The following is a 72,089-nucleotide window of genomic DNA, read 5'->3' on the forward strand; positions in this document are numbered from 1 at the left end:
ATTGAACTTGAAATGAAATCAAACAAAACAAATAGCATTCTTTGCTATAATTAAGATTAGAATTTTAATTGAAACATATTTTAGCAGAGGAAAAAAAAACATAAACACTTAAGGATGGAACTTTTTAGAGTGACATAAAAGAATAAAAAATCTATATAACATTATTTTCTTCAGAATTAGGACCATAAAGTGGCACATGGAAATGGAATCTAATTTCTTGTAAAGTTTCATAGAGAATAAACACTCATGGTAAGATTTTATTTGTTCACTCAATTGGTATTGAGGCTGACATACATACTCTTATAATTGAGGTGTGTGTACTATATCCGTGCATGTTTGTGGTAGGTGTTGTATGATGGAAACTGAACTATGAGAGGTTCTGTTTTCTAAAATAAAAGGTTCAGTGATGAAATAATACATGTTTGGTGAGAACTAGTGTTATTGGAATATTTTGAAAAATGAAATGGCATTATATGTTCATAAAATTTCACTTCCCTAGACCAAAATATTTCTTTTTACTCTATATCATACATGATAAAGTTGTTGATCCCTTCTTTGTGTCCTAAGAAAGCACACTTTATTACTCCGTAATCAAATTTCTTTCTATTTGCTTTTAATGGTAGCTGTTAAGCACCTAAATACTTAAAAAAAAATTTTGATAATTTTTTATGTAAAATTTTGTATGGAAAATTATTTTATAGGATGTTGTTTGATATCATATTTATGATTTAAACTACATAAGCTGTTGCATAATGGCATATGCATTTTGGCAGATTAGTATGGAGCATTATGGTTCTTGTGACTGCTAGTATATATTGTTTTCTCTCAATAAATTCATTTTCTTGAAAGGTTTCAACACATGCTATTTAGTGTAAAATACCCTTTGAAATTACAACCATGCATAAAAATTATTTAATTTAAATTTCATGCCATTGTCTGTCCTCATTTTAAAATTCTCTTGTCAAACTATTTCTAAATCATTTGAACTATATTTTTTCTTAAAATTATAGCCTTTGATTTTTGTTGAAGTCAAATTTTACCATGCTGAATCACAAGTTAGCTGAGTCATCACTATTTTTATATATAACAACTTTATGACTAATCAGGTAAGAACACTTGGATAGCAACTAAATATCTTTTCTTTGAAAATTATTTTTGTAGTATCTGAATAGTTGATCTGGCATATTTGTTGCTCCTATTTTACTGATACATTCGGTTCTAGCCCAACTTATTCCATTGAATTCTGTTATAAGGTAATTCTATGACTCAATAAAGTAGTTACGTATTCTTTATTCCGAATAAAGTAGTTATATACTTATATTCATTATTCTCTATGTATTTCATATTTGAGATTTTATTTTTTGATTGATGCCTATCATCTCTTCTAAGTTCTAGATTTTTTTTATTTCTAGTTTTTCGTTTATTTAATTAAATGACAATGGCAAAATTTTAAAAATATTTTGAGGGAGCCAACACTTTAACATAAAAAAATATATAAAAAGTTTACATAAATTTTTTTATAAAATATAACTCCTTCTAGAGTTTCTTACCGAGATGATAACAAATGGATAGAACATAAAGATAAATATTTTAAAATATTTTAGAATTGTACTCTTAAAGTGGTGAATGGTTTGAAAATTTTAATAATTAAATGAGAGCTAAATCTTTTATAACTAGAATGATTGATTTAAAAAATTATAATATTTATTAAAAAATTTGATATATTTTTTTTCAAGGAAAATTTTAATTAAAAAACTAACCAAGCATAAAAGAATACAAAATTAATTACGTATAAAAAAATTATTCAATTTATTAAAGATGATATAGAAAAACATAATTCCTTCGAAGTTTGTTTGAAAGATTAAAACTTTAAAAGTTGTATTTTATAAAAATTCTCTATTAGGCTACACCAATAAAACGGCACCAATACTTAAATAATATTTTAATATTTTTGTCTAAAAATATTCAAATAAAATCAATAAAACATAAAATACCATTAAAAACATAATAACTATGTACAGATTTTTGTTTGTATAATAACTTTAATAAAAAAATGTCTTCCTTTTTCACAACTGACGTCATAGGTATATGTTTTTTGTTACTTATGGAGTTTCTAAGAACAAGAGTTACATTTTATTATTTGATATATCAATTGTATAGATAATATTTTTTTCACTTTTATGATGGATATTCTAGATTCTAGAACTATTTTACTAGACTATGTTACGACTTTGTTTACTTTTTGGATGAATAAATTAGTTACAAATGAATAGAACTTCGATTGAAAAGCCTCGAACAGCAAAAATATACAAGGATGGCATAATTGGATTCCTTGATTTTGCTTTCGTGAGAATTGCTATTTCGAATAGAATATGTTACCCAGGTCCACGATGTTCATTTGGAAAATGGCATAATAGAGACACAGTTCAGGATCACTTGCTGTTAAAGCCGTTTCCTAAAAACTATGTTGTTTGAAATTGTCATGGTGAAATACAACCTGCTGAGCCAAATAGTATAGAAGTGAAAGAGACACCACACCAAGAGAATCCGCTAGAAACATTAATGAATGATGTATTCGGCCACCATGGAGATGAAGGTATAACAAGAGTGAATGATACAGTTAATCATAATGGAGACGAAGACACCTCGGATAAACATTACATGAACCATCTATTGATAATAGTAGTGAGTTCAATGAATTTGTAAGAGACGAAAATGAAAAGTTGCACGAGGACAGTAAATGCACAAAGTTAGAGTTTATACTCAAATTTTATCACATAAAGGTCTTGTGTAGAGTAAGTGATAAGACCATGACTATGATTTTGAATTTGTTGAGAGATACATTTGATCAAATACAGTTGCCTTCTAATTTTTATAAGGCCAAGCAAGTAATTTACAAACTTGGCTTAGACTACATTAAGATAGATGCTTGCTCCAATGATTGTATGTTATATCTGGATGACAATCCAGATAACTTACAAGATACATGCCAGTATTGCGGTATATCTAGATGGTTCTCTAAGAAAAAAAAGAAACAAGCTGTAAAAATTTTGCTATACTTTTCACTGAAGCCAAGGTTGCAAAGATTATATATGTGTATCAAGACGGCTCAGCACATATAATTGCATAATTTTGAACTTGCAAGAGATGGATTACTGAGACATCCAAAGAATGGTGAAGCATGGAAGAATTTTAATGCGACACACACTTTGTTTGCCAAAGAGCTATGAAACGTTCGCTTAGGTCTTGCAATTGATGGTTTTAATTCCTTCGGAGCCTTGAGTTCTACTAATAGCGTTTGGCCTGTATTTTTGACTCCACACAATCTTCCGTCTTGGATGTGTATGGATCATACTTTTTTCATCTTATCAATGGTTATTCCAGGAAAGAAATCTCCTGGTAATAAGATAGATGTGTACTTGTAGCCCCCTTATAGACGAATTGAAAGATTTGTGGAATGATGGTATGGAGACCTTTGACTCATCATCCGGAAACATATTTAGAATGCATGTAGCTCTTATGTGAACAATAAGTGATTTTTCGGGATTAGGTATACTAGTTGAAACACACACACTGGTATGGCTTGTCCTACTTATAACTTGGATTTTTTTTCCTTGCAATTTCCGTCGTAGTTCTAAATGGTGTTTCATGGGTCATCGACATTTTTTGGGAAGAAACCATACATTTAGATTGAATCGTGTTCATTTTGACGGAAGCATAGAGGAGCGTGGTCCACCTAAGAAGTTATCAAGATTTGACATTCTTGAACAACAAAAGCATGTTGAAACAAGAGATCAGCAAAGAGTAGTCTCATAACAGTGGAAAAAGACCTCAACGAGAAGTGAAGCAGTGAAACAAGCGAAGCATTTTCTTTGATCTTTCATACTGAAAAACCAATTTGTTGCATCATAATCTAGACTTTATGCACATTGAGAAGAACGTGTATGACAATATATTGTATACTTTGCTTAATGATAAAGCAAAATCAAAGGACAATCTCAAGGCATGAAAAGATTTGAAAGAAATGGGCATACGACGTCATCTCTGGCCAAGTGACAATGGATCCTATCATTTATCTTTATTTTCACTAACATGTGATACCAAGAAGCTATTTCTTTCTGTGTTGAATAATGTTGTGCTACCAGATGGTTACTCAAGTAACATTTTGAGATGTATTGATGAGGGACAGGAAAAAATTTTGGCTTAAAAAATCATGATTGCCATATTCTTATGGAGGAATTGTTACGAATAATAATTCGTCATTTGCTGCCAGATCATATTACTGCGGTATTGGTTGATTTCGGCTCATTCTTTAAGATCCTTTATGGGAAAAGCTTGAGTGCTTTTGAACTTGACAAGTTCCAGGAACGTATAGTGGTTGTCCTTTCCCTTTTGAAAATGATATTCCCTCATTCATTTTTCACCGTCATGGTACACTTGATAGTCCATCTAGTAGAGGAAGCAAAGCTTGGAAGTCCAGTGCATTATCGATATATGTATCCAAGTCAGAGGTAAAATATTTTATATGATGAATTAAAGATTGTTCGAATTACATCTCTTGTCATATGATTTTCACTTGATTTTGTTATATTATTTTAGGAAGTTAGGCCATCTAAAATCCCATGTACGGAATAGAGCACAAACAAAAATGTCTATAGCCGAAGGATACTTAACTGAGGAATGTCTCACCTTTCGTTCTTGCTATTTTGAGGATATATAGAGACAAGGTTCAATAGACCTAGACGTTTATGTGATGACCCACTTGACAGGAAATTATCAGAATCTTCTCTCTTTTCGACTGTATGTGGATAAAGCAGGGAGTTTCAGTACACTTTTTTTACTTTAAGTGAAAAGTAAAAACTACAAGCCGAGAGATATTTGTTACTAAATTGTCAAACCATCAAGGATTACATGAAGTGAGTAAAGATAAAGGTTATTAGTAGTAATATATTTATAATTTATACTAGTTAGCGACATACTCTAAATCTAATTTAATTCCTCATATAGTGAATTTAGAGAATACATAAAAAGAGGCTCAAAAGAAAGGAGACCGAACCCCACAGATATAGGGAAGAGAGTATTTAAAGATTTTGTTATGTGGTTTGAAAAGCGAGTAAGTTAGTTAGAATTAAAGTTTGCGAAAGGGAAAAGGATTTAAGATATAACTGTTTTAATCCTCATAACTTATCCCAATTTCAGATAATAAACTCGGATACAATATGGCAATTAATTAATCAAATGAAATGATATGAACTTGAAACTTGTTTATTTTAAAACTTAGGGATGTTAAGAGTAACCTCACCAAAGTTTAGAAGCAACGGATTAGAATTGAGATTATTATGGATTTTACAAAAACATTGTTGCTTGCTATTTTTTTTAATCTTTATGTGTGTAGTAGCAGACTTTTAAAATTTTGTATAAAATTCAATTCTAATCTAAATGTAGTAAAACTTAATTCAAATTAATTTATTGACATCAAATTTTTAGCACGAGGCCCCTTATCAAATGCAACGAGATATAGTGCCTATAAAATTAATGGTTGCACATTTTAAACTGTTGATTGTGAAGAAGGATTGAGGACACAAAATAGTGGAGTATATTTAACCTCTAGCACACCATGTGTTACAAGTTGAGTTGATAGAAAATTAAAATAAGGTGATGTACCCTATTACGGGAAGTTGGAGCCTTGGAGGATATAATTGAGCTTAGCTATTATGGACAATTCATTATTGTTCTCTTTAAATGTAAATGGGATGATTCGACTCGACATAGAGGATATAAAAGGGATTAATGAAATTTTTATTGTGTTAACTTTGATAGACCAATCCATACCGGTGAACATGACGATGATAAGCCTTATATTCTAGCATCACAAGCAATAATGGTGTATTATGTAGATGATGTCATTAACAAAGGATGGAATATTATTGTCCATTTAAAATCAAGAGATTTGTAAGAAATGAGTGATGAAATTGATGAAGAGCCTGCAGATGAGGACGTGCCACATCAAGAGCAAGTTCTTGATCAATTTTTTGCCAACAGTGATGAATACATGTAATTGGCAACAAACCACTTAATTGATGATGTAGTTGAAACATAATGAGAAATCTAAGGTTTAAGCTTATTTATATATTTGTTAATTTTAAGGTTATGGTTTACTATTTGACTTGTTGTTCATAAAATATATTTTTGGCCTAACTTTGTGTGAAATATAACTTGTTTTTTGACTTAATTTGTCTAACTTTTTGTTGTTAAATTCATCTACAGCAATGTTGAAGTGTAAACGCTTTACTAATCAATTGAGATCAGCTCCTCAATCTAAAAATAATTTTGATCAATCTAATAACGATGTAGTACACAATTCACATATGGATATCTCACTACCTAATTATGATTCAACAATGTCAAGCAATTTGGATAGTACTACAGACCATTCTTTGCCAAATTAAGGATCCCAAGAACATACTAGACGCTTTGGTGGACGTCAATCTTCTGAATATTGGACAGTGGAGACAATAGGCATAGTGCACAATAAATTTTATTTCTCATGCTAAGTGGTTAAATAAGTTCTCTCTAAATAAATACAGATTTTTATATTTCAATCCTTGTATGTTATACTTTTTTTTGTACAATCTCTTGTATGGTAGAAGCTACTTAGGTTTTTCTTTTGCATATGATTGATGCATCTACTAAATAGAAGCTTTGCTTTAGAGTGAATTATTGCATCTGAAGTATGAAAGTAGATGTTGCCTTTGTTGATGATAAATCTTGAATAACTAGGGACTTAAACCTTAATAGTTTCCCTTGTTTTCAAATATGTATTCCTTCAAATTAATGGTTGTTCCGATTAAAGTTGATAGATGAATCACCCAAGTGATTGGTCAAATTTCATGGATATTGGAGTTAATTTATACAGCTTCATCTAGTAGTGTGACTTGATGAGCTGAAGATTAAGCACATGAAATAGCAACAGATAGTAGAGAAAGGTTTATTCTAGTATTCATTTCTGTCACGTGCTTTGTTGGCATCAATATGTCTGCTGATAAACATAGTTTTGTGTCTGATATATAATTGGTATTTTTTTCTCATCATGTATTTTGCATGTCTTGTTAGTTAGGGATGTATACTGTTTGATTATCCATGTGCTAAGCTAAATGCCCTTTTAATGTTTTATTTGTTGAAAGTTGAAAAATAAACGAATGATATTATAATAGGGCTTGAAATGTTGCTACGTAATATTATTGAATTTCAAGGTGTCAAAACTTAAAACAAGAAGAGTTTTGATGACCTTGATATTATTTTTTACTTACGTTATAAAGACCTATTCTACTAGTATATTTATTTTTGCTACATGGTTTATGTTGTTGAAGCTCACTAATTTTGCAAGGCACTAATATATTGGATAGTCATTCCCATTTGCTAATCCAGTTTTTTTCTAATTCAAATTTAGATTAAAATAGTGTAGCGCCGTCTTAGGTTTTAGTTTTTTAAAGTGTTCCATCACAATTGATTTTCATAATTGTTACTATATCTTCAATGGCATTAAGTTAATGTTAAATATTTCTTTAAGACATTTATTTTTTTGAGAATTTTCTGAATCCCAATAAAAAGGAAAAGCTAATCTGTATGGCTTAAGGGTATTATGAAATTTTCTACATGGGTTTAGATAATATGAAGTTTTATATCTGTAGTTGCAAAGATAACGATTTGAATTTTGGATAGGTTATGTTCTATGATAGTTTATTTAAGTAGATACTGTTGAGTTATTGCAGTCAAATTTGGACATTCGCTGACTGTTGTAGGTTCTGTTGCAAAGATTTATCCCTTGCTTTTAATATCTGATGAGTTTATGTTTGTAGTTGACTCCTTTATTTCTTCAAGACTGCTATTTTTGCATTATATAGCGGGATTGGTTTATACAATTTTATTATATTTGATCTTGAATTTTATAATATCGAATTTGAACTATTTAATCTGATTTACTATTAAATAATAAGTATTCTTAAAAAAGTAAGGAGTAAACTAATTCCCCAAAGTAGGAAACATAAACCACTTGTAGTTACATATAATGAATTTTTTTTATCAAATAGTTTATTTTTAAATTTTTAATTTAGTTTGAAACATTTTATTTAAAGGGGTATCGATGGAACTATTAAGACTAGAAGGCTAAAAATCAAAGAAATTGATAACTTATCTAGAAATGAGTAAATTGTTATAAACTTTGAAGATCAACAAGTTATTGGGGAAGCCAAAGTTTGCTGGCTGGATATTAGGAACATTGGCAGTTGATTGTAAATTATTTTCAATCAATTTCTTAAAGTAGTGAGGACCTTTAGATGTACCTCGATCTATATTTGAGGAGTATTTTAACAACTTGCTAAAGGTATGTACTTGAAATATTTACGTCTATCAAATTGCTGTTAAAATTATATATTCTTAATGACATTTTGTTATTTATGTATGATTTTTTTTAAAAGTTAAAATTTCATTTCAAAATTTTTATGGACATTGTAAAGCGATATTGCAAAATGAGCCTTGCAAAAAAGTGGTCATGGGTATCCATGGGTATCCATGTATGAATAGACAAACAATTATTAATAATGTTCCAATCGGCATAGATAGAAATCAATGGATATCCTTTATTCAGTATCATTTTCTACTTTCTACAATGATAACATGCTAAATTTTTTAACATTAATGTTAATATGTAATCACTTTTTTAAAATTTATTTTTCTTTTTTGATAAGAGATGTGTAGGAGAAATAAAGAAGTTCGCAATACAAATTTTTTTTTCTATACTGGTAGTTCAAAACCCATCTCAAGAAAAAGACATGAAATAGTATGAAGCATAATTCAAGTTTTTTGTATTTAGTCTTATTTATCATATATTTTTTAACTTTATTTAAAATTTTTTTACATAGTTTTTAAAAACAAGATGAAAAGTTAGCTGTGAAAAAATGTACATAAAAACTCAAAAGAAGAAAGATAGGACATTTGTAGCTAATGAAGCAAGGGATATAGCGGTAAGTTGAACTTATTAATCTATTTTAGTACAAAGTGAAACTTAAGATTCTAACAAACATTAATGTTACTTTGTTCTTTTTCGTTGTATAAATCTCAATTGTAGGAACAAATTGAACTAGTTATAACTCAAGATAAGAAAGATGGAGCTGAATCATCCACAAATGATGCTATTGGCAAAGTGTTTGAAAAAGAGCATTTTGGTAGGGTGCAATGTATGGGTATGGAAGTAACATCTACTAATACTTTCAGAAATGTCAATCGTCTTAATCAACTAGCTAATTCTTCGACTTCAATGTCTTTTACCAATTACTCCTAAGATGATTTTTAACGTTTGGAGTCTAAATTGATGGGACATTGACTGCACTAAAGACTTATTTCCTTTCTAAAGAAGGAAGAATTTTTGTTGAACTTACTAGTATCTTTGACCATAGAGCTCAAGTAAATTGCTTCCTCTTCCTGAATTTATGTTGCACTCCTTATTTTGAATTTTATCTTAAATAATAACTATTATATTGAGCTACTAGTCTAGCATTGATAGTCTCATATATTATAACTTCACACCTACACATCTTATCAGTTCATTGTTCAAGTTTTTGACACTTAAAAAAGTTAATGCCTTTTTCTTCTCTTTGAATTATTTTTATAGTGCTATAGATGTTGGCAATTGTTATGTTGATATTTTTTATTTTTAATTTATTTTAGGCTAATAGTGAGAATGATCTTATTACACTAACAATAAGAAGAACATCATCAGGCGAAAGCAATTAAAATTGTGAAGACATCGTTTAGTGTTGCTTTAAAACTGAGTAGTTATTAATTTTTTCACACTTTTTAGGATATTATGTTGCATTTTACTTACTAAACAAACTTATTAATTTTTAGAATTAGATATATAAAGACAATGTTGATTAAGATATTATGCATTTTAGTATAATATAAAGAAGTTATTATTTGTTACCATGGGCTATGAATTACATTTATATTTTAAATGATTTTATTAGATTTAAAATTTTTCTATCTATTAATATCTTATAAAATGAAAAAAACTATATATATGCATAATTAAAATATTATGGCAATTTTATTTGTACAGTAATTTTTAAATTGAGGCAATTTTCAACTCTCACAAATAAAAAAATAACTTTCAATCAAAGTAAATTGCAGGGGTTTAAAATCCTCCACAACCTCAGTCAAAATTGTCGCAAAATAGTGTAGTTGGATGCCTTGGAAAATCAACGCCATATATAAAAAACCGCCGTAAAGGGCGGAAGACAAAAATTGCTGCAATTTAAATTTGAAATAACGTCAGTTTTTAAAAAATTTCGTAATTAAACCGCATGACACATAATTCCATCAGTTTATGAAACCACCGTAACGCAACTTACATGGGTTAAAAACTGCCGCAAAATGAAAAAAGAAACTCCCGCAAATTAACGTCTTTTTTGTAGTGTCGATTTATATGTAGTACAACATTTCTTAATAAATCGATACAATTTAATTCGATTAACTACTATAACTTGTAATTCGATTTATATAATTACATGCTTTAGGAGATCCATGTACCATTCTTTGTTTTGGGTGATTCACATAAATTTGATTGTCATTTAGTTTATCTAAGTGATTTACCCAACCTCATTCTATATGCAAAGTATAAAAATTATTTTTTAAAATTCATAAAAGAAAAATGAAGTTAATCTTAAGGTTAATGAATGTTAGTCAACTCATTGTTTTTTCTCGTTACTTTTGTTACATTTTAAAATTTTAAAGGGACAATTTTGTTATTTGTATTTTCTTTAATTATTTTTGTTAGTGTCAAAATTTGTCAAATGCTGATTTAGTAATTTGTTCTTTATTTTATGTTTTAGAAAACATTTTTTAAAATACCTAAAATATCACTTTGTTGCATATGGATATAATCTAACTTAATATATTATTTGAAAAATATGATTTCACAGGTTAATGGTAAAACTTATCCTCGAAAGATTGTCCGATCGTTATTTTTTGTTCTCGAATAATTTTTTTAATCAAACTACTCTCCTAAATATTTAACATCAATCACGTTTGTTGGTGGACGAAATTGTGATAAAAGAGTTCCAGGCACTGGTAGAGAAGCTCACAACTCCGTTCAACTTAACTAGCAAGTGTACTGGGTCATCCAAGTAATACCTTACGTGAGTAAGGGTCGATCCCACAAAGATTGTTGGTATGAAGCAAGCTATGGTCACCTTGTAAATCTCAGTTAGGCAGATTAAATTGGTTTATGATGAGTTCGAAAATTAATAATAAATAGAAAATAAAAAGGGATAGAAATACTTATGTAAATCAATAGTGGGAATTTCAGATAGGCGTATGGAGATGCTGTGCTCCTCTCGAATCTCTATTTTCTTATTACATTCATCCAATCCTTCCTACTCCTTTCCATGGTAAGCTGTATGTAGGGCATCACCATCATCAATGGCTACTTTTAATCCTCTCGAAAAAATGGTCCTATGCGCTGTCACTACACGGCTAATCGTCTGGAGGCATCACCCTTGTTGATAGCTACATCTCATCCTCTCAGTGAAAATGGTCCAAATGCTCTGTCACAGCACGGCTAATCATCTGTCGGTTCTCAATCAAGTTGGAGTAGAATCCCTTGATTCTTTTGCGTTTGTCATCACGCCCAGCCTTCAGGAGTTTGAAGCTCGTCACAGTCATTCAAAACCGGAATCCTACTCGGAATACCACAGACAAGGTTAGACTTTCCGGATTTCTGGGATCCTACTCGAAATACCACAGACAAGGTTAGACTTTCCGGATCCCCATGAATGCCGCCATCTATCTAGCTTATACCACGAAGATTCTGTTGGGGAATCTAAGAGATATGCGCCCGGCCTAGAGTAGAACGAAAGTGGTTGTCAATCACGCGCGTTCATAGGTGAGAATGATGATGAGTGTCACGGATCATCACATTCATCAAAGTGTTGTGCAACGTATATCTTGGAATAAGAATAAAAGAGAATTGAATAGAAAGTAATAGTAATTGTATTGAAACTTGAGGTACAGCAGAGCTCCACACCCTTAATCTATGGTGTGCAGAAACTCCACCGTTGAAAATACATAAGTGAAAGGTTCAGGCATGGCCGAATGGCCAGCCCCCAAAACGTGATCAATAGCCTCTTAAGATGAAGAATAAAACAAAACTGAGACCAAAGATGTACGTGGTCAAAGACGACTAATACACTAGTAAAAAGTCTTATTTATACTAAACTAGCTACTAGGGTTTACATGAGTAAGTAATTGATGCATAAATCCACTTCCGGGGCCCACTTGGTGTATGCTTGGGCTGAGCTTGATCTATCCACGAGCTGAGGCTTTTCTTGGAGTTGAACTCCAAGTTATAACGTGTTTTGGGCGTTCAACTCCGGATCATGACGTGTTTCTGGCGTTTAACTCTAGACAGCAGCATGTACTTGGCGTTCAACGCCAAGTTACGTCGTCAATTTCCGAATAAAGTATGGACTATTATATATTTCTGGAAAGCTCTGGATGTCTACTTTCCAACGCCGTTGAGAGAGCGCCATTTGAAGTTCTCTAGCTCCAGAAAATCTATTTCGAGTGCAGGGAGGTCAGATTCCAACAGCATCAGCAGTCCTTTTGTCAGCCTTTTTTAGAGTTTTGCTCAAGTCCCTCAATTTCAGCCAGAAATTACCTGAAATTACAGAAAAATACACAAACTCATAGTAAAGTTCAGAAATGTGAATTTAACATAAAAACTAATGAAAACATCCCTAAAAGTAGCTTAAACTTATTAAAAACTACCTAAAAACAATGCCAAAAAGCGTATAAATTATCCGCTCATCACAACACCAAACTTAAATTGTTGCTTGTCCCCAAGCAATTGAAAATCAAGTAGGATAAAAAGAAGAGAATATACTATAAATTCCAGAATATCAATGAATATTAATTATAATTAGATGAGCGGGACTTGTAGCTTTTTGCTTCTGAACAGTTTTGGCATCTCACTTTTTCCTTTGAAGTTTAGAGTGATTGGCGTCTCTAGGAACTCAGAGTTCAGATAGTGTTATTGACTTTCCTAGTTAAGCATGTTGATTCTTGAACACAGCTACTTATGAGTCTTGGCCGTGGCCCTAAGCACTTTGTTTTCCAGTATTACCACCGGATACATAAATGCCACAGACACATAACTGGGTGAACCTTTTCAGATTGTGACTCAGCTTTGTTAGAGTCCCCAGTTAGTGGTGTCCAGAGCTTTTAAGCACACTCTTCTTGCCTTTGGATCACGACTTTAACCATTCAGTCTTAAGCTTTTCACTTGGACCTTCATGACACAAGCACATGGTTAGGGATGGCTTGGTTTAGCCGCTTAGGCCTGGAATTTATTTCCTTGGGCCCTCCTATTCATTGATGCTCAAAGCCTTGGATCCTTTTTACCCTTGCCTTTTGGTTTTAAGGGCTATTGGCTTTTTCTGCTTGCTTTTTCTTTTTCTTTCTATTATTTTTTTTCGCCATTTTTTTCACTGCTTTTTCTTGCTTCAAGAATCAATTTTCATGATTTTTCAGATCATCAATAGCATTTCTCTTTGTTCATTATTCTTTCAAGAGCCAACAATTTTAACATTCATAAACAACAATATCAAAAGACATATGCACTGTTCAATCATTCATTCAGAAAACAAAAAGTGTTGTCACCATATCAATAAAATTAAATTAAATTCAAGGATAAATTTGAAATTCATGTACTTCTTGTTCTTTTGAATTAAAACATATTTCATTTAAGAGAGGTGAAGGATTAATGGATTTTATTCATAGCTTTAAGACATGGTTACTACATACTAATGATCATGAAGTAGAGAGACAAAACATAGATAAACATAACATAGAAATCGAAAAACAGAAAGAAATAAGAACAAGGAATGAATCCACCTTAATGGCGTCTTCTTCTTGAAGGACCAACAATGTCCTTAAGCTCTTCTATGTCCCTTCCTTGCCTTTGTTGATCCTCCCTCATTGCTCTTTGGTCTTCTCTTATTTCATGGAGAATGATGGAGTGCTCATGATGTTCCACCCTTAATTGTTCAACATTGTGGCTCAAATCTTCTAAGAAAGTGTTGAGTTGTTCCCAATAGTTGTTGGGAAGGAAGTGCATCCCTTGAGGCATCTCAGGGATTTCTTGATGATGAGCTTCCTCATGCATCTCTTGAGAACCGTAAAGGGTCTCTCTTGCTTGCTCCATCCTCTTCTTGGTGATGGGCTTATCCTCTTCAATGGAGATGTCTCCTTCTATGATAACTCCAGCTGAGTAACATAGATGGAAAATAAGGTGAGGAAAAGCTAGCCTTGCCATGGTGGAGGGTTTGTCGGCTATTTTGTAGATTTCATTGGAGATGACCTTATGAACTTCTACTTCCCCTCCAATCATGATGCTATGAATCATGATGGCCCGATCCACAGTAACTTCAGATCGGTTGCTAGTGGGAATGATGGAGCGTTGAATGAACTCCAACCATCCTCTAGCCATAGGCTTGAGGTCCAGTCTTCTTAGTTGAACTGGCTTGCCTTTGGAGTCTCTCTTCTATTGAGCTCCTTCCACACATATGTCCATAAGGACTTGGTCCAACCTTTGATTAAAGTTGACCCTTCTAGTGTAGGGGCGTTCATCTCCTTGCATCATGGGCAAGTGGAATGCCAACCTCACATTTTCCGGACTAAAATCTAAGTATTTCCCCCGAACCATTGTGAGATAATTCTTTGGGCTCGGGTTCATACTTTGATCATGGTTCCTAGTGATCCATGCATTGGCATAGAACTCTTGAACCATTAAGATTCTGACTTGTTGCATGGGGTTGGTTAGGACTTCCCAACCTCTTCTTCGGATTTCATGTCGGATCTCCGGATACTCATTTTTCTTGAGCTTGAAAGGGACCTCAAGGATCACCTTCTTCTTTGTCACAACATCATAGAAGTGGTCTTGATGGCTTTTGGAGATGAATCTTTCCATCTCCCATGACTCGGAGGTGGAAGCTTTTGTCTTCCCTTTTCCTTTTCTAGAGGATTCTCCGGCCTTATGTGCCATTGATGGTAATGGAAAAACAAAAAAGCTTATGCTTTTACCACACCAAACTTAAAATATTGCTCGCCCTCGAGCAAGAGAAGAAAGAAGAGAAGAAGAAGAAGAAGAGAATATGGAGGAGAAGGGTAAGTGTAGGTTCGGCCAAGGTATAGAAGAGGGGGTTGTGTTGTGTGAAAATGAAGTAGAATAGAAGGGTATATATAGGGAAAGGGGAGAGGGTAGGTTCGGCCATTTAGGGTGGGATTGGGTGGGAAAGAAAATTTGAATTTGGAAGGTAGGTGGGGTTTATGGGGAAGAGTGAAATAGGATTAGGAGGTAAGGTGGGAATATAGTAGGTGGGGATCCTATGGGGTCCACAGATCCTGAGGTGATCCTGTGGGGTCCATAGATCTTGAGGTGTCAAGAAATTCCATCCCTGCACCAAATAGGCATGTAAAATGCCTTTGCACACTATTCTGGCGTTTAAACGCCGAGTGGTGCACATTCTGGGCGTTCAACGCCCACATGTAACATGTTTCTGGCGTTGAACGCCAGTTTCATGCTTGTTACTGGCGTTCAGCGCCAGCTTTTCCTCTAGGCACATTCCTGGCGTTCAAACGCCAGAATGTTGCTTGTTTCTGGCGTTCAGCGCCAGATTCATGCTCTGTTCTGGCATTGAACGCCAGCCAGATGCTTCTTACTGGCGTTGAACGCCAGTCTGTGCTTCCTCCAAGGTGTGATTTTCTTCTGCTGTTTTTGATTCTGTTTTTAATTTTTATATTTTTTTGTGACTCCACATGATCATGTACCTAATAAAACACAAAATAACAATAAAATAAAAATTAGATAAAAAAAATTGGGTTGCCTCCCAACAAGCACTTCTTTAATGTCAATAGCTTGACAGTGGCTCTCATGGAGCCACAAAGGTGATCAGGTCAATGTTGTATAGTCCCAACACCAAAATTAGAGTTTGGATATGGGGTCTTAACACCAAACTTAGAGTTTGGTTGTGGCCTCCCAACACCAAACTTAGAGTTTGACTGTGGGGGCTCTCTTTGACTCTGAACTGAGAGAAGCTCTTCATGCTTACTCTCTTTTGTCACAGAGGGATGGCCCTGTGCCTTAAACACAAGGTAGTCCCCATTCAATTGAAGGACTAATTCACCTCTGTTGACATCTATCACAGCTCCTGCTGTAGCTAGGAAAGGTCTTCCAAGGATGATGCAATCATCATCTTCCTTCCTAGTGTCTAAGATTATGAAATCAGCAGGGATGTAATGGCCTTCAACCTTTACTAACACATCCTCTACTATTCCATAAGCTTGTCTCAATGACTTATCTGCCAATTGTAATGAGAACAAGGCAGGTTGTACCTCAATGATCCCCAACTTCTCCATTACAGAGAGTGGCATAAGATTTATCCCTGACCCCAGATCACATAGAGCTTTTTCAAAGGTCATGATGCCTATGGTACAAGGTATCAAAAACTTGCCAGGATATTATTTCTTTTGAGGTAAAATTTGCAGAATCCAGGTATCTAGTTCACTAATGAGCAAGGGAGGTTCACTTTCCCAAGTCTCATTACCAAACAACTTGGCATTCAGCTTCATGATAGCTCCTAAATATCGAGCAACTTGCTCTCCAGTCACATCTTCATCCTCTTCAGAGGAAGAATAGTCTTCAGAGCTCATGAATGGCAGAAGGAGATTTAATGGAATCTCTATGGTCTCTATATGAGCCTCAGATTCCTTTGGATCCTTAATAGGAAACTCCTTCTTGCTTGAGGGACGTCCCAGGAGGTCTTCCTCACTAGGATTTTCGTCCTCCTCCTCCCTTGTGCATTCGGCCATATTGATTAAATCAATGGCCTTGCATTCTCCTTTTGGATTCTCTTCTGTATTGCTTGGGAGAATATTGGGAGGAGTTTCAATGACCTTCTTACTCAACTGGCCCACTTGTGCCTCCAGATTTCTGATGGAGGATCTTGTTTCACTCATGAAACTAAAAGTGGCCTTTGACAGATCAGAGACTAAGTTGGCTAAATTATAAGTGTTTTGTTCAGAATTCTCTGTCTGTTGCTGAGAAGATGATGGAAAAGGCTTGCTATTGCTCAGCCTATTGCGTCCACCATTGTTAAAGCCTTGTTGAGGCTTTTGTTGATCCTTCCATGAGAAATTTGGATGATTTCTCCATGATGAGTTATAGGTGTTTCCATAAGGTTCACCCATGTAATTAACCTCTGCCATGGCAGGGTTCTCAGGATCATATGCTTCTTCAGAAGCTGCCTCCTTAGTACTGTTGGATGCATGTTGCCATCCATTCAGACTTTGAGAGATCATGTTGACTTGCTGAGTCAATACTTTGTTCTGAGCCAATATGGCATTCAGAGCATCAATTTTAAGAACTCCTTTCTTCTGAGGTATCCCATTATTCACGGAATTCCTCTCAGAAGTGTACATGAATTGGTTATTTGCAACCATATCAATGAGTTCTTGAGCCTCTTCAAGTGTTTTCTTTAGGTGAATAGATCCACCTGCAGAGTGGTCCAATGACATTTTCGAAAATTCAGATAGACCATAATAGAATATATCTAATATGGTCCATTCTGAAAACATGTCAGATGGACATCTTTTGGTCAGCTACTTGTATCTTTCCCAAGCTTCATAGAGGGATTCACCATCTTTTTGTTTGAAGGTTTGAACATCCACTCTCAGCTTGCTCAGCTTTTGAGGAGGAAAGAATTTATCCAAGAAGGCTGTGACCAGCTTATCCCAAGAGTCCAGGCTATCCTTAGGTTGTGAATCCAACCATATTCTAGCTCTGTCTCTTACAGCAAAAGGGAAAAGCATGAGTCTGTAGACTTCAGGATCAACTCCATTCGTCTTTACAGTCTCACAGATCTGCAAGAATTCAGTTAAAAACTGATAAGGATCTTCAGATGGAAGTCCATAAAACTTGCAGTTTTGTTGCATTAAGGCAACTAGCTGAGGTTTCAGCTCAAAGTTATTGGCTCCAATGGCAGGAATGGAGATGCTTCTTCCATCAAATTTGGACGTTGGCTTTGTGAAGTCACCAAGCATTCTCCTTGCATTATTATTATTATTTTCGGCTGCCATCTCCTTCTCTTGTTCGACAATTTCTGAAAGGTTGTTTCTGGATTGTTGTAATTTAGTTTCTCTTAGTTTCCTTTTCAGAGTCCTTTCAGGTTTAGGATCAATTTCAACAAGAGTGCCTTTTTCCCTGTTCCTGCTCATATGAAAGAGAAGAAAACAAGAAAAGAAGAGGAATCCTCTATGTCACAATATAGAGATTCCTTTATGTTAGTAGAAAAAGAAGGGGATAGAAGAAAAAAAAGTGAAGAATCCAAACACAAGGGATAGATTGGGTTCGGATTTTTAGATGAAGAGAGGTGAAGAGAAGTGTTAGTAAATAAATAATCAAATAGAATAAGAAAAGAGATAGAGAATTTTGAAAATAATTTTGAAAAAGTGGTTGGTGATTTTCGAAAATTAAAGATAAGATATGATTAAAATTAAAATTTGAAACAATTAAAAAGAATTTTTGAAAAAGAGAGAGGTATTTTCGAAAATTAGAGAGGGATAGGTAGTTAGTTGGTTTTTAAAAAGATAAGAGACAAACAAAAAGTCAAAGAGTTAGTTGAAAAAGATATTAAAATCAAATTTGAAAAGATAAGAAGATAAGAGGTTAGATAAGATATTTTGAAATCAAATTTTGAAAAAGATAAAATTTTTTGAAAAAGATAAGATAAAAGATAAAAAGATTTAATTCAAAAATTTAAAATTACTTACTTCACTAACAAGAAACTACAAGATAAGATTCTAGAACTTAAAGATTGAACCTTTCTTAACAAGAAAGTAACAAACTTCAAATTTTTGAATCAATCACATTAATTGTTAGTGAGTTTTTCGAAAATTTGATATAAAGATAAGAAAAAGATTTTGAAAAGATAAGATTTTTAAAATTGAAAATTTGACTTGACTTGTAAGAAACAACTAATTTTAAAATTTTTTGACTAAGTCAACTCAAATTTTCGAAAATTATGAGAAAAATAAGGAAAAGATATTTTTTTATTTTTGAATTTTTAATGATGAGAGAGACAAACACAAAAATGACCCAAAACTTAAAAGTTTTGGATCAAAACACATCATGCATGCAAGAACACTATAAATGTCAAAATGAACACCAAGAACACTTTAAAGATCATGATGAACATCAAGAACATATTTTTTGAAAAATTTTTTATGCAAAGAAAACATGCAAGACACCAAACTTAGAAATCTTTAATGCATAGACTCTAACAAACGAAAAATGCATATGAAAAACAACAAACAACACAAAACAAGAAATCATCAAGATCAAACAAGAAGACTTATCAAGAACAACTTGAAGATCATGAAGAACACTATGAATGCATGGAATTTTCGACAAAAAGCAAGAAAAATTTTTAAAGCATGCAATTGACACCAACTTAAAAATTGACTCAAGACTCAAATAAGAACACAAAATATTTTTGGTTTTTATGATTTTCTAATTTTTTTGGATTTTTATTAATTTTTTTTTGAAAATATTTTTGGGAAAACGAAAAAAAAAAGAAAAGAAAAATTTTGAAAAAGTTTTTGAAAAGAAAATTACCTAATCTGAGCAACAAGATGAACCGTCAGTTGTCCATACTCGAACAATCCCCGGCAACGGCGCCAAAAACTTGGTGGACGAAATTGTGATAAAAGAGTTCCAGGCACTGGTAGAGAAGCTCACAACTCCGTTCAACTTAACCAGCAAGTGTACTGGGTCATCCAAGTAATACCTTACGTGAGTAAGGGTCGATCCCACAGAGATTGTTGGTATGAAGCAAGCTATGGTCACTTTGTAAATCTCAGTTAGGCAGATTAAATTGGTTTATGATGAGTTCGAAAATTAATAATAAATAGAAAATAAAAAGGGATAGAAATACTTATGTAAATCAATAGTGGGAATTTCAGATAGGCGTATGGAGATGCTGTGCTCCTCTCGAATCTCTATTTTCTTATTACATTCATACAATCCTTCCTACTCCTTTCCATGGGAAGTTGTATGTAGGGCATCACCATCATCAATGGCTACTTTTAATCCTCTCGGGAAAATGGTCCTATGCGCTGTCACTGCACGGCTAATCGTCTGGAGGCATCACCCTTGTTGATAGCTACATCCCATCCTCTCAGTGAAAATGGTCCAAATGCTCTGTCACAGCACGGCTAATCATCTGTCGGTTCTCAATCAGGTTGGAGTAGAATCCCTTGATTCTTTTGCGTTTGTCATCACGCCCAGCCTTCAGGAGTTTGAAGCTCGTCACAATCATTCAAAACCGGAATCCTACTCGGAATACCACAGACAAGGTTAGACTTTTCGGATTCCCGGGATCCTACTCAGAATACCACAGACAAGGTTAGACTTTCCGGATCCCCATGAATGCCGCCATCTATCTAGCTTATACCACGAAGATTCTGTTGGGGAATCTAAGAGATATGCGCCCGGCCTAGAGTAGAACGAAAGTGGTTGTCAATCACGCGCATTCATAGGTGAGAATGATGATGAGTGTCACGGATCATCACATTCATCAAAGTGTTGTACAACGTATATCTTGGAATAAGAATAAAAGAGAATTGAATAGAAAGTAATAGTAATTGTATTGAAACTTGAGGTACAGCAGAGCTCCACACCCTTAATCTATGGTGTGCAGAAACTCCACCGTTGAAAATACATAAGTGAAAGGTTCAGGCATGGCCGAATGGCCAGCCCCCAAAACGTGATCAATAGCCTCTTAAGATGAAGAATAAAGCAAAACTGAGACCAAAGATGTACGTGGTCAAAGACGACTAATACACTAGTAAAAAGTTTTATTTATACTAAACTAGCTACTAGGGTTTACATGAGTAAGTAATTGATGCATAAATCCACTTCCGGGGCCCACTTGGTGTATGCTTGGGCTGAGCTTGATCTATCCACGAGCTGAGGCTTTTCTTGGAGTTGAACTCCAAGTTATAACGTGTTTTGGGCGTTCAACTCCGGATCATGACGTGTTTCTGGCGTTTAACTCTAGACAGCAGCATGTACTTGGCGTTCAACGCCAGGTTACGTCGTCAATTCCCGAATAAAGTATGGACTATTATATATTGCTGGAAAGCTCTGGATGTCTACTTTCCAACGCCATTGAGAGCGCGCCATTTGAAGTTGTGTAGCTCCAGAAAATTCATTTCGAGTGCAGGGAGGTCAGATTCCAACAGCATCAGCAGTCATTTTGTCAGCCTTTTTCAGAGTTTTGCTCAAGTCCCTCAATTTCAGCTAGAAATTACCTGAAATTACAGAAAAACACACAAACTCATAGTAAAGTCCAGAAATGTGAATTTAACATAAAAACTAATGAAAACATCCCTAAAAGTAGCTTGAACTTATTAAAAACTTCCTAAAAACAATGCCAAAAAGCGTATAAATTATCCGCTCATCATTTGTCCTTCCATTTTTCGACTAACAATTTCTGTAAACAATTGTACATGTACATGTGTGTTAACAGATGTGTGCCCGCATGAAAGCTGATAAAATATGTTTACTATATTACGTTAAAATAATCCTTGCCCCATTTGTTTATACCCTAATCCTCAAAACTATGGAGACATTAACCCATCTTATTAAGTGGTGTTGCAGTGGTGCAGAGCCATTAGCTAGGTTTAGAAGGCATGATGCAGAGTACTAGTGGAGGACGAAGTAGTGGATTGTCGTCGCAATCGCTGGGTAGCTTCTGTTCTACCTCCTCCGTGTGATGAAGGAAGATGAACATGGATAGAACCTGTTTTTGTAGACTGAAAACTACAATTAAGAAATTCGGAATTTTCTAAGAAGGTTGTTTCACACTTGTCCAAGATATCAGGTGAGTTTAAATTGATATAAACTATAGTTTTTAAACTCCTTCACCATTAATGTGGGATTCACCTTTTGCACTTGGAATTTGCAGAAAGGCAACTACTGTAACTACTTTAGTTGGATAGATAATAATAAATATGAAATTTTTGAAGTTGCAAATGGTGGAGCAGAAGCAGAGTTTGAAGTTGAGAGTGACTATGAAGATTAAAAAGTGAAATTAGGTTGGAGAATAAGTAGTTCAGAAGCTGAACTCAGAGTACTTAAGATCTTGATTATTTTCGTGTTTGCTGGATTAATAGTGCTTATGTTAATGGTTGGGACACTTTGTATGTCATATATGGGAAAGTAGAAAATTTGTAAAAATATTGGTGATGATGTTGTTTTGTTGGATCCTGTTAAAAGTATCGGTAAAATTTAGTAAATGAGTTTGGAAATTTTCTCTTTTCCATTATCAATCATGCAACCTATATTTTGACAATTCTTTAACCAATCTTTACTAAACTCTGCAAATAAGTAAATGAAAATAGACACTTAATTACTCATAAGATAAATTAAGTCTTATGATATATATTGAAATTAAAGCATTTGCGTGTCCATATAAGTATACTAACATAGTCTTCATAATATTAATCCTATAAAAGCTAAGCAAGTCTTTATAATATCAAGCATAAGTCACCTAAATTTGGGCTCTACCAAAAGATAAACAGGATTGTATAAAATACTTAGCAATATGTCTATAATGCTAAAAAGGTCTAATTATTTCCTTTTACAAAATATATAATTCATTCTCTAACACCTAATACATCTCAAACATCTTTGTCTTTCTTCCTTGGATGTTTGAATCCCAAAATTGGCACAAAAGTCATGATACTAGCTAGTTTTTTTGCAGTTGTAGAACTGGCTCCCTTAATTATTTCAACTGAAATTGGAATTGCTACAGTGATATCTGATTGTGGTGAGACTGGAGTTTTCGCTTTTCCTTTAAGAGCCTGAAATTTTGGAGGCCTTGCTCTAACTTTGTCCTATATTTTACAATCATGATGACCAAAGTCAATTCCGTAATTAGATTTAGATTCTAGAACATTAGCATTTATTATAAAAGATATAATGCAAATAAAGTATCAACTTAGGTGAAAACTGATGAAGGTTGAGACTCTGGTATAACTAGAATCCCTTCCGATTGGCCAAGGATAATCTCAGTTGGTGGGTTGCTTGGAATTTTAAGCAGCAAGATCCATCGAGATCTCATTGGATACATCTTGAGCATCAACACCAACAGGTACATCAACTACTGCAAGTTAAAGTTGCATAAGTCTTGCTTGTTCAGTAGCTTCCTCTTGTTTCTTCACTTTACACATTCTGCTGTTGTGCTCAACTTCACCACAATACATTACACCTTATTAGATTATACTTTTTTTCATTCGTGTCTTTGATCCAACAAGCTGTTTATATTTGTCCTTTCTCCTATTCATTGTGGCCTACTTGGTTTGACCTTAACTGGTGGTGGAACAGGTGCCGGAGATCCTATTTTTTTTTTCATAGGTCTTGCCCCTTGATTGGGTTCACATTGAAGCAGTATGTTCTTCTATATAAGTCCATCGTTAACCATTCATGGTAATGTTCCTCAGGTCTTTTGTCATTCTTATCTTGAATGGCAGCAATGGCATGCATGCACAACATACCTATTTATAATTGGACGAAAAACATGGATAAATGATACTGGTAGCCAATAACATTAATATTCATTGGTAGAGAACAACTTAACTTTTATAGCTTAACAAGAAAAATTATACCTATCAACTATCAAAATCTGCAAGTGCATGTGTGACTGCCCAAATCCACTACCATGTTCGTTGCCCAGCCTTACACTTCATAAAATACCTCTTTCTCATTACTTGACCATTGAGAAAACTGATTTCTTGATAACTTTATCATTGCCTCAAATTGGCTTTGTTGAACTGTAGTCAGAGTTCTCTGATAGCTCAATAACTTTTGGCTATTATCAATCATGCTCTTCATGATGATCCTCCTTACCTCTTCAACTAGTGTCAAGGTAGGCTTTGCCCTATCATACTTTATCTTTGCATTGAATGACTCACATGCGTTATTGTATATTGTGGCCATCTTCATTTCCTCACTGAAGTATGCCTTTGTCCAAGCTTTTTTCGGCCATTTTTCAAGATATGCCAATGCAGGCTCGCTAATCAATTTGACCATGTTCATGTTTCTTTCAAATTTAATCCTGGTTCTTGATCTATCACATTTTCACACCATATTGTTCAACTTTAATCTACCCTATTACTTTGAAAAATTCCTCCATAGATGCCATATGCAGAATCTGTGCTAAACTCTTGGCATGACTTCTTGCACAACTAGGATTAGCCTCTGCATAAACAACATAAATCGAAAAGATCATGAGTTAAAACAGTCCTCAACTTAATATCATTAAATCAATTTGGTCCCTAAAAGAATGTTCATTAAATCAAAATAGTCCTTAAATTTCTTTTCGAAGATTAAGAAAGTCCTTACCTTCTGCATGTCTGATATGAATTTCCAGCCATGGTCTTTGTAATTACCAAGGTCATTGTGAAGAAGTTCCAAGAACCATTTTCAATTGTCTTTGTTCTCAATATCCACTATCGCATAAGCAATCACCAAAATGTGCGTAATTGTTAGTATCTTGGCCACATGCCATCAAAATCTATCCTCTATGTAAATTCTTTAAGAATACTCCATCCAAACCAATCAAGGGCCTACATCCGGCTTTGAACCCTTTCTTACATGCGTCAAGGCACACATAGAATCTTTGAAAACTGTGAAAGAGCTTCAGGTATCGAAATAACTCCAACTTGAATCGTTGAACCAGGGTTAGTGGTGTACAGTTGATGAAGCACAATAGACTATCCAAAGGCAATCTTCCCCCTTATAAACAGCCATAACATGCACATTATCATTCTTCTTGAAAATAATATTCCTACTCCATTGTATAATATAGTCTCTAGTGGTAATTCATAAATTCATGTTTTGTTTTGAAGATCGCATTAACCCCAAGCTTAAGCTATGCAAACTGTGTTTTCTCATTGTACAATGGATAAAATGCACAATCATCATCATCAGAATCTAACACTTGATTCATGTCTTATGAATGCCACGAATCACAATCAGATGCACCGTCAGACTCCACATCACTTTCTGATCCAAAATAGTTGATAACAAAGGCATTTACTAATACATTCATTATAACTTTATTACAAAACCATAATTAATATAAAAAATTAATTGCATGTCACATGAATTTGATATCTCATCATCTTTAATACCCTCATAACTAGAGTCATCAGTATCAACTGCCTTGTCAATGCCTCTGCTTGAAGCAGGCCTAAACTTTTTTTAGAACACATATTTCTTTGAACCAGAATTTTTGGCAACAACAAATTCATTGTCGCTATCACTAGAACTCTCATATCCATCTCTCAAGATATTTGGAGGCTTACAAAGACTATCTCCGGTACTCTCGTACAAGTCATGCGAGTCACTATCTTCCTGAAGTAGAGCTAGCTTAACAACTCTACCAACCTTTGTCATAGTAGTGAAGTTCACTAGTTCTTTGTTTTTGTATCCATCATCATACTTCTTGAAAGGTTGAGATATAGGCTAAGAAGTAGGCAGCTGAACAAGTTTGGGTTGTTGGGAAGAAGCCTTCAAGTGTTGGTTATGAGTGTTGTGGGGTTGGAAATGAGATTTCGAGGGTTGGCTATGAGTGTTGGGGGTTGCTAGAAGACTTTGATTGCTGAAATGAGGAAGTTAAGGGTTGGTTGTGAAGAATTAATTGTGTTTTAGGCTGTGATTTGGGCTGAGACATGGACTGTGGTTTGGGCAGGAAAAGTGGCTATGATGGAGTATTGTTGGGCCTAGACATGAAAAATGATTTAGGCTTTAAACATTATCTCTTATTCGGTTGGGGGTATTTGTGGCCTTGGGTTTACAGGTGCTATTGGTTTCTAAAATAACTAACTCATCATAATCCTCACTCATACACTCCAACGTCTGTGGCTCCGAGACTCCATGCACAAAGTAAATGTTAATCAAATTGTGATTCCTTCTACAATCCTTGACCGTTTTTAATAAATTAGCATCTACTTCTAATTTCCTCAACCTAACTTCAAGCGACATTCCGGTACTTTTCAGCAACAACCATTCACCTCTGCATATCCTAATTTCTTATAATATCCATTTACAAAGAAAACATTTAGAGTATCCCCCACAACCTCCTTTAATACCTCTGTATTGTCTGGTTCATAAATTCTTGATCCACTTTTATCATTCTTGAACTTTCCACCATGATAGAAAATAAATGTCATTTGAAAACCCTCCATCCACAAGTTAAAAATGATAATAGTCAATCACACAATGCACTCTATTTTTCATTTATTTTATTTTTTGTAAACAATTTAATCATGTTTCAGCAACAAAACCCCATTCACTACCTTAATCAACATAGAACACCATAATACCAAATCCTACGCTTAACATGAACTAAACAAAATAAAGAAAAAACTCTAACAATACACACAATAAGCATTCGGCTATATAAAAATAGAGCATTCACATTTCTTCAACCAATAAATCAAACAAAAACTTGCAAAACCCTAGCAACAGCTACCCCCAATAGAAAAATCTTAATTCGAAACCAACCAAGAATTAACCAAAAAGAAGATGATACAAAATATTCATACCAAAAAACAAAAAAAAAAGAAAAAAAAAGAAAAAATCAGCACTACCTCTCATCCGATGACAGCGCCAACTACGAGTTAAGGTAGGTAGCTTGAACTGTGAAGAACGAGCGTCGTCGCACTCTGTAGAGCATCGCTGACAATGGCTTCCTCAGCCCTTCCAATGAATGAAGCTTCGATCACCTTCTTTCTGAGTAAAAAGGGTTGAAACTCAATGGAGGTGAAGAGTTACCTCAGTAATAATAAAGAACGATGTCGTTTTAACACCATACATCTTAACACCACAAAATGGCGTCATTTTATCATTATTTATTTGTCACTTAACGATACACGTGAAAATCCGTTAACGGAAAGTGTTAACCTTTTAATGGAAGGATAAATATGATTGATGTTAAATTTTTAGAGGGTTAATAATTTGATTAAAAAAAATTATTCGAAGACAAAAATAACGATCGAGCAATTTTTTGGAAACCAATTTGACCATTAACCTGTTATTTCACATATGATTTTGTTCTTATTCTTAGGTAAGTGTTTAGGTTAGGCACATTTTGTCTCTATTTTCTGTTAAAATATTTTGAATTAAATTTTATTGACTTGATTTGTGGCTTTTATATTTGTCAAAATAGTTTAGATGTTTAAGCTTAATATTGTTGCAAACTCATAAAATAATAAGATGATATGTAGTTTGGTAGTACAATCAACAGTATACCAAATACTAGTATAAAGTCCTTGTATGATCTAGGATTTTAATTATTATGATCTAGTTAAAAAATATAAATAGATATTATTAAGGCAAGATTTATGACATGTTATTTTAAAGGGAGAAAGAATATGCTGTGTATTCTACTCTAATAATTAACTTATAAGAGTGCGTATGTTTTTGCATAATATTTCATATGGTAATTATGAGTTTCAACTAACACACTTTGATATTTGTTTGGTAGGGCGGTTACCGGACAATTCGGGTGGATGTTTGGGGGAGTGAGAACGCTTCAATCGTGGTCGTGCTGGGTTCGGATCTGCCGGGTAGCTGAGCTCTTGTTGAGGAAAAAGAGGGGGCGCCACCTGCAAAGACACTCCGACGCTCTAGTCAGCTAGTGTGCAGGCGGGGAATAGGTTAGGTGGAAAGTGTGACGTACCTTGGGGGAGGGTAGGACCCTTCCCTTATATACCATGTCAGGTGTGGGCCCCAGGAGGGCAGAACCCAGCTTCTTCGAAGCTTCCTTGCACAACTGTGGCGGCCAACTGTCCCGAACGGATGCGCGGGTCGGACAGGTTCGGGTCACCTGACCGTTGAGGTCGGGTGGTGCTCGGGTCGGGTAGGCCCAAGTTCTTTCTTAGGCCGGGCCGTAACAGTGCCCCCGACACGTGAGCAACAGCCGCGTGGGCTGCTGGTGACGCGACGTCCTTGACCTCTTGTGTGGTCTCTAATTCAAACGTCCGTGGGGAGGACGTTCCCCTTTCACGCGTGCCTGTTTGTTGTTGGGGTGATTGGTTACTGCCTCGTTTTTCGCGTCGAGCATTAAATGTTCATAATGGGTTTAAAACCCTTTGTGCAAAGACTGATATGCCCTTCGACTTTCGCGCTTCCTTTGATGGTGGTTTTAAAACTGTTCAGTAGCACTTTTGGGATTTATTTGGCGATCATCTCCTCTGATTCCAATTCTGTCGTCCTCCATCTTCTTCTTCCTTATCAATTCCAAGGCGTTTGTTGCTGCCTTCTTTCCAGATTTTTGTCATCAACACAGGTAATTTCCTTTATCTTTTTGTCATTTTTTGCTTCTGCTATGACTTCTTTCTGTGCATGCTGTATGTTTATCTTGCATGATGGTTGATCTTAGGTCCTAGGGGGGTTGCCATTCTTAGTGTGAATTTGTTTGGACCTTTTACTTTTTAATCGTGTTTAGCCTTAGTTGGGGAGTAGTGTGGGGGTAGCTTCTGTCTTCGTTTCGAGCATCCGACCTCTTAGACTGACTGGATGGTCCCCCCATGTAGGTATGGCTCGCACCGCCTCCCGGGCTTCCCCTTCTCCCGCGGTGTATGACCCCTACGCCTGGGTTGTTTCTGATGTAAAGGACTCTCCTAACCAAATGGGCGAGGAGGAGCTCACCGAGTTCCGTCAAAATGAGTACTTGTGCGGAGGGACCGACGAGGAGGCCAATTACGACGTCTTCGTCCCGGCTCCTCATGAGCGCTTGTACGAGCTCAATTTCCACACTCCCCAAGTTGCCGACTGGATTTGGTTCTACAAATCCATGTTTACTCAAGTGGGGGTCCGTATTCCATTTTCCGCCTTCCAAATGGCGCTTCTAAGTCGGATTTCCGTGGCGCCCTCGCAGTTGCATCCGAACAGCTGGGCTTCAATCCGCTGTTTCGAGATGGTTTGTGAATATCTCGAGCTGCCGGTGTCTGTAGATGTTTTTCTTTTCTTTTTCAATCTTACAAACCCTTCGAAGGAAGGAAAACATAAGAAGGGGTTCATGTCCTTCCGGTCTGCCCAAGGTCGGAGGATTTTTGGTCTGTTTGAGGACTCCTATCACAGATTCAAGGATAAATACTTCAAGGTTCGCCTGGTCAAAGGTCGCCATCCCTTTTGGTTGTCGTTGGAGGGGGCACGCCTCATCCCGACTTATTGGAGCTTCGGGGCAGGATCCAATGCCTTTGTTAAAGTATCCTATAAGGGCATGTCTACGGTGGACAGGAGGATTGCCGACGTGTTGCTGGCAATCTTTGGGAGGAATCATGTGAATCCTCACCTCCTCATGGGTGACCGGGAGGCCGGTTGGAACTATATTTGTGAGAAATCTTTGCTTGTTTTGTCTCTTAGCTTCTTGCTTTCCCTAATAACTCATTGTGACTAACGGACTTCTTTTTCTTTTTACAATGGGAATGTCTGCCGAGATAACGGGTCTCCCTAACTTGTTCCAAACCTTCCTGTGTGCGAGTGACGACGAGGGAGGTAATGAGAAATCTGCTGCTCCCCCGGAGGACAAGGCCACTTCCGAGGAAGGGGCTGCGGTCGACGAGACCGGTCCCTCGGCTCAGGGTGCCTCGATTCAAGGTGACAAGGTGGTTCACGTTTCCCCCTTCCGCGAGGTGGTCGGCACTGGGGGTTCGACGTCTAACCCTGACGCCGATGACGAGGTGGAGGAAGTCCCTAGCCTCAAAAGGAAAAGGAAGATGTCCTCCAGTCCTGAGGGGGTCCTTACTGTCATGGAGAAGAATTTCGACGCCGGGAACTTTATAGATTCCCAGTTGATTCCTGGTACCGAAGAGCATTTTCATGGGTCATCCCTTGCCGGGCAAGCGAGGTGGATGTATCGTACCCTCTTGCGCGGCGCAGTGATAGCTCGGAAAGCTGAGTTCGAGTTGTCGGGGATTGAATCTCTTCGCAGGAGGCTGGAGTCTGCTGGGAAGGCCAACAATGAGCTCAAACGCGAAGTTGAAACTCTCCGGGAGCAGTTGACCCAATCTAATGAGAAGCTTGACGCTGCTGAGAAGAAAGCTACTGCTGCCGAGAAGAAGGTTGCTACCGCTGAGAAGAAGTTGGAAGAGTCGGACGCTACGGTTTCACGTCTTGTTGAGCGCGAAATGACTTTAGAGAGTCAGGTCGGCGTGGCATAAGGACGGGTGGCCGCTATGGAGAAGGAGAAGCAAGCTGTGGAAGCTGAACTGGCAGCGTTGACAAAGTACAAAGACGTTGTCAAGCAGGGGAAGGGCGCGATCCTGGCAACTGAGGAGGCCCTTAAAGCTCAGGTCAAAGTTGTTGCTCCTCACTTCGATACGTCGGCAATTGGTGTCTTCAAGGTGATCAAAGACGGCAAGATTGTTGACGTTCCCAAAAAATGATTCCTTTCTTGTATGAAACTTTTGGTTGGCCGTTTTGGCTTTGGCGAACTGTTGTTTTACCGGGTTGTTTGCCCGTGTTATCAACACTTTTTTATTCGTCTGGTTGTGTAGTTATTTACATTCACCGTTATTGGTTTCCGGTTGTCATTTGTTTTACCGTACTGGTAATATTCCGGCTAAGTTAGTTGAGCCGGGTCATGGCTTTTCGTGTAGCCGTTTCGTGTTGTGGTAATTGATGGGCTTCCGGGGTGATCAGTCCCGGGGTCGCACGTTGTTGTTGAGTAGGGTGTTTTCGCTTGCGTAGTGGAACAAAACAGAAGATTGAAAAAATTGCACAAGTATATTTTATTCGGAAATTGCGTAAAGTGCCCTAACGAAAAGTACAATTTAGACGCGTTAAATACTTAGCTCGGATGGTCGGTACGTCGCCTCATGTGCTAGGAGTAAAACCTTCTCAAGTTGCTCGCATTCCACGTTCTTGGGAATTCTTGGCAATCAAGCCTTTCCAGCTTGAAAGCGCCTTTACCCATCACTTCTTTGACTCTATAGGGGCCTTCCCAGTTTGCTGCCAGTTTGCCTTCTCCTGGGGTCGGCAAGCCGATGTCGTTGCGCCTTAGGACGAGATCATTTGGTTCAAACTCTCTTTTGAGCACTTTGGCGTTGTAGCGTAGGGCCACTCTTTGTTTCAGCGCTGTTTCCGTCAGATGGGCCATTTCTCTGGCTTCATCTATCAGGTCCTTCTCCACGGCTTCCCCTATTCTTTTCAGAAGTAGTCGCGGGCTCGGTTCCCCGACCTCTACGGGTATTACTACGTCTAACCCGTATGTTAGTCGGAAGGGGGTCTCCTTGGTGGAGGATTGTTCGGTTGTTCGGTAAGACCAGAGAACCGAGGCGAGCTCGTCTGCCCAAGCGCCTTTTTTATTATCCAGTCGCTTCTTAAGCCCTAACAGGATAATCTTGTTCGCGGACTCCACCTGTCCATTCGTTTGGGAGTGTTCTACCGAGGAGAACTTCTGTCTTATACCCAGGCCGGTAAGGAACTCCGTGAACTTCTTGTCGGTAAACTGTGTGCCGTTGTCTGAGATAACGACCTCCGGGATCCCGAATCGCGTTATCACCTGCCTCCACAGGAATTTTCTACAATTGGACGAGGATATGCTGGCCAGCGGCTCGGCCTCTATCCATTTGGTATAGTAGTCAATGGCGACTATAAGGTACTTGAATTGTCCGGGGCCAACTGGGAAAGGTCCCAGGAGGTCAACTCCCCATTGTGCGAATGGTCGGGAGGCCGTTAGCAGGCTTTGCTCGGAGGCCGGTGCCCTGTGGAAATTGGCGTTTTCTTGACACTTGGTGCATTTCCTGACGAATTCTTTAGAATCTGCCATCATTGATGGCCAATAGTACCCGGCCCGAACTAACTTTCTCGCTAAGGCTTTGCCCCCTATGTGATGTCAACAGCAGCCTTCATGGACTTCCCTGAAGACATAGTCCGTCTGGTCGGGATGTAAGCATTTCAGTAGGGGCTGGTTGAACCCTTTCTTGAATAGCTGTCCCTGAATGACCGCGTATTTGGCTGCTTCCCTTCTCAGTTTTGCGGCATCCTTTTCGTCGTCGGGGAGTTTGCCATTTTCTAAGAAGCTGGTGATGGGGTCTAGCCATGAAGAACCCAGCCTTGATAGGTGTAGGGTGACCGCTGGCTCCCTCGTCATACCTTGGATGAGAGACCGGTTGCCCTCTCCCGGTTTAGTGCTGGCCAATTTTGATAGGAGATCTGCCCGTGTGTTCCTTTCTCTGGGCACGTGGTGGACCGTGACCTCCTCAAACTTTTGGCTCAAATCCTTGACTTTTTCCAAGTACTTTTGTAATAATGAGTCTCTGGCTTGATAGCTCCCGTTTACCTGGGAGGTGACAACATGCGAATCGCTGCATACTTCCAGCCTTGTTCCTCCGACTTCCACTGCTAGGGTTAAGCCCCCTATGAGGGCTTCGTATTCTGCCTAGTTGTTCGAAATGGGGAATTCGAACCTGATCGACTGCTCATATACGACTCCAACCGGGCTCTCCAGGATGATCCCGGCGCCCCCAGAGGTCTGGTGGGAGGCTCCGTCCACGTGGAGCTTCCACCGTGCGCTCGCTTCTTCGGTTGGGTCTCCCGTTACTTCCACTAGAAAATCTGCCATTGCTTGCGCCTTGATTGCTTGTCGGGGCTCGTACCGTATGTCATATTGGGAAAGCTCGATGGACCAAGTCATCATCCTTCTCGCCAGGTCGGGTTTTTGGAGCACTTGTCGGATCCCTTGGTCCGTTCTTACGACTATCCGGTGACTTTGGAAGTATTGTTTTAACCTCCGTGAAGAGGTCAAGAGCGCTAGAGCTAGTTTTTCCAGTTTGTTGTACCTTAATTCTGCCCCTTGTAAGGCTCTGCTCACGAAATAGACCGGTTGTTGAGCCCTCCCTTAATTCTGCCCCTTGTATGGCGAGGTATAGATACAGCGGCTCCCCGACCTTTGGTTTTCCGAGAACTGGGGGTGCCGCCAAGATTTCCTTGAAATGTCTAAAAGCTTCCTCGCACGCAGGCGTCCATTCGAACGCTACCCCTTTCTTCATGAGATTAAAGAAAGGCAGGGCCTTTGCTGCCGATGCTCCGAGAAAACGGGATAACGAGGTCAGCCGTCCTGCCAACCTCTGGACGTCCTTGATACAACCCGGGATCTTCATCTGGAGGATCGTTTGGCATTTCTCCGGGTTAGCCTCTACCCCTCTTTGGGTTATCATGAATCCTAGGAACTTTCCAGCTTCCATGGCGAACGCACATTTGAGGGGATTGAGTCTCATGCCGTGTTGTCGAAGAGAGGCGAATACACTTGCCAAGTCATTCAGAAGGTCAACGGGTCGCGTTGTCTTTGTTAGGATGTCGTCCACATAGACCTCTACAGTCTTGCCTATGAGGTCGTGGAATATCTTGTTCATCAGCCTCTGGTATGTTGCTCCTGCGTTTTTTAGCCCAAATGGCATCACCTTATAACAGAAGGTTCCTTCCGGTGTTATAAACGCCATCTTGTCCTCGTCGGGACGGTGCATCGGTATCTGGTTGTAGCCGGAGTAGGCGTCCATGAAGCTTAGATAGCGGTAACCTGCCGCAGCGTCGACGAGTGCATCTATGTTGGGAAGGGGGAAACAATCTTTTGGGCATGCCTTGTTAAGGTCGGAGTAGTCTATGCACATTCTCCATTTGCCGTTGTGCTTCTTTACTAGAACTACATTCGAGAGCCATGTCGAGTAGTCTAGTTCTCGTATGAAACCTGCTTCTAGGAGGCTGGCCGTCTGTCTGGCCACCTCCTCTGCCCTCTCTCGCGACATCTTTCGTCTCTGTTGGGCTACTGGGTGCGCATCCGACTTCACGGCCAGGTGGTGTGACATAATTTCGGGGTCTATGCCCGGCATGTCGGCCGGTGTCCAAGCAAACAGATTCCCATTGGCCCTGATCATTTCTACCAAGGGCTCCCTTCAATTCATGTGGGAGGTTCCTGTTGACGAACGTGAACTTTTCCTCTGTGTCGCCGACCCTGAACTTTTCCAGGTCCCCTTCTGGTTCCGGTCTGGGCTTGTCGTCTACCCTGGCATCTAGGTCAGCTAGGAACACCCCCGACGCTTCCTTAGATTTCTTCCTTAAGGACAGGCTGGCATTGTCGCAAGCGACCGCTGTCTCCAAATCTCCCCTTATGCACCCTACAGACCCGTCGTCGGTAACAAACTTCATGACTAGAAGCTTCGTGTTGATTATCGCTTCAACATCATTGATCGTCTTTCTCCCCAAGATGATGTTGTAGGCTGTGGAATCTCAAAGAACCACGAATTCGGCCATTGCCGATCTCCGGCCCTGTGCCTGTCCCACAGAGATCAGCAGGGATATTACTCCGTCTGGCTTGATGAAGTGGTCGCCTAATCCAATGACCCCGTGTTGGTGCGATGATAGGTCGGCGTCCCTTAATCCTAGAGCGTTGAACACATTGCGAAACATGGTGTTCGAGTCTGCCCCCGTGTCGACAAGGATTCTTTTGACGAGGCCGGTTCCCACCCTGGCCGTGATGACCATAAGTGGGTTCTCGGGTGCCTCGTCAAACCATTGGTCTTCGGGGCCAAAGGAGACGCATGGGGGCCTCTTAGAACTTCGCATTGGGGCGGAGGAGATCGCCAGGACTTTGGCGTCTTTCTTGTGAGCTGACCTAGACCTCGGCGCGGAGTTTTTGGCGGTTACTACGTTTATCACCGTGAGACCATGGTCTTTGTCTTCTGGCTCTTGTCGCCGCTTTGCCGCTCGGGTCTTGGCCTCTTCGTTGTCTTGATCGCGTTGCCGTCTCCTCGGCTCCCGTATGAGATGGGAGAATTCAGAGAGTTTGCCATCTCTTATTGCTTGCTCTAGTGCATCCCTCAGGTCAAAGCAGTCTCGTGTTTGGTGTCCGTAGCCTTTGTGGTAGTCACAGTAGAGGCTCTTGTTCCCCCCCGTTCGGTCCTTGAGTGGTCGGGGCTTCGACAAGATCCCTCTTTCGGCTATTTGCTGGTAAACTTCCACAATGGGAAGAGTGAGTGGAGTGTAGTTGGTGAACTTTCCGATCCGGGGAAACGATCTGTGTACCTTGGTCGGCCCTGCCTCCCTGGCTTGTTCTTTGTGTCTCTCCCCGTTACCTTGTTGCCTAGGTTGATTGTAGCCGGAGTGCCGTTTATTGGCGGCCACGACCTGGCTGACTTCTTCGTCATTTATGTATTCCTTAGCCACCGTTTGGATCTCGTGCATCGTCCAAACCGGTTTCGTGGTAAGGTGTTTTCGAAAGTCCTCGTTCAGGAGGCCGTTCGTCAGGCAAAGGCTGGCCACCGAGTCGGTTAGGCCGTCGATTTCCAAGCATTCATCGTTAAAGCGATCCAGGTACTTTCTGGTCGGCTCCCCGGGTCTCTGGGTTATCCCAAGCAGGTTGATCGGGTGTTTTGCCTTTGCTATCCGCGTTGTGAACTGAGCCAAGAAAGCACGGCTGATGTCCAAAAATCCGTAGATGGATCCCTGCGGGAGGCCGTTAAACCACCGGATCGCTGGCCCGGCTAGGGTGACTGGGAAGGCCCGGCACCTCACCTCGTCCCCTACTCCCTCCAGATTCATTCTAGCCTCGAAAGCCGTGAGGTGTTCCAGAGGGTCTTGAGTTCCATCGTACCTCATGTCCGTCGGTTTGTCGAAGTGCTTCGGCAACCGGACCTCAAGGATGGACCGATGGAACGGGGTGGCGCCCATTATCACGGGTTGCCACGTCCTCACAGGCGTTCCTTCCCCACCTTCTCGATCTTGTCCGGTGTGGTACGTTTCCTTACCTTGGGAGTAGATGATTGTGTCGTTTCGTCTCCTCGGGATGGGAGAGTCTTCTCGGGTGCTTTCCGCTTCCGTTCTGGAAGCGGAGGTGTGCCGGGGGTGGCTTCGGTGGGAATCTCTCTCCCGGCTCTCCGGGGATGGGGAGTAAGTAGGATCGGTGGTCCGCCGATCGTGCTCCTGATCAGCTAGTTGTCATTCCAGATTCTGGACTCTGTGGCATAGCTCTTGCATTATTCGGGCGCTGTCACCGCCAGTTCCTCCAAAAGGTCGCGTCTCTCGCGTCCTTATTCGCGGTTCAATGTGTTACCGGGGGGACCTTCGCCGTCCTCCCGGTGATGCGACAGAGGCTGCCGTCTTTGCCCCGGCTGCTCGGCCTTGGTCTCCAAGGCCCGGCACAACTTCCATAACGTCCCCATAGACGGCGCCAATGTTCGGTAGGGCGGTTACCGGACAATTCGGGTGGATGTTTGGGGGAGTGAGAACGCTTCAATTGTGGTCGTGCTGGGTTCGGATCTGCCGGGTAGCCGAGCTCTTGTTGAGGAAAAAGAGGGGGTGTCACCTGCAAAGACACTCCGACGCTCTAGTCAGCTAGTGTGCAGGCGGGGAATAGGTTAGGTGGAAAGTGTGACGTACCTTGGGGGAGGGTAGGACCCTTCCCTTATATACCATGTCAGGTGTGGGCCCCAAGAGGGCAGAACCCAACTTCTTCGAAGCTTCCTTGCACAGCTGTGGCAGCCAGCTGTCCCGAATGGATGCGCGGGTCGGATAGGTTCGGGTCACCTAACCGTTGAGGTCGGGTGGTGCTCGGGTCGGGTAGGCCCAAGTTCTTTCTTGGGTCGGGCCGTAACAATATTAATATATATTTTTATATGATTGATATTTTAATTAGGTAATTCCTAGTATAAATCTGATAAAAATCTAATACCATTTTTTTTGTTTTAATTTTTTACGGTATTTTTAATAGATAAAAAACTGTTGTGTATTTGAATTTTTTTTAAAAATTTGTCCATAGTTAACGAATTACTATATATGTAAGACTGAATTTTAAATTCTTAATATTTACTTAAGCAGATGAATAAATTGATCATTGATTAACTTAAGTAGATACTACCATCTCCTCTTTGCCATTGTTTATTGTTACTATTTTTTTTTTTTTTTTGTTCCGAAGAAGTGATTTTATGTTGTGGTCTAGACTCTAGAGCCCAATCGTTTCCCTTTTCTCCAAAACTAAGTGGGAAGCAATAGCCAAAAAAACCCCTAAAAATACGCTTGGGTCGCATACCACTTAGAGTATTAAAAAAAATAGAATGATAGAAATTAGAAAGACAAAAACAATGATGACGAAAAAATAAAAAGAGAGAGAGAGAAAAAGCAAATTTAGAAGAATTATGGAGTATTCACCCTTGACCCTCACCTTTAGGGAGTGTAGTGAAATGGCTGACTGGAATGTGGCTAATTGTTTGTGAGAGCCTCAGAAAATTTTAGTAGTACGAATAAAATTATATAAGGATAATTTCTATTTTTAAAGGGTATAGATAAATTTACAAATGCTATATAACTTTATGATAAATAATATGCTTTCTCATCTCAACAAACTATTGAAATAAAAAGCCTAATAATTTCAATTATATGTGAGAAATTAAGTTTCAATTTGACATAATTAATTAATAGGTTACTAGGTTAGTGTCGCAAACTCCGTTAAAAATAATTATTTTATTAAGTTAGTTTATTTATTTATTTTTAGTTTTGATATTAGATTAAATTTGACAAGATAATTATTATAGTATGTTAAATTTAATAAATATATTTTCTTTAACGTAAATTAAAACAATTTATATTTTATTGTCGAACAAACACAAATATGTATAAGAAAATTTTGTGGGGCAAATGCTCCCCCTCACGTACACATGGGTCCGTACCTGAAAAATATTTTATAAAAAATATTTTATTATTTGTTATTATTATAAAATTATGAAAAATAAATAACTAAATAAATAAATAAATAAATAATAGAAAATGCAAATCAAAGAGTATGATAATATCATTTCGCCAATTTCAAGGCAACTCTTATCTTCTTCTTTTTTTCTTTTTTCTTTTTTTTTGATGATAGGCAACTCTTATCTTCTATTATCCCTGTATATAGCTGAATGGCTGATACTGTTAAAATGATCTAAGCTGGAAAAAAAAACAAACACTTTAATTATTCTTGCATTAATAAAGTTATCATTCAATTTTATTATTAATAAAAATATTTTTAAGTAACTTAAAAATATATAAAAAATATCTCATCGTGATAAAAATCTTATTTTATTAACGAAAAACTAATATAATTTGTTTGTCAATAATATCATAATTTTATTTGATACAAAAAAAATTATTTATCATATTATTTTTTTCGATTAACATAAAATATTTCAGTATATGAGTATGTATTATTATATTTTTAAATAATTTAAAAATATTTTTTAGATAACAAAATTTAAAAATATTTTTGTTAACGACAAAATAATTTTAATAATTTGCTCAAAAAAAAATATCATTTAACTAACATGTATAAAACAAAAAGCAATATTATTAGAGTAATTTAATAAAACTTACTTATAATTTTAATATAACTATTTATTTAATTCTTGAATGCTATTCTTGTTTGTTATTTAATTAAAAAGTTTAGAGAACTTAAAACAATTTTTATATTTTCTAACTAAAGTTTTTGAATTTTTATTATTCAGCTAAAAAATCAACAAAGTTCAAAATAATTTTTATGCTAAAATTTTGTTTTAATAATTTTTTATTTATTGTTCAACTAACTACACAAGATATATATGTTATTTTTATCTTTCTTCCAAAGTTTTTTTTAACTTAGTAATCACTTTTTACTTATTATCATCACTAATAATAATAAATAAAAAATATTAGGTGAGCAAATATTTTTAAAATAAATCTAAATAAATTTTATGAATATTTTTTATGTCTTTTTTTTAAGCAACCTTCACTTACATCGTCTTTAGTTTTTTTCAATTCCGTTTTTTATTTATCCATTTTCCTCTTTTTTTTGCATTACTTTTTCTTTCTCTTTTCCCTTCTTCTATATCATCATTATTTTTCCTTCTTCTATATCATCATTATCATCATGTATTTCTCCTTTTCTCTCAAAAAAGAACAATAATTAAAAAAAAAAAGAAAAAACAATGATATAGCAACATACAAGTCTTTATCATAGATAAAGTATTTACTATTTTTTTTAGCTACGGTATTTTTTAATTCAAAAATTAATGATTAATTTATCACAGATTTTAACTCTATTTATAAGTTTATTATTGGCTAATAAATTACTACACATACAAAACAAATTTTAAACCACTAATATTTATTTAAACAGACAAGTATCCACTGCCTAATTAAAGATTTAATGGAATAAAAGATAGATATATAAACTAAGAGAAAAGAACACACACATACATATATATATATATAAAGGAATTTATGTGCTATTTAAAAATTTTGACTATTATAGATTTACTTTTTAGTTTTTACATGTGTCCTCTTATTGAAATTTTTGTGTCACTTAAAATTTTTCTATGTTGCTTTGTCAGTTTCATAAGCATTCAATTTGAAGAATATGTGTTTTTTTTTTCAAATAAAAATGAACTCAATAACTCAAATATTTCTTTTAATTAATAGTGTTAAGTGTGATATTTTATTATTTAATATTTTTTTCACATTTATTTTTGTGCTTATTTAAATAGTATATGCTAAGAGAATATAAAAATTTACTTGTTGCAATTTATGGTAAGAGAATATAGTATCATGTGTTATTTTTTATTTTTGATAATTTTTTATTAGTTAAAATTTTTTTTCTATTATGGTTAAAAAATTTATATTATTTTTTAATAAATCATGTATAATTAAAAATTTTTCCTTTTTTTATTTTACCTTTAAAATAATGAAAAAGAGAAGAAATAAGTAAAAATAAAAATAATAATAATTGTTTTTATGGTTAAACATATATAATTGTTTTTATGTAAAAATAAAAATAATAATAATAAAAAATTATTAAATCATAATTTAATTAAATTTATAAAATTATTTAATAAATTTTTATTATTAATATTATATAAAGATAATTGTATACGAGTTTTTATTAAAAAAATAATACATAAAAAAACAACAAAACATAGCAGCAATAATAGAAAAAAAAAAAGAAAAATATGCAGAGAAAAAATGTGTGATTTATACGCACGCTATGTGAAGATGTTTTTTTAGATTTTGACTAATTTAAGTAATTTAATTAGTGGTGGGAGAGAAGAATGAATGAATGATGAATGGATACCTACTTCCATAAAGAGATGCAATAATGATAATATACATTTCATTTAATATTGCCAGCAACCTTTCCAACCGATTTCCAATTTTTTGTCGACGAAAAGTTTTTAAGTTATTTATTTGAACGGCGCTAAACTAAATGTTATTTAAATACCAATGCAAATTGGCACAGATAAATGAGGATCTGTATCTTTTAACTATCTCTTTCGGATTCGATATTCATTGGAGAATGAAAATATAACTTGTTTACTTGAAAGGATCACCTACTTTGTATATCTCTGCAGTACTTGAAGAATTAGTCATTGGACTTTCAAACTGATGGATACCCTGGTATAAACTAAAAAATTAAATATTATTTAAATTATATTATTTGAAATTATTTTTAAATAAAAAATTATTAAAATTGATATAAATTTAAATAATTATTTATATTATTCTATTTTAAATATTTAAAAAAATTCTAATTATTTTTACTAATTTTAATATTTGTTAGTATTCTTTTAATTATATTTTTTATTATTTATAATTTTAATATTATTTTTTTAAAAATTATTTAATTTAATTTTTTAATAAAATTAATAGAATCATAATACAAAAAAAGGTTCTATACAAAATGAAATAATAAAAATGATAAAAAAAGCTCATATAAAAAAAAATAAGAACTCAACAAAAAATAATAACATACACGAGTTCATAAAAAAAACAAAATTTATGAGATGAATAATGAAGAGCAAAATTTAATAATCATAACAGTTAAAATTTTAATTTTAGGTGAACACAAATTAGATTATAAAATCACGTTTATTTTCAGAAAAAATAAAAGTAGTCAAACACACAAATAAAACTTATTTTAAATTAGAAGTGATTAAATTCAAATTGATTCAAATTGAACTCTCATCTAATCTAATCCAAACTAAAAATTAATTAAAATCACATTAATTTAAATTTGATTAGATTCTATATTTTACAAATTTTATAAATTAGATCGAAATTAATTTGATTGGATTCTATATTTTACAAATTGTATAGATTGAATCGGATTTTAGATCTATTTTTTAAAACCGATTCCATCCAATCTAAATCACACAATATGCTATAATATTATTATATTTATAATATATTTAATTTATTATATATTTTTATATTATTTATATTTTATTATTATTTAATAAATATTTTATATTCAAAATAATTTTTATTTATTTATTTTAATTAATTTATACTTTTAATTTTATTGTTACATTATTATTGATTTTTTAAAATATTATTAAGATTTATTATTTTATTATTAGTTATTTAAAATTTAATATTAAAATTTATTATGTATATTTAATTTTTTTTAATTTATAAAACTGCACTCTAATCTTATCGAAATCTCTTAAAATTTGATTGAATTTAAAAAAAAAAAGTCATCGAATCCAAATCACATTATAAGTAACGTTAATGTATTTTTTACTCGCAAACAGCCTGCTAATCAAACGTACTCTTTCTCAGCGGCAGTTACTGCTTTCACTTTCCAAACCAAGTCATAACATACATTACTGAAGAAAAAAAAAAAAATACATATTAGAACCAAACCAAGATACAGTATAATAAACCAATATATATCACCACCAGCGTTTTGCTTTCTTAGATTCTTAGAGAGTGTTTGTAAGAATGGGTCACACAACCTTGGAAGTTGGAGCTGATGGGGTTGGCATCATCACCATCATCAATCCCCCTGTTAATTCTCTCTCCTTTGATGGTATTTCCTATTCCCTTTCCATTTTCCAGTTTGCTAACTTCGGTTTCGTTTTTTTTTTTTTTTTTTTTTTCAAATTCTCAATTACCCTTTTTTCCTTATGTCTTAAAGATTCAAACTTTGTTATTTTTATTTTCTTTTTATTATATTAGAGCTATGATCCCCCCCCTCTCTCTCTCTCTCTCTCCAATTCTTTGCATTTTTATTATATTAATGATCGTCTCTGTTGTGTGGATATCTAGTTTTGAGCAGTTTAAAGGAGAATTTTGATCAGGCTTTACACAGAGATGATGTCAAGGCAATTGTTGTTACAGGTATTGCAAGAGTTTCTGAATTGAGCTTCTTTCTAAGCATGGTGATTGGTCAAATAGTAGAGACTTGCAATACTGCAATTTGTTCTGTTTAAGTAATTTAATGATATAGGTTTGTGCTTTGTAGGATTTGATGTAGAAACTAGAAAGCAGTAACAGGTAGGTTATTTATTAGAGCCTATTTTCTAGGTGTAGAAGGTAACTAGGCGCAACAACTTCAATGACTAGGGTTGGGGCTAGCTAGATTAATTAGTCAATGTTTGGGTTTGGTTGAAGATATAAACAAAGTTGAATAACTTGTATAAGGAGAGGAAGTACATTTTAAATAGCAGTCAACAAAGCTTCAAGGTCTTATCTAATTAATCCTTTATAAGTTTATAGTATTTCTGATCCTTTTTATTGCTTAGCAAAATCTTATTTATATAAACATCAATAACCTAATACATGTTAAGCTTTCCACCCCATGTTGTCTAAACTATAGTCATTTGTATGATTGTAATATTTAGATTAATGTTAAACTATATAAACATCAAGCAGCTAGCATTCTGGGAAGTCTTTATCTTCAACAAGAGATAGTTTTTCCTTTCCAAAATGACCTAAACTATGGCTTATAGTTAAATCTTTGTTGTTGTATCAGGTGCAAAGGGCAAATTTTCTGGTGGTTTTGATATTGCTGGTTTTAGTAGAATTCAAGCGGGAAAAGGTAATTGATTGGGAAATAATGTGTGTTTTTGTGTGTGTGCTTGTGTGGTTATTTCTATTTTAGTAATTATGTTTTTGTTTATCTCCGTACATAGAGATTTCAAACCCGAGTTTGCTATCAGTTGAAATCATCACTGACACTGTGGAAGGTAACTAAAACTTAATTTCATGTTAATTCCTTTTTTCTTTGGCTAATCAGTTTCTTATTTAAATTACTTTCAATCTATTCACTTCACCTCTCAGCGGCAAAGAAACCTACAGTTGCTGCCATCGATGGTCTTGCCCTGGGTGGGGGGTTAGAGCTTGCAATGGTATGTTTTTCCTATGGTTTATGATAAGAAAATGCCATTGTTTTCTTTTTTTACCCCATAGAAATGAATTGCCCATTTTTCTTCTTACAGGCATGCACGACTCGGTTATCGACCCCAACTGCTCAACTAGGTTTGCCCGAACTTCAGCTGGGGTTAATTCCCGGGTTTGGAGGTACTGATACTTTCATTATCAGTTGAACATTGCTCGTGTTATTAACCAAAATCAATGTTTTTGTCTATTATATGCTTTATTGAATCTTTTTGTTTGACATGTATGTATTACAAACGGCTGCTAACTAGCATGCTTCATGAGTAATTAATCTATGTTATCGAACTTTCTTGCAAAAGATATCAGTTTAAAGACTACTATGTTGATTAAGTCTTTGATGGTCAACAAAAATTGAAGAAAAGGTTAGGCCATGAATAACAATGCATAGTCTTGAGAGTTCTAGCAATAACCCTAATAAAGAAATTGCCATGAGGTGCAAAATTTTCAGTAGCATTATAATTATTAATCTGGAATTGATCAATCTTTGTAGGGACGCAACGACTACCTCGTCTTGTTGGCCTGGCAAAGGCCCTTGAGATGATGCTGGTATGCTGTATTTTATTGCTTCCTTTTCTTGTTTGAACTTTGCCATTCCTTCGGTGAAGAACTGAACTGAAATTTGTATGTCCAAACTCAAGGTTAGCGTTCACAGAGAGACCGTGTTCACTGTGCTACATTTAAATTCCAATGGTCAACAATCTTTTGGTTCATTTCTACATCCTGAATGAATTGCATTATTCTTGTTCCTAGAGAGATGTAATTTCTACCTACTTTTCTGTGGTTGTCGATTAATTATTTTCCACATTTTGTTTTCTTGAATGAAGACCTCAAAGGCAGTTAAGGGGGAGGAAGCTTGTAGTTTGGGGCTTGTAGATGCTGTAGTATCACCTGATCAGTTGGTGAACACTGCACGGCAATGGGCTCTGGATATCTTGGAACGCCGACGACCATGGCTTTGTAGTCTTTACAGGACTGACAAAATAGAACCCCTTGGGGAAGCAAGAGAGATATTGAAGTTTGCAAGAGATCAGGCACGAAAGCGGGCACCTAATCTGACTCACCCTTTGGTTTGCATTGATGCGATCGAGACAGGAATAGTTTCTGGTCCTCGTGCAGGACTCTATAAGGTTGTCAACTGTCTCCGTTATTGCTTTTCCTCATTCCTATTATTGTTGCAGAAACGTGTATGAAACTGTCATATCTTGGCAGGAAGCTGAAGTCTTTGAAGGGCTGGTTACTTCAGATACTTGCAAGAGCTTGGTTCACGTATTTTTCTCTCAACGAGGAACATCTAAGGTATTTAGAAGTTTTATGTCTAAATTTTACCCCTTTCCCTTTGACTCGGGTAGGGATCCCAAGGCTATATAGGGTTTATATGGGGAAAAGGAAAATGTTCATATGTACAGTTTAACAATACAATCTAAACCCACTTTCACTGAACTGAAGTTCAGTTGTGAATGTTCTATTGAATTCTATTTGGTTTCTCTTTTTTATACTTTTTACCCTTTTATTTTTTTATTTTCATTTTTACCTGTGGCTGTTCCAAAGGAAGGACATATACAACAGTAACTAAGCCACACAAGAAAAGGCACGGCTGCAGTTTCACATATACATTCAAGTGATTGTTACTCTGTAACTTGGGCTGCTTTTTGGGAATTCATTTAATTCTTTTCTTTCTTAAGCTTGATGTTTATTGATCAATATTTATTTTCTGATATTTACAGGTTGCTCCTTGTTTAATTTGTGGTTTACAATTAAGAGATTGAAATTGTTGTGAATCCCGATCTCTGACTATAATGTGTATGTATAGGGTCATTCTAGTATGCCTATGCTATGGTGGCTATGGTGTTTCAAAAAGTGTTTCTTTTAAAAAGTGTTGCTAAAAAAAATGTTACCAAAATGTAAAAACAGAAGTGACTTTAATTTTAACAACACTTGCATAGTCACTGTGGCCACCATAGTCATAAGCATACTAGAATCCACCATAGTCATAAGCATACTAGAATCCACCATACATATATACACACATACATATTGAATTTGATCAGTTGAATTTTTATATGTTCTCAGTAAAGTGACCTAGTATTATATGGTCAATTAAGAAGGTTGGAACCTCAATTTACATGTTCTCCGTAAAGTGACCTAGTATGTTGTGTGTGTGTGTGTGTGTGTGATGAATTACCAATATTTCTGGCATGAACAGGTACCCGGGGTTACCGATCGCGGGTTAAAACCAAGAGCAGTAAAAAGGGTTGCAATTCTTGGTGGAGGACTGATGGGCTCCGGAATAGCAACAGCCTTAATTCTTAGTGGCTATCCTGTTCTCTTGAAAGAAGTAAATCAGAAGTTCTTGGATGCTGGTCTTAATAGGGTTAAAGGTGAGAAGGAATTCTTGTAATTTTTTGTTTCTGCTTAATATTAAGCTTTGATTTTGCAAACTCAGTTGTGTTCTCATGCAACATTTTTCTTGATGCAGCAAATTTACAAAGCCGTGTCAAGAAAGGGAAAATGACTCAGGCAAAATTTGAAAAAACCTTGTCTCTTCTCAAAGGTACCCTTGACTATGAAAACTTCAAAGATGTGGATCTGGTGATTGAGGTAATTTGAGGCATCTCAATATATGTTTTCTCATTGACTGTCATGATTGCGCTTTATCCGTAACCTGCACAATCTTTAAACTATTGCCACTTGATGTTTGGACAGGCTGTTATTGAGAAGGTTGACTTAAAGCAACAGATCTTTGCTGACCTTGAAAAGTTTTGTCCACCTCATTGCATACTTGCAAGCAACACTTCTACAATTGACTTAAACCTGATCGGAAACAGGACCAAGTCTCAAGACCGGATTGTTGGGGCCCATTTCTTCAGGTATTATCAATCTTTAAAACACTTTTTATTTTTTTTCTTTTTTCTTTTTCTGTAGTATATTTCCGACATAAAAAATTACATGAGTCTGCAGCCCAGCACATATTATGCCTCTTCTGGAAATTGTACGTACCGAGCATACATCTGCCCAAATAATAGTTGATTTGCTAGATGTTGGAAGGAAGATAAAAAAAACTCCAGTGGTGGTTGGAAACTGTACTGGATTTGCTGTTAATAGGATGTTCTTCCCATACACTCAAGCAGCTTTCTTGCTTGTTGATCATGGTGTAGATGTTTACCAAATTGACAAGGCAATAACCAAATTCGGAATGCCGATGGGGCCTTTCAGGTATTAACATTAGGATAAATTCGTGATATCTATGATGATTTGAAGGGTCTGATTCGTCAGACATTTACTAATGCAGATTGGTTGACCTCGTTGGTTTTGGAGTGGGGGTTGCAACTGCCATGCAATTTATTGAGAATTTTCCTGAGAGAACTTATAAATCGATGCTTCTTCCACTTATGATAGAGGATAAGAGAGCAGGTATAGAAGAGATCATCTCATGTGCTGATATTATCTCCTTGTAACGATTGAAATTTTGTAACAATATTTCTTGGAATACATTTAGTCAACTGTAAATCTTTGTTTAATGGTTAGCATGTTCTTCTAACAGGTGAAACTACTGGCAAAGGATTTTATTTGTATGATGATAGGCGCAAGGCTAGACCTGATCCGGAATTGAAAAATTATGTTGAGAAGTCTAGGAGCATTACTGGTGTCACTGTTGATCCCAAGGTATTTTCATCCTTCCTAAATGATTTATACTGGTTTGAACCGAAATTTTAGTTCATGTTCATTGTAAAGTATATATTGGACACTGATTTTTTGCATCTGGTCCTGTGAAGCTCGCAAAATTACCTGAAAAAGACATCATAGAGATGACCTTCTTTCCTGTGGTGAATGAGGCTTGCCGGGTCCTTGACGAAGGTATCGCAGTCAAAGCATCAGATCTTGATATTTCGTCTGTGATGGGCATGGGTTTTCCACCTTACAGGTTTGTTTGAGTAATTGTTTTGATACACTTCCACCAAATAATGAATAAGAACCATTTGTTCCATTTTTACAGTGCATGTTTAGTAATCAATTTTGCGCTTTTCGTTTTTGTACTGAATAGTGGATCTGTTAATTTAATCAGGGGTGGTATCATGTTTTGGGCTGACTCTCTTGGATCCAAATATATTTACACAAGATTGGAGGAGTGGTCAAAATTGTATGGAGAATTCTTCAAGCCTTGTCCCTACTTGGCTGCAAGAGCTGCCAAGGGGATCCCTCTGGTGAGAATTCTATACTCATCTGTTTTCATTTAATCTATGTACTTCGGATGCTTTCTAGGATTGCTTACCCAACCGTATTATCATTTTGCGACTGGCGTTCCTGTTCCTGTTCCACCTGGTGGAATCAACTACATAGTTTATATTTTAGACAACATTATAGTATCCTAACATAAATCATGCTTATGTTCATTTGGTCACTGCTTTAATGCCTTATACTATTGAAGTTGCCCAAATCCTTAAGATCTATGGTAATATGAAATATCTAATATGCCTTAATTTAATCTCATTGTGCAAGTATTGGAACCTTAAAAAGATTAACCGAATGTGCTATCTATTTAGTACTTTTCCTTTGAAGTTCAATATATTTGTTGAACCAACAACTTTTCCATCTTCTTGTTCTGGTAGTTTGGAATTCTGACTCGATGTTTGATAGGTGTTCCGAAAAGGGTTTGGATCTTCTAAAGTGACACTCAGAAAATAGTAGGTTAATCTCCATTTTCATGGATCCTACTTAATGATCCAAAGGAGGTTAACCCTTTATTTTCTCACTCTTCATGAATGCTTACTTTAAGGCTCTAAATCCTTGAAAGCTAAGCCCATATAGAAAGATTCACTTCTATGTCATATTTCTTTGATATAAAAAAGGGATCTTTTCCATTTGTTTTAAAGTTTTAATTGCTTAGACCGAAACCTTGTATGTGAATCTGTGACAAACAACAAAAAGAACCTAAAACACAATAGGTTTTAACAACCCTTGGAAGCTTTAATTTTTGGCAAATTATATAGTACTTTAACAATGATCGTTGATTTTTTGGAGGGTATTAGTAAATTGTTATTCTCATTTATTTATTTATTTATTTATTTTCAGAGTGACTCAGTGGAGCAAGGAAAGTCACGGTTATAAGATTGAATAGACCAATGCATGTTCAGTTATTATAGTTTCTGTTCAATTATGTAGGATTATTGAATGCTCAAATGAAATGTGATATTAGTTTGTAGAAACATATATATATATATATATATATATATATATATATATATATATATATATATATATATATATATATATATATATATATATATAATGGCAACCCTTCTATATAGTTAGTTGCTGCAATCAACTTCTTGTGTTAAGATATTATGATGCTTATTACAATTCGATAATTGCATTCACATTTTTAATACTTGTTTGGGTGTGTTAAGTTGATAAAAAAAGATTATTTTCAATGAATTTTTTTTAGCGTGTTTAATAATTTTTTAGTAGTAAAAAAAAGAAAAATATAAAAATATTTTTTTTGAAAAGTTATGATTTACATTTTTTTAAAAAGATTATTTTTAGAAAAAAATATTTTTTATATAATAAATAAACAAAAAATATTTTATATTATTATACTTAAATATAATTGATAAATAATTTTTTATATGAGATATTTAAACATAAAATTATTTTTATTTTTTTATAAGATTTTTTTTAAAAATAACTTAAAAAGAGTTTTTTTTTTTTTTTTTTTTTACAAATTCATCGAAATAAATTCTTAAAGTAAAACACTAGAAAAAGTAATTATTATGAAAAAATAAAAATGATGTTACCAACATGGTTTTTAGAAGCACATTTTAATAACACTAACAAAGGAAATATTTGATTGAGCTTTTGAAAAGATAAATTTTTATATTTTCAATACATTAAAAATTTTAAAAATTTCTATCATTATATTCTTGACATCTATTCTCATTTCTGAATAACGTTTATCTTCATAGTTGCACGTATGTGTTCAAATTAACGGTTTTTTTAGTGGGAGACTTATTAAAACAATTATAAATTTTATTGAAAATATAATCAATCAGAAAAAAAAGACAAAAAATATCTCTAGTATTATTTTTTCTATTAATTTTATATTTTTCTAACTTCTATTTTTTAATTAATAATAAATGGTATAGTAGATAATTAATGACTTTTGAAATTAAAAGAAAATGACATTTAATTTCCAACGACAATAAAATAAAAAGAAATAATGAATTTGAAAAGAAATAATGAATTTGAAATGGAGGAAGACTTTTCGTATATTATTTAATTATTTTGGGAAAAAAAGGGCTTTTTCATAGAAATGCAATTGAATTTTTTATTGCTTAAAAAATTAAGCGTATCTTATCTTTATTTTTATCTAATTAGGAAGACTTTTGGATGATATGGCATGCTGTGATTGAGTTTGAGAGATAATGTATTTATCTGTTAACATTAGGTCTTTTTGAGAACATTATTTTTTAATAAAAAAAAATAGAAAAATAAAAGAAAAATAGACGGATGAAAATTCTTGAATTTTAATTAATTTTTAATAATTTGTAGTTCCTAATAATCTTTTTTATCATTTTCAAAGAATACACTAAATGTATTGTTTGAATTTATTAGCAATTATTATGAGTATGACATATAGTTATTGTTCTTTGTAGAAAAATTAGTGTTTAATTCATTCATCACTACAACTTAACAAAAAAAAATACTATGCTAATTAAAAAATATACCTTACCAGAAAATTGGAGGCAGGTGAGGCAGCAGTGGCAACATCACATGTAAGAAACAACAATCGTAGGTCCTTTGGCTTTTACATTTTGTGGCTGCAAATTATTGAAAACGATGCCTAACCTAGACTCTAAAATTTAAACATAATAATAATTGTCCGGAGATCAGAACTGAATAACACGTGATCATATACTCATATCTGAAACCCAAAAACAAACTCACAAAATTCCATATGTTTTTTAAGATTTTCACTTAATTTTAGTGTCACAATCAGGTATTAAATTTTATAATATTTTTTAAAAGTGGAATAATACGTTTTTTGTGTATTAATGATATACTTTCTGTCCTATTATATATTTAAATATTAAAAATATAATATGTCTTTTCTAAATTTTTCTGCTCCAAATTTTAAAAAATATTGTAAAATTTAATAATTGAGTATTACTCTAAAATTTGGTCAATAATATTTGAAAAAATTAGTCACGAAATTTGGATAAAATTCAATTTAATTTCTCAAATTTTTGTATAGCTTAATATTTTTAAATTTTCATTAACCCAAAATATATTTAATTTAGTTTCTTAACTTTTAATTAACCTAATTTAGTATCTATATTGTAACTTAAGTTAATTCTTCAAATACTATTTTTCGTTAATGGTGTAATGACATGGCTAGTGAAATTTTTTTCATATATATATAAACCCTCGAATTCAAGCAGCTCTCGCTCACCAGTCACCACTCACTACGCTGAAGAAACTAACATGGCGGAACTCAATTTCTTTGTTGGGGTCATAGGTATAATCTTGATTGTTGAATAAATGTAAAAAAAATGTGTGTAGAGAGAGAAAGAGGAGGAGGTTTGATGAAGTGTTTCCATAAGTGGTTGTTTCTTTATTTAAGTGAATATGTTTGATTTTGTGTTTTCCATAAGTGGTTGTTTCTTTGTTTAAGTGTATAGATTAGAATTAGATTGTTTCCATAATTGGTTATTTCTTTGTTTGTTGCAGGGAACATCATCTCAACCCTCATGTTTCTTTCTCCTATGTAAGGCTCTATCTTCACCTAGTTCTTCTTATTTTGCATCCTCCAAATTAAATGTTTGTATGTAAAGAATTATTAGCATGCATACAGGGATACATTTGTGAGAATAATAAAGAAAAAATCAACGGAAGATTTCTCAAGCATGCCTTATATTTGCACATTGCTTAACTCCTCTCTATGGACTTAGTATGGAATCATAAAGGAAGGAGAGTACCTTGTGGCCACTGTTAATGGCCTCGGTGTCTTCGTCCAGATTATCTACATTCTTCTATTCCTTCTCTATGCACCAAAAACAATCAAGGTATACTCTTCTTTTTTTTTTTTAAAATTTTAGTATTTGATAATATATATCTTTTAAGTACAACTCTTGAGAAGTCAGTAGTTTTTAATCATTTTGATAAGTATTTAGTTAGTATTGATATTAAATTGTTATTAATTAAATAAATTATTACTGGTCAAATGTTAATAAAAAATGAAAATATTTACTGGATTTTTTAATTTAAAATAAAAATAAAAAATATTTTTTGAAATTTAGTTAAAGTTTGATTTGGTATGTGTGTAATATATTTCAGATAAAGAGTGCGATTATGGCTGGGATATTGGATGTTGGGGTGTTGGGAGCAGCAATATTAACAAGTGAAATAGCATTGAAGGGAGAGGCTCGTACTAATGCAGTTGGTGTCATGGGTGCAGGCCTTAACATTCTTATGTATGCTTCACCTCTTGCTGCCATGGTAACTCATATTTTTACATTCATTTCTTCATATTATAACTAAAATATCACTAATTCCAAATTAAATTCCTTATTTTCCTTTATTAGTCCATGTCAATAGTTTTGATTATTGTTGCAATAATAAACATTAGAAACTTTAAATTTACGAAACTAGTTATCTCATCAATTTAAAAATCATTCATATTGTATGTGGGTGTATAAAAATGCAGCCACGTGTTGAAATATAAAATATAAAGTAAAAATAAATCAAATAATATATATTTATACGTAAATAAAAATATTATATATACATCAAATTAATAAATAAATTAATTATTATATATTTTTATATAAATACATGTATTATTTAATTTATTTTTAATATATATTTTATATTTTAATATATTTTTTAATTTATATTAAAAGTTGTACAACTGCTTAATTTTCTATAATATTCTCATATTAATATATTATATTATATTATATTATGATCTTACACTTTCAATTATTCATGATGCTTGCCACCCAAGTATTATTACATTTTGGACGGACCAAGTATTCAAATTAGTTTCCTAATGACGTGTTTCGCTCACCATCTCATGCTTCCACAAAAAATCTAGCTCTGACACAGTAACTCTAACACATGTTCATATTTTGTGGATCTAATTCTAAGCTTAACAACCTCATTTAATTTGTCACAAAAAGACATTAAACAAAATCTTAAAAGCTAGCCTGCATTCAGATTTCTTTGCATACAGCATGTGAGTAATGTTTCTTTTTTAAACTATTTTATGGATATTAAAAATCAGTCCATATATATTTATATATATTATTTTATATATTTTTTAATAAATTAATTAATTAATTATTAAAATAATTAAATTTAATATAATAAAAATAATTAATTTTTGTTATAATATAAAATATGTGTTTTTATACAATAACTAATTTTTTATATTCATATAAAATGATTATTTTGTAAAATTATTTTTTATGTAAATATTGTGGGAGAAAATATCTCGTCCAAAATGTTTGGTAATTAAAAAAAATTAACAAAAAAATAGTTATAATTTGTCTTATTTAATATTTATTAATTATTGCGATAATTAATAAATATTAAATAAGATAAATTCTGTTCGTTTTTTTTTTGTCTCCTTTAACATTACGTTTAAAGGTTATTACCTCTCCCACAATTCTTTCCTTCTCATTGATAGTAATTAAGTGCATACATTGAGATTTTTTTAGTAATTAATTATCAATAACTATGAGAGATTATTACTTAATTAAAGGAGAAAAAAATAAAAAAATCAAACTTGTTTTATTTAAGATGCATAAGTTGAACCCTTTTTTTATTATTTCTCTAACATTATCCATATTACATGCTAAATCTTTTGTTAACTTAGCTTGTTATTACGCTTCTTCATCTGATTCTTTTTTTTATTTGAGCATTCGTTCATATCTTCTCTTTTTTTATGAACTGATCTGAACTACTGACGCTATATTAAAATATCATTTTCAGAAAACAGTGGTGACGACAAAGAGTGTAGAATATATGCCATTCTTTCTTTCGTTTTTCTTCTTTCTAAACGGTGGCGTTTGGTTGTTTTACGCTTTTCTTGTTCGCGATGTTATTCTTGGGGTAAGTCTACATTCTTCTTTCCTTTTATTTGGACTAATAGTTAAAGATGATACTTCAATTATAATATTTTCACGTGAATTTACATATTTAATTGAATATATTTGACTGAATCATCTAACTATTCACACTATAATCTTCATGTGAAAATAATGGTATTTCAATGATCACCAAATTAACACACACAAGGCGCAACCATACATTCTTTATCTTACAACATATATATATATATATATATATATATATATATATATATATATATATATATATATATATATATATATATATATATTTATATGGCTAGATATTTAATTTCATGCTAATCAATATACTATTTTTGTCTATAACAAAAGGTGCCAAATGGTAGTGGATTTGTACTGGGAGCGATGCAGTTGATACTATATTGTATCTATAGAAATGGAAAATCATCATCTAAGCACACTTCAAAGCAGGGATTGGAAGAAGGATCTGAATACAATGAGCATCTCATTTCTCATCCCCAACTTAGCTAAAACCTACTTCAATTCCTTAGCTTGTCCAGATCTTCATCATTATATGGTGAAGTCTATGGTATGGAGATATGGTGGGCCACATTTTTTGCAATATTTTTTATTTTCATTTTTACATTAAAAAATGTTTTTGAATATTTAAAAAAATTCCTTTAATTTTAGTAATATTTTAAAAATATTGTTAAAACTATATAGTCACAATGGTCGTCATAGCATGCAACTTATATATGTATGTCATGTTTGCAAATCTTTTATGTAATATTACATACACTTTACTCTTCATAAGTATTGAGTGATCAAATCATAATTTTTTTTTAAAAAAAATTGTTAATGTATTTAAAGTGTGTTCCACATATTTAAGGGAAATGTTCTTATTCTTCGGTACCAAAAGGATTACAAAAAGAAAAAAAAAAGATAAATGTTCTTGCTTTAGGCCTTAGGGTAGCAATATTTGAAAGGAAAGTATAAGGAGATAATGAGAATACTAAACAAGGTGAATAATAGATATATTGAATGTTCAATTCAATAGGTATGCAGATAATTATGTTAATTATTCTTAATTGGATGGTTATTTTTTTATTCGATTTACTCATACACAGTTAATAATAGCTGGATGTTCAATTCACTAGGTATGCGAATAGTTATCCTAATGTTAAGGTTTAGGAAGTAATTTGGGAGTAGAGTATTTTTTTACTTTATTGGATCAATTCTAAAATCTATTGTTCACATTATTTAAAAAAATTATTGTCTACCTAACAAAACTGATATTTTAATCCTCCGAGTCCCATCAGTCTTGTTATGACACATAACCAAGGTTGCAAGAACCGAACCGGTCAAGTTACTGATTTAATGGTTCAATGGTCCAATCGTGGTTGAACCGTGATCGAATCGGTTTCGTTAAATATAAAATAAAATTATTAAAAATATAATATAAATCTTTTAAAATTTAAATTCAACCATTCATATAATAATAAAATTTAAAATTTCATAACCTACCCACTAACTAAACTATATCTCATCTCATCATTAAAATTCTACATTCAAATTCAAAAATCACAATTTATAACTAAAAGAAATCATGGCATAAATACTATATCCATATTCAATAACAATCACCAACAATCAATAATAATATCAATAATTACTTAATTAGACAAAACTCACTCAATTAATGTCAAATTACTAATTAGAAATAGCTATGAACCAATCTCAGCAGCAATAATTTTTTAAGGTGTGCAAAACAAACTATCCCCTACCCCCTTAAAATCTAACTTCATGTTTCAGCCACTACAGCAATTACAGTAAAATAAAACCTCAGCCATTACAGCAATTACAGCAAAATTCAGAATTACAGCAATTCAAAATCCAAAATTATATCAATTCTGTTCAGCATTATAAAATTATACCAAAATTTAATTCAGCATTCAAAATCCAGGATCTGAAATTATATCAAAATTAGGAGGATTATTAGAAGAATACATTACAGAATATAGAATTCCACAATGAGATCACTAGTTTTCAACCATTAACAGAAAATAAATTCAAAAGAAAAATTCAAGTTCCTTCACAAACCAAAGAACGAAACAGAAAATAATGTTAAAATTACTTTCAATAGCAAGGGTATGTGCCAAATATTCGGCACATCATGGAGACAGAAGTAATGTTCTGAAAAACGGTTTTGAAATTCTATTCAGCATTCAGTGTTATCTGTAGCAGAATTAACAGAATAAAAAATTAATTGAAAAAATAAAGAACTCTGCAGCAACTCCAGCAAGCCAGTGATTCATACAATTAATAGAATAAAAAATATTAATTGAAAAACTGAAAAACTCTGTAGCAACTCCAGCAAGCCAGCAATTCTTATCATTATGAGTTTATCAAAAAAATTAATTAAAACACTAAGAAGCTCACTGAGGCAGAGAAAGCAAAGACAGCCTAAAGTAGCATAGAGATGCTCGGCAGGACAAAGCCGGCCGACAACAGAAGCTATGCCCCGACCTTCCGACGATGAGGGCGATAGAAGCTTCAAACGGACCACCCGACGACGACGATGGCGATAGAAGCTTCGAATGGTGATGGTGGCAACGACTGGTGGCCACTGCCGGTGCCGATAGTGGTAAGGACGGTGGAGTGGAGGCGTTCCTGCTGGCTTCAGCCTTCAGCTCATTGAGAAAATTAGGATTGGAAGGGGAGAGAAAGGCGTTAGGCTCGAAGGGATTGGGTGGGTTATGGGCCTTTCGAACTTTTTTTTTTCAAACGTCAAAAAACGACGGCGTTTTCTATAAGGATGGCAAAATTGGACTTCTAAAAAACCCGTCCGGTTCGTCCGATTCACCAGTTAACCACTGATTTAACCGGTTTTTTATCAATTTTTTGTCGAATGGTTTTAAGAATCATCCAGACCGATCAGATGACCAATTCCCAGTTAATTCAGTTAAACCGACCGATCCGATCCGATTTTCAGAACGTTGCACATAACTAATGTGTTATGATTTTGGAATCTATCTTTAAAGCAAAAATATAATATAAATATACTTGATAGAAAATTCGTTTAGCGGTAAAGAGCGTAGCAGAAATACAAAGTTTTTATAATAATTCTTTTGTATATTTTAAATTTCTTAAAAATAAAAATATAAAATTCAAAATGTCCGTCTCTATTTTTTGTTTTTTCAAAAGACAGAATACAAAATATGCATGTTTTTCTTGAACATACTTTAATAGCAATGCCTTACTTTTTTCCTTCTGTGTTTATTATTATTACTTTTTTGGCCTTGCTTCTGTGTTTATTTTAAACTTATGTCAAAGTCCATAAGATATAGGACATAGAGATGTTAGCGAGTTTTCAGAGTTCAGACCCTAATATAAATTTAAAAGAATAATGTTATACATTCAATTTTTGTTTGTTAATCAAGTCTAATCAAATTAGTCTAACATAATACAAATTAGTTATAGATAACATTATTACAAGTCTTATTATTTAATTTAGTTTAAGTTAGTTCATAAAAAAATTTAGATGTATAACATACATTACTCAATTTAAAACAAAAAGAGGTAAACATTTTGTTGTCTACATTTTTTTAGTCATTACAATACTCACACACCTGGTCCACAATTTAAGTCTCATTCGAGTCTGGGCAGAAATTTGAACTTGGTGCAGCTTGATTATGAAGCAATGACATTGTCACTTGGTCTAGGCAATGTCTGGATTAAAAGGATTGCCTCAGTTTTAGGCTTGGTCTATATGTAGGTGGAGCAGGAAAAAAAATTCAGCTATAATATTAGAATCCTTTAGTTATAAGGTCCAGAAAAAATTAAGAAAAAAAATATAAAAGACTTTAATAGAAAGCAAAAAAAAAAACCCTTTAGTTATAAGGTCCAAAAAAAGTTAAGAAAAAAATATAAAATACTTTAATTAAAAAAATAGAATCCTTTAATTATAAGGTAAAAAAAAAAATACTTTAATTATATCGACTCTCTAATAGTACCATTTTAGAAACTATTTCGCTAACAACTAATTTTGGGAGCCAACACTTTAAATCAACCAATAATTGAACATTAAAAAAAATCTCAAACCGAAGATAATAAAAATATCTAGAACTCAAATAAAAGAACATTTAAAAGTAAAATAAAGTAAAACTAATTTAAGATTTAAAATTTAAAATTTAAAATTTTAAAATTTAAAATTTATAATTTTACAATTTAGAATTTAGCATGATCGATGATAGACGGTGGTGGTAGATGGTGGTTGGTGGTAAATGAATAAAATTTGTAGCGTTAAAAGGAAAAAAAAAAAGAAAAAAAGAAAAAAAGAATTAAAAAAATTGTAAGTAATTGAATTTGTTTGATTATTAACTGAAGTTAGTTGGTCTTTTTTATTGGCTCTCTAATTGGGTTGTTTTTTTTGTTTTGTTCATTAAAAATAATTTAAATACATAATTAATTGATAACAATAATCGTATTCTTATACTAGTATAAGAGCATTTAGTGTATGAATAATAATATTATTTTACAAATATAAGTATATCTAGATTAACAAGGTAATAAAAGTAGCATATTCGAGAGTGCATACCGCAGAGCGCTTTTGCTTCGCTTGTGGCTCAAACTATGCCTGCAAGTTGTGGGCACATGTCAATGGAAAATGGAAACAAAACAAATCTAAGTAACTTGCGTGTGTCTGTGGGGTTCCTTTTTTGAATTTTATTAGTTAAGTCTGTAATATAATTATAGTGTTCCCGAAAGTAATGACTCGTCCCTGTACGTGCGCTTGTCCCTTGCGACACTCATTTTTATAATTTCGGTACTTATCATCGAATTGAAGAGAACGAATTAAACTGCATGCAGTTGCGTTTTGTGAATTAGTTGAATGAATTTTGACCCTTAAATCCTAAATAACTATCAAAATTCAAAATACGAGATACATTTGGTTGAAAATTTTATCACACATGAAATTTAAGTTAGATTGGGGGTTTGAAGCCTACATAACCCAACCTAAGCATCTTGCTCCACCCTTAGTCTTAAATTTGTGGGAATTAAACCTTGTTTAATGTAAAGTAGTGTTAAGTTTGCATAGAGAGATAGGACATCTCTAATGCTAATTCTAATTTTATTTTAGATTTTATAAAAATATTTGTAGAATCATATATTATAAATAATAATTTAAAATTAAAAATAAAATTTGTTCTTTTAATACTTATTATTTAGTTCAATTAGAATGGTATATAATTTTAAATTATTTCATCAATATAATTATATGAGTGACAAAATTTTATTAATTTGTTATTAAATAATATCGTATTTTTAAGATGATATCGATTTCATTTCATAAATTAATTCCAATACAAATTTTAAATATAAATCAATTCACTTTTTAAAAATATAAAAAATAATACTTTAAAAATATTCTATTAAAAATGCTCAACAAAGGAGTCGTGTTACACATGATGGCTAATAGTTTTATAACCTACACGTAATCAAGAGAAAACATAAAAAATTAATTAATAAGAGTTTATAATTTTAATCCACTAACAATATAAAATATTTTATACAGTTATACAATTATATCTGTATTTTTTAATGATCATTTAAACGATCAATAAAAATAATAGTTATTTTTGATAATGTACTGTTACATAATTAGATGCACGTATAAATCTATTTTATGCTGTTAGTGTATCAAAATTAAATTCATAAAATAAACACAAATTTTTTTTAATATAGAAATGAAAATAGTATTTTAGTTAAATATTGATATTTAAAGTATATTATAATATTGTAAAAGTACAAAACATATGTCCAACACGCATCTTATATATTGTCAAGATGATGACACGTATTCAACATACATCCTCCGTATTGCATATAATACATTCTGTATGTTAACTCTCTACTTACAAAATTTATTTACATATAATTACATCAAATAATCTCATTTTTAACAAAAACATTAATATTTATTTCATATAAAAAAATTAACGAAATAAACACTTCTTTTTATATTTTGTTTTCTCAAATAGAAATTTTCTAATGAAGTACATCTTATATGTACTTCAGTACATTATAGGTGGTATTTTTTTTTTTTTTTGGTTTTATCTGGTTGTCTTGGTTAAATATTATTTTGTTTTTGAAATTGATAGCCTATTTATATACGTGATAAAAAAAAAGTACAAACAGAAAGGATTAGTTAACTAAAAAGATGATAAAAAGATAATAAAAGATAAGAAGTCTACGAACTATTCAAAATAAAAATAAATACTGTTTTAATTCTTAAAGTTTGGAGTTAAAATTAAAATTATTTTTAATTTATTTTTTAATTTAAAATCGTCGTACATGATTAACGAAATGTCATATATGACAGTAGTACAAGAACAAGATGGATAATATGGAGAACAAGTATAAGTTCCAAAGTACAAAATCAACCGTAGATGCATCAAAACATTTATTTATCATTCTTCTTAGTTCTATAGAAAATATTTCATTTAAATTGTAAAAAAAATGATAAATAAATATATTGATGCATCCACGGTTAATTTTGTGTCTTTGGAGCTTGTACTTGTTCTCCAAATTATCGATCTTGTTCTTATACTGCTGTCATGTAGAATATTTCGTTTATTATTTAACTTTGACCTTATGGTGGGACTACATTGAAACTAAATAAAACTTTTTTGAATCCAAATAGAACACTTTAAATCTTAAGAACCAAAACAGAATTACACCTAAACGTAGAGGACCAATTTAGTACTTTACCCTTTAAAAATTTAAAATTCAAAGTTAATTAGAATTTAAAATTTATGAGAAAAAAATTTAAAAATTAACTGATATTAATTAACTGAAAAAATTTAATTCTCTAATTAAACAAAAAAATTCAAACGCATGTTGTCGAATAAGTTAAACCCAAAGTAGTCTATGAGATTGATGTCTTATAGCAAAATCATTCCTGAGATTTTAATTGCATATTTGAGATTGACAAAAGTGTATCACGCTAAATCCTAACTTATTTTCTATTAACAACATGCTGATATCGCTTGATGATGTCGAACATTAATGACACGTATCATTTTATAGTTTGGTCACCTATAATGGTATGATAATAGATCGATCAATAACACTTATCATGCTGACATGGACGGTTGTATCACGTGTCACAATTTTATTTGGCCACATGTCGCAACATCATTCATCCACATGTCATCTGCTACGTCATTATGGTAGAAGCACTAAATTCGTCACTGACTTTGCATTAAGTAACTTATTTTTGTCCTTGAAATCATAATTATCAAACCCGACTTGACCCGGCCGGTTCGACCGAAAACTCGGTCACCTGGTCATTTGATCGGGCCAGGTTACTCGCCGAACCGTTTAAGCAATGAACCTGGTAAAAATCGGTCAACCCGGCCGGGTTTTATGGAAACCGGTGACCTGGTTTGATTCTTCTTTTTTTTTTTACGAAAACAGTGCCGTTCTCTTCCTCACTTACCCCCACTGCGTGGTGCCCTAACCTAGAACCAGATCCCATCTCACCTTTCTCTTCTCTCGCCACTCTTTTCCTCAAGCTCGTCACCGGCTCCTCAAGCTCGTCGCTGCCTCAAGCTCGTGTCGCCAGCTCAAGCTCGCGTTGCCGCCTCAAGCTCGTCGCAAGCCCTGTCGTGCTAAGCTCGTCTTCCTGCTTCGGCCATTAACGCTTCCTCCGCCGTGAGTCTGGGTTTAGGGTTTCAGCTTTGGCCCAGGTATTTCATCAACGCTTGCTTCATCTCTCTGCCCAGGTGAGTTCTAACTTTAGCCCTATTATTCCTCTTTCAATTTCATTACTGTAAATTATTAGTACATCTTAAATTTGTTGTTGAAAGTTTAGTTTGTTGCTGAAATTATGATTTAGCTAATGTTAATTTGCTGTAACCAGAGAAATATTTAATTCAACACAGGACTATGCTTCTTCATTGATGGAGATGGCCATGGCACGTGAGTTTTTTGCATTTTACAAATGAGTGTTATGTTTCATTGTTGTTGACCATGATTAGCTACTTATCCATCCACTTATTAATTGAATGTTTTATAGAGTTTTGTTTACCTTGGTTATATCTTTGAAAATTTCTGCCTTTTACTTGACTTTTTAATGAATCTTATCTTAGTTATAATTATTTGAATTTTATACTCATTTAAACCATCACTTCAATAGACGGCCCCCGCCCACGGGCCACAGTTGCAAATTTCACTTCTCTTTTCTTTAGATTTTGATTCTGATGCATGTCTAATACACAGGCATACAGCAGCAAAAAACCATGGAATTCTGGTGATTGTTACCGGGCATCACCTTGGGAATGCTAGTGGGATGGCTCTTCGTTCACAGTAAACCACTTGTTTGGTATGTCGGGTACCGTACAGTTCAGAGTGGTCCTCGTGTGGATAGGCGGGGCGTGGTCTAAAAATGGATCGTGAGGGCGAGACGGGGGAACCGACGTTCTGAGCTCTCAATGATGAGGGGGGTGTCACCTGCAATGACACTCCGACGCTCAAGTTAGTCGAATGTGCAGGCGAAACGGAGGGTAAGGCAGTGTGTGACGTACCTTGGGAGAAGGGCAGGACCTTCCCCATATATACCATGTCAGAGGTGGGCCCATCAAGGACAGGCCCACCTTCCTTGATGCCTCCTTTCCACAGCTGTAGTGCAGCTGTCAGGGACGGGTCGGCGATCGAGCATCTCATCCCTAACCGTCCGAGTCGGGTGGTACTCGGGTCGGCCCGAACCGCTGGTGGTTTGGGCCAGGCCGTAACAGTGCCCCCAACGCGCTAGCAATGGTCGTGAAGGAGGTTGGTAGCGCGTTATCTCTGATTCCGTGTGATGTCACCAGGTCGGCCACCCGTGGGGGGGATGTGCCTCTTGAGCGCGTGTCTGTTTGTTGTTGAGGTAACCGTTTGCCGCCTCGTTCCTCGTGCAGAGCATTAAATGCTCATAATGGGTTGGAAAACCCTGTACGTAAAGACCATTTTGCCCCCAGGACTTTCGCGCTTTCTCTACGGTAGTTTTAAACAGTTTTACATTGGTTTTCCTTTCCCACTCTTGCTTCTCATATCTCCTCTTTCTGCATTCCATAATATCCAAAGTCTCATTCCAGCATTCTTGTGCATCCCTTTCTTTTCCTAGTTTTCGCAATCAATCCAAGTAAACATCGATCCTTTCTCTCTTTTGCTTCAATTCTTTCTTACCCTTACTGTTTCCTTCCCTGTATGCTTGCTGTATGTGCTTGCTACTTACTGTTTGTTTGGTTTTTGTAAGATAGATACCTTTTTAATGTTAAGTAGGTGTGTTAGGGGGGTTACTATTCCGGGATAGGCTTTGTTTGGGTTTAACTTCAGGCATGCTTAGTTTGAGTTGTAGAATAGGTTAATTGTAGTTTCTGGGTTTTTTCGAGCTCCCGACCTCATAGATTAATCTAGTGGTTCCCCCACTGTAGGTATGGCTCGTATTGTCGCCCGGGCTTCTACCTCCGATGCGAGTTATGACCCATATGCTTGGGTGGTTTCCGACCTCAGGGACTCCCCAAACCAGATAGGTGAGGAGGAGCTCACCGAGTTTCGTTAGGCCGAGTACCTATGTGGGGGTACTGACGAGGAGGCCAATTATGACGTCTACGTTCCTGCTCCTGATGAGCGGTTACGCAAGCTCAACTTCCATGCCCCCCGGGTTGCCTACTGAATTTGGTTTTATAAAGCCATGTTTACCCAGGTGGGGTTCGCATCCCATTTTCTGCCTTTCAAATGGGGCTTCTTGGTCAGATCTCCGTGGCGCCATCGCAGCTGCACCCAAACAGTTGGGCTTCAATCCGCTGTTTCGAGATGGTGTGCGAGTATTTGGAGCTACCGGTGTCCGTCGACGTCTTTATTTACTTCTTTAACCTTACGAACCCTTCTAAGGAAGGGAAGGCGAGGAAGGGGTTTATGTCCTTCCGATCTGCTCAGGGGCGGAAGATATTCGGCTTGTTTGAGGACTCTTACCATGGGTTCAAGGACAAGTATTTTAAGGTTTGGCCGGTTAAGGGTCGTCACCCTTTTTGGTTATCGTTGGAGGGAGAACGCCTCATCCCGACATATTGGAGTTTCGGGGCGGGATCTAATGCTTTTATCAAGGTTACTTACAAGGGGATGTCGGCCGTGGACCGAAAAATAGCCGACATATTGTGGGATATTTTTGGGAGAAACCATGTGAATTCCCACCTACTCATGGGTAGCCGGGAGGTCGCCCGGGATTATATTCGTGAGTCGTCTATGTCGCGTTATTTTTTTTTTGCATGGTTGCTTGTTTTGCCTTAGTATGCTGATTACTGATTAACTTGTTCATTTTTTGTTTGCAGTGGGGATGTCTGCCGAAGTGACCGGTCTCGAGAACTTGTTCAAGACTTTTTTTGGAGGAAGATGTTGGGGAGAAGGTCGAGGAGCAATCAGTGGTGCCTCCCGGGAAAGAGGGGGAGCAAGCGGCGCCCACTCCTCCTGACGTCGTTATGTCGGATAAGCTTGTCAGTGCGACGTGTGATTCCCCTATTCTGGAGGAAGTGGCGGGTACCGGGCATTCGTCTTCTGCTCAACGGGCTGAGGATGAGGAGTTGAGGGTCATTCCGATGCCTAAGAGGCAGAGGTCACATTCTAGCCCCGAAGGGGTCCTTACCGTGATGGAAAGGAACTTCGATGCCGGCATGTTTATAGACTCCCAACTACTTCCCGGCACGAAAGAACATTTCCACGATACCGACCTTTCGAGGCAAGCACGATGGATGTATCGCACTCTCCTTTGCGGTACAGCCATAGCCCGGAAGGCTGAGTTCGAGTTATCAGAAATGGCATTATTGTGCCAGAAACTCGAGTCTGCCGTCACAGCCAATAATAAATTCAAAGTTCAAGTTGAATCACTCCAAGAGCAGCTATCCGAGGCGAAGGAGAAGCTTAAGACTGCTGAGGAGACGAGCACGACTGCTAAGGAAAAGTTGAAGGTTGCTGATGCTTCCGTGTCTCGCTTGACTAAGCGGGAGATGACCCTGGAGAGCCAACTGAGTGCCGCGCAAGGTCGAGTGGTCGCCCTGGAGAAAGAACGGGATACGGCTATTGCGGCTGCTAAGATTGCTCGGGATGAGGCTGAGGAATTCAGGAAGAAGCATAAGGAGGTTAGAGAGCATGCTTCTTGAGGCAAGTTCGTCAGCCCATGCTCGTTTCCTGTCACCCAGCCGCTTTTTGAGGCCCTGTAAGATCACCCTATTTGCGGACTCGACCTATCCATTTGTTTGGGGGTGCTCTACTGACGAGAACTTCTGTCTTATACCCAGGCCGTTGAGGAATTCTATGAACTTCTTGTCCGTGAACTGCGTTCCATTGTCTGAGACGACGACTTTTGGGATGCCGAATCGAGTTATCACCTGCCTCCACATGAATTTCCTGCAATTGGCTGAGGATATGCTGGCTAGTGCTTCGGCCTCTATCCACTTAGTGTAGTAGTCGATGGTGACTATGAGGTATTTAACTTGTCCCGGGCCCACCGGAAAGGGACCGAAGAGGTCGACTCCCCACTAGGCGAAAGGTCGGGAGGTCGTGAGTAGGCTTAACTCAGAAGCTGGTGCTCTGTGAAAATTGGCATTCTCTTGACACTTGGCGCATTTTTTCACAAACTCCTTGGAGTTTTTCATCATTGACAGCCAGTAGTATCCAGCTCGGATGAGCTTCCTTGCTAGGGCTTTGCCCCCAATATGGTGGCCGCAGCATCCTTCATGGACCTCCCTGAGTATGTAATCCGTTTTTGAACAGTTGTCCCTGTATGGTCGTGTATTTGGCTGCTTCTCTTCTCAACACTTTAGCTGCTTTCTCGTCGTCAGGGAGTCTGCCGCTTTCAAGAAAATCGACGATTGGATCCAACCAGGAGGGGTTTGCCTTTGTCAGATGGAAGGTAACTTCCGGTTCTTTTAGCATGCCTTGGATGAGAGATCGGTTGCCTACTCCTGGTTTGGTGCTTGCTAACTTGGATAGGAGATTCGCCCGTGTGTTCCTTTCCCTTGGGATGTGTTGGATCATGACTTCTTCGAACTGGTTACTCAATTCTCTGACTTTTTCCAGGTATTTTTGTAACAGCGAGTCTCAGGCTTGGTAGCTCCCATTTACTTGCGAGGTGACGACCTGCGAGTCACTGCATACCTCAAGCTTCGTCGCCCCGACTTCACGGGCCAGGGTTAGGCCTCCCAGGAGGGCTGATGCAGCGAAAATTGGTGAATTAAAAATTATGAAAATGTGTACGTTGCAAGTATAGTTCTTAACTCACCAGAAATCCACTTATCAATTTAAAAATATGTCACAGAAATTCAAATTTTAAATACTGGGAGTATGAATCCCAGGTCGTCTCCCAACGAGTTACAGAAAGGTGTGCTATTTTATTAATCAGAAGTTTTCAAAAAGGTTTGAGTTGAATGACAGGAAATTAAATTGATGAATTTGAACAATGTAAATAAAAGCCTTGACTGGGAGTTGGTTAATTGGAGTCCCTATTATAGTTGGAATGCTCTTAGGATTAATTGATAATTAAAAGTTATTCTGTTTGGTTATCCTTTTCTAGGCAAAGGAAAGTCAAACACGCTGGAATGCTACATCTGTTCACAAATTGCAACCCACTTAATTAAAAGGGATTGGTGTTAGTGACTAGAAGGCAATCCAACAATAAACCCAATTACAATCTTTCTTTCAAGCCTTCCAACTCAATTGGTTCCTTTCAATCAACTCCCCATCAAGTTAGAGAACTACTCACTCATTGTAAATAATAAATCCATAACATATGAAAGGGAATCGAAAGAAGACATGATTATTGGAAGGTAAAATGGATTAAAATGAAAGAAATAATTCTTGTATTAAATAATCATAAAAGTATTCCAATGACAAAATTGAACAAGGCAAAGAACATGGAAGAAATAAACCAAGTTAAAAGAACGAACTAGAATGACGAAGTCTTGATGAGGAAATAACTCTTCTCAATATCCCAATGCAAAAGTAGTAGAAACGTAATATCCTAAAAGTATCACTTGTGTAGAGAGAAAAACCTAGAGGAGGAGTAAAACTAGATCTAAAAACTCTAAAACTCTGTAGAATGAATGTTGTTCCTCGTTTCTGCATGTTCTCTGGCTCTAGTCTGCTGTTCTAGGCCGAGAACTGGGTTAAAACAGGGCCCAAAACCGCTCCCAACGAAATCTGCAGATTATGCAGATCGCGCATGTCACGCGATCGCGTCGTCCATGCGGACGCGTCATTCGCGTTTTTCCGTGTCACGCATTCGCGTCGTCCATGCCTCTGCGTCATTTGTGCTTTTCCTTTTTGCGCGGTCGCATGAGCCATGCGGCCGCGTCACTGCGATTTCTCCTCTTCCGCGCGAACGCGTGAGCCATGCGGTTGCGTCACTTCTCGCTGGTTGTCTCCTCAGTTTCTTATGTTCCTTCCATTTTTGCTAGCTTCCCTTCCAATCTCCAACTCATCCATGCCCTATAAAGCCTGAAACACTTAACACACAGATCACTGCATCGAATGGGATAAAGGATAACTAAAATACATAATAAAAATTCTCTAGGAAGCAGTTTTCAATCATGTAATAATTTCAGGAAGGAAATATAAATGCATGCTAAATTAATGAATAAGTGGGTAAGGATCATGATAGAACCACATAATTATACACAATGTAAACCATAAAATAGTGGTTTATCAACCTCCCCACACTTAAACATTAGCATGTCCTCATGCTTAATTGAAGGAGATAAGACAAATGAGTATGAACATGTAGAAACTCATGCAATGCAATGCAACCTATATATATGAATGCAATTATATGATTCTTGCTCACTTGATCAAAAGTAAATAAGCTCTTCAAATAATTACAAATCAACTTCCACTAATTCTATCATTATACAGTAAGATAGATAAAAGTGCAAGAAGATAGCTCATGAAAGCAGGGAACATGGAAATTCAAGCATTGAACCCTCACTGATGATGTATGCACGCTCTAATCTCTCTAGTGTATGGGGTGATCACTCTATCCTTCTCTAATCATGCTCTCTAATTTTTGTTTTTCTCCTTACCAATCAACAACAGTTAATATGCTAATGCAAATATCATGAGGTCTTTTTAAGGTTGTAATGGGGCCAAGGTAAGGATAGGGATTTATATATGGTTAAGTGAGCTTATAAATTGAATCTTTAATTAACCCAGCTTTAACCCAACCTATATATTTTATACAACTTTAGAATTCATACCTAGCTACCCAGAATTCCCTTTTACCTTCTATACTCATGTATCAGAATTTTTTTTTATATGTGTGCATTGATCTTTGAATTTTTAATTTCACATTGGGGTAATTTTGTTCCCTTATTCATTAAACATAACTTATCAATGCACATAGATTTGTAATTCTTATAGCTTCACATGAGTAGGTACCCAAATTTCCATTATATTATCATGATACATTCCCTTAATGATTTTTTTGTTCCCACATATTCCCATACTTAACTAGCATACACAATTCTATCTTAAGCTAACCAAAGATTCAATTTGGGATACACAATTATTTTTTCGCTTAAGGCTAGTAATGTGGTAAAATACAGAACAAATAGGATTTTAAGGCTCAAAGTGGTTAACAAAGGTAATTAAAAAGGGTAGGCTTAATTTGGATAAGCGAGTTTAAACAAATAATGGCCTCAATCACATGCAAGCATATAAACATAATAACTATTGGACATATAGGATGAGACAAAATATAGGTTACAATCATAGAGAATTAAACACAGGAATAAAATAATTATGGTTAAATAATGTAACCATGCATAAAGGCTCAAATTTTCACAGGTTGTGTGTTCTTTAGCTCAAAAATTATGTTCCAAATACAACTTCAAGCAGATTTATCCTAAAAATTAGGATTAGAATTAGTGAAATTTTGTTCTAAAGATATTTTTTTTAGAAGAAACTTATTGTCTTTTCAATCAAGTAGAACATGCATGCAACTAACCTATTCTAAGAAAAAGAAAATCTAACTAAAATATTCTAATTTATTGGTGCTAGGGAAGAGAATTTACCTCCGGAAGTCAGGTACTGACCGACCTCCCCACACTTAAGGCTTTGCACCGTCCTCGGTGCCATCTGTCAGGAATAATGGCGGGTTGGTGGCAGTGTCTCCACAGTCGGGGCTGTCATGGCTCCCTGTGCTGGTGAAGGACATGGAGTCCGGGATGTCGGAGTCTCTGTAATCTCCTCGAAGTAGCTCCCTGAGGTGTTTGAATCGGCGCTCACGGAGCTTTGCTTTCTTTTCATGTTGGTCCAACCGCTTCAGTATCTGATGTAGCAGTTGACTGGTAGATGGTGGAGGAGCTGCAGCATCCTCTGTGGACTGGCTGGTAGTGGCAAGTTGTGGCTTGAGATATTTTCCGTGAGGAACATATTGATCATCCCGTGGGAGAATGGCTTTGGTGTCCCCAGCTCTGTAGGATACTCCGGCTGCTGAGATGAAATCAGAGACCAATATGGGAAAAGGTAGGTTGCCCGTGATCTGCACATGTTCCATAGCACTCCGGATATGTCGCAGTAAATTGAGAGGCTAGTCTGTGAGGATGCACCATAGTAGAACGGCCATGTCTGCGGTGAAGGAGGACTCATGAGTACTCGGGAAGACGTAATGGGACATGATCTGTGCCCATACGTGAGCCTCTAAGGTAAGGGCGGAAGCCGAGATTCCCTTAGGACGAGAACGATGGTATCTGAAGATCCATTTGCTGCCAGGGCGAGCAAAAACTCTGAGAACAGCGTCCCAGTCAAAAGTGTATGATTGGCGCTTGGTTGCGGCTTTCTGAAAAGCGTCCAATCCTTCTGGAGCAGGTGGGAGATCTAAGGCTTGCTGTATGGCTTCTTCTGTAATGGGGACTTTCTTCTGGCGTAAATAGATGGACTGCAAAGTCGGCAGGTGGAAGTTGGAGTAGAACTCAACAACCCAAGAAAGATTAACCTGTCGTGGCTGTCTCAGTAAAAATCCCCAATGTCAATGTGCAATTTGTGGCTCAACAAATTCAGCAATATGAGGCGGAAGGATAAGAAGGTGTTTGTTGTTGTATTTTCGAGCTGCCAGAATAGGAAACATCTGCTCACAGTAGCGATTTGGGAATCGTGCAGTGTCCTTGGCTGGGAAGGCTCGTTCCTTTTCATCAACCTTGATAATCCTTTTAATTCTCTTTGTTGAGGGCTTGACTGCAGTTGAAGAAGGTTCTGCCACTAATGCTCTCTTCGTTCCTTTCCTTGCTGTGGGTTTAGGGGTAGCCTTCTCTTTGCCTTTCTTGGTGGCCATTCTGAAAAAGGGAAGAGAAAGGAAGTTAGATCCAAAGAAACAAAGCAAGGAAGGAGATGGAGTGGGTAATAAACAGTGCACGGTGAAGATGAATGAAATAAACACATGGTCTAGACAACATGTGAAAAGATCAAGAAAGGAAATAGGATAGGTGCACAGAAAGGGAAGTAGATGCAAGATGATTATTGGCATGCCGGCAAGGGCATGAGTAGCATAAATCAAGCATCACTTCGTAACAAATTAACAATTTGTATTGGCAATTAAATTGGATTAATAAAATAGTAAAGGAATTTGGTGAAAAACATGCATGGAGTAGTAGAATAGGATAATGTAGAAAAGTGCATGATGCCATATGGGCCTTTTCACAAACACATAGCATGCATGGTAAATAAGGCATAGAAAGTATTAAAGTAAACATGCAAGCAATCCTTTTTTGAGAATAAGATATAAGTGCCAGACAAATTACAATAATCCACAAGCAAATAATGAGGAATGATGACTCAAATAAATATGCTAGCACCATGTAAAAAGGAGATAAGAAGAAAGAAAATAATGATAAAGAAAAGAAAAAGAAAAGAAAAGAAAATAACATCTAAAATAAGAATAATGATAAAAATGGAAGAAGGGAAGAGGAAAAGAAAACCTTGTTAATGGAGGTGAGAGAAAGAGAGAGTGAAGGGTGGGATAGAAGGGAGAAGGGAGAAGGGGGAAATAAGGAGGGAAAAGAAAAATTAGGATTTGGAGGAGAGAAAGATAAGATAATTTGGCAGTTTTGGTGGAGCTGTGCGGCGCAAGCGACGCGGCCGCGTGGGGCACGCGTTCGCGTGATTGCGCTGTAAGGTAGGTGACGCGGTCGCGTCTGTCACGCGGTCGCATGACCCATATTGTGCTTCTAGCGCGAGTATAGCCTCGCGGCTGCACAACTCTCTGTTCAAATAGATAAATTTGCCAAAATTGGGGTGACGCGATCGCGTGGAGTATGCGATCGCGTGAATGGGCTTTTAGAGGAATGTGACGCGGTCGCGTGGGTCACGCGACCGCGTAGGTAGAATTGTGCGTTTAGCACCAATCCAGCACCACTCCAGCACAATAATTGGGTGTGCACCCTTTTACGTCGAAATCTAGGGCACGCGACCGCATGGGGCATGCGATTGCGTGGAAGGCCAGGAATCCCATGTGACGCGGACGCGTCAGTGACGCGGTCGCGTGGGATGATATGTGCCATTGGCACGCCTCCAGCCACGCTCCGGCGTGACTCTCTGCACGCTTTTTATTTTCTCACCTTTTCCTGCGACGCGGACGCGTCGCTGATGCGATCGCGTCGCGCAACCCTTTTTTTTATATATAAAATGTGAATGCAGATGCATGAAGGTGCTAATAAAGAGAAGAGTTATTGACTAGGAAAAACTAAAGATAGAAAGAAAAGAACGATCATACCATGGTGGGTTGTCTCCCACCTAGCACTTTGCTTTAACGTCCGTAAGTTGGACGCTCCAGTAGCTCAATCTTCTGGCCTGTGGGGATCTTCCAAGAGGAAGATCTCAAGCTCCTTATTTTTCTGCAGCTTCTCGTCATGGTACAGCTTCAGACGTTGTCCATTAACTTTAATAAGTTCAGAGTGTGAAGGGTGGCTTAGGTGATAAACTCCGTATGGTTCGGCCTTCTCTACTCTGTATGGACCTTCCCATCTTGATCTCAACTTGCCTGGCATGAGTCTTAGTCGAGATTTGTAAAGGAGGACTAAATCCCCAGGTTGAAACTCTTTCCTCCTAATGTGCTGATCATGTATAGCCTTCATCTTTTCCTTGTATATTCTTGAGTTCTCATAAGCTTCCAGGCGAAGACTCTCCAATTCTTGTAGTTGCAACTTCCTTTCAGCTCCAGCTTGCTCAATTCCCATGTTGCACTCCTTGACTGCCCAAAAGGCTCTGTGCTCTACTTCAACTGGGAGATGACAAGCTTTTCCATAAACTAAGCGGAAAGGGCTCATTCCAATGGGTGTTTTGTATGCTGTCCTGTATGCCCATAGTGCATCTTGCAGCCTGGTGCTCCAGTCTTTTCTATGAGGTTTGACTATCTTCTGCAAGATACGCTTTATCTCTCTATTTGACACCTCGGCTTGCCCATTGGTCTGAGGATGGTATGCTGTTGCAACCTTATGAATTATCCCATACTTCTTCATCAATCCTGTTAGTCTCCTGTTACAGAAATGGGTACCTTGATCGCTCACGATTGCTCGTGGTGATCCAAAATGGCAAATAATATGGTTTCT

The 72,089-nt window shown here is 35.7% G+C and overlaps 3 protein-coding genes, 1 non-coding gene and 1 pseudogene across 4 annotated transcripts; 3 read left to right on the top strand and 2 right to left on the bottom strand.

The window, feature by feature from the left end:
- Nucleotides 1-17,689: 17,689 nt before the first annotated feature.
- On the top strand, nt 17,690-17,793 carry LOC112798917 (small nucleolar RNA R71). Its single transcript, XR_003200513.1, has one exon. It is a non-coding gene; the product is annotated as a small nucleolar RNA R71 (small nucleolar RNA).
- A 14,231-nt stretch (nt 17,794-32,024) lies between these two features.
- Nucleotides 32,025-32,753, bottom strand: LOC140184063 (uncharacterized). The gene is made up of 2 exons (XM_072234346.1): nt 32,619-32,753; nt 32,025-32,471 (listed from the first exon to the last, which is right to left on the bottom strand). Exons 1-2 carry the CDS (start codon nt 32,751-32,753, stop codon nt 32,025-32,027), a joined length of 582 nt encoding a protein of 193 aa, XP_072090447.1.
- A 1,661-nt stretch (nt 32,754-34,414) lies between these two features.
- LOC112794709 (uncharacterized) lies at nt 34,415-35,854 on the bottom strand. Its single transcript, XM_025836690.1, has one exon. The coding sequence runs from the start codon at nt 35,852-35,854 to the stop codon at nt 34,415-34,417; it is 1,440 nt and encodes a 479-aa protein (XP_025692475.1).
- A 5,943-nt stretch (nt 35,855-41,797) lies between these two features.
- On the top strand, nt 41,798-48,752 carry LOC112796415 (glyoxysomal fatty acid beta-oxidation multifunctional protein MFP-a). The gene is made up of 18 exons (XM_025838845.3): nt 41,798-41,996; nt 42,236-42,307; nt 42,942-43,007; nt 43,102-43,155; nt 43,250-43,317; nt 43,408-43,489; nt 43,857-43,912; nt 44,191-44,493; nt 44,576-44,662; nt 45,570-45,744; nt 45,843-45,964; nt 46,070-46,233; nt 46,325-46,579; nt 46,656-46,777; nt 46,908-47,029; nt 47,140-47,288; nt 47,430-47,568; nt 48,437-48,752. The coding sequence occupies exons 1-18, from the start codon at nt 41,909-41,911 to the stop codon at nt 48,470-48,472; spliced, it is 2,160 nt and encodes a 719-aa protein (XP_025694630.1). The 5' UTR covers nt 41,798-41,908; the 3' UTR covers nt 48,473-48,752.
- Nucleotides 48,753-50,810: 2,058 nt separating this feature from the next.
- Nucleotides 50,811-54,169, top strand: LOC112796416 (bidirectional sugar transporter SWEET17-like; annotated as a pseudogene).
- Nucleotides 54,170-72,089: the final 17,920 nt, after the last annotated feature.

The sequence above is a fragment of the Arachis hypogaea genome, chromosome 4, assembly GCF_003086295.3.
Source record: "Arachis hypogaea cultivar Tifrunner chromosome 4, arahy.Tifrunner.gnm2.J5K5, whole genome shotgun sequence".
NCBI lineage: Eukaryota > Viridiplantae > Streptophyta > Magnoliopsida > Fabales > Fabaceae > Arachis > Arachis hypogaea.

Excerpts from the sequence above, each read along its gene's own strand:
- LOC140184063 (XM_072234346.1), bottom strand. The coding sequence starts at position 32,753 with ATGGCAGATTTTCTAGTGGAAGTAACGGGAGACCCAACCGAAGAAGCG. Across the intron at positions 32,472-32,618 it reads TGGAGAGCCCGGTTGGAGTC|GTAAACGGGAGCTATCAAGC; the intron begins GTATATGAGCAG and ends GTCACCTCCCAG.
- LOC112794709 (XM_025836690.1), bottom strand. The coding sequence starts at position 35,854 with ATGGGCGCCACCCCGTTCCATCGGTCCATCCTTGAGGTCCGGTTGCCG.
- LOC112796415 (XM_025838845.3), top strand. The coding sequence starts at position 41,909 with ATGGGTCACACAACCTTGGAAGTTGGAGCTGATGGGGTTGGCATCATC. Across the intron at positions 44,663-45,569 it reads CTCAACGAGGAACATCTAAG|GTACCCGGGGTTACCGATCG; the intron begins GTATTTAGAAGT and ends TGGCATGAACAG. Across the intron at positions 45,965-46,069 it reads ATGTGGATCTGGTGATTGAG|GCTGTTATTGAGAAGGTTGA; the intron begins GTAATTTGAGGC and ends ATGTTTGGACAG.